The 72,089-nt window shown below is 36.5% G+C and overlaps 3 protein-coding genes across 6 annotated transcripts; all 3 read left to right on the top strand.

The window, feature by feature from the left end:
* Window positions 1–46,789: 46,789 nt before the first annotated feature.
* Window positions 46,790–48,340, top strand: LOC111905360 (ricin B-like lectin R40G3). Its single transcript, XM_023901053.3, has 4 exons — window positions 46,790–47,223; window positions 47,309–47,431; window positions 47,604–47,823; window positions 48,070–48,340. Coding segments are annotated over exons 1-4 (717 nt in total). The 5' UTR covers window positions 46,790–46,851; the 3' UTR covers window positions 48,072–48,340.
* A 3,822-nt stretch (window positions 48,341–52,162) lies between these two features.
* Window positions 52,163–54,487, top strand: LOC111905418 (uncharacterized). 4 transcript variants are annotated; one of them, XM_052764628.1, is made up of 5 exons: window positions 52,163–52,612; window positions 52,706–52,775; window positions 52,844–52,973; window positions 53,070–53,835; window positions 53,915–54,487. In XM_052764628.1, the coding sequence occupies exons 1-4, from the start codon at window positions 52,577–52,579 to the stop codon at window positions 53,746–53,748; spliced, it is 915 nt and encodes a 304-aa protein (XP_052620588.1). In that variant the 5' UTR covers window positions 52,163–52,576; the 3' UTR covers window positions 53,749–53,835; window positions 53,915–54,487. The 4 variants fall into 4 exon arrangements, with proteins under 4 accessions (XP_052620588.1, XP_052620589.1, XP_052620586.1 ...); XM_052764629.1 differs by having other exon boundaries at window positions 52,186–52,612; window positions 52,916–52,973; XM_052764626.1 differs by having other exon boundaries at window positions 52,202–52,612; window positions 52,844–53,835.
* LOC111890382 (uncharacterized) lies at window positions 53,748–54,663 on the top strand. Its single transcript, XM_052764910.1, has 2 exons — window positions 53,748–53,835; window positions 53,915–54,663. The coding sequence occupies exons 1-2, from the start codon at window positions 53,748–53,750 to the stop codon at window positions 54,661–54,663; spliced, it is 837 nt and encodes a 278-aa protein (XP_052620870.1).
* The last annotated feature ends 17,426 nt before the right edge of the window (window positions 54,664–72,089 follow it).

Genomic DNA, 72,089 nt, shown 5'->3' with positions numbered 1-72,089 from the left:
CACCACCACACATCATCCACTATCATCACCACCTGCCTCTACCACCGACACCCTGAACCGCCATTACCACCAACCACCACCCATCACCGCATACTACTCACCACCACCCACCAAAACCACCACCTACCACCATCACTAGCCATCGCTACACATCACCACCATCCACCTCCACCTGCCACCACTATCCCCACTCACAACCTACGAAAACCACTACCCACCACTACCACCACCAACCACTACCCACCATCAAACTACCACCACCTCCCACCCCGACCCACCACCTATAAAAACCGACACCAACCATCACCATTCGTTGCAATTACCAATCAGCACCACCGCCACCACCCACCCATCAACAACACCACCACCCACCAACTATACAACCATCACCAACCAAACACCACTACCACGCACCATCCTTCACCAACCACCACCACACAACTATTACATATCACTCACCACTACCATTACTCACCCACCCCACCTCCTCCACCACCATTAAATATCCTTTTCACCACCTATCTCCATCTCCACCACCACCACCACCACCCACTACTACAACCGCCGCCACTATATATGATTAAATTCATATAATCACATAAATCATATGTGATTATAAATATATAGTTACATAAATTACATGTGATTAAACACATTTATAATCAGATATGATTTTATGTATCTAATTACATATGATTTTTATGACAAGATTTGTTTTCATATTCTTCATTCAATAATTTTTCTCATGTATTTAATCATACCTATTTATATAATATTTAATAACATATGATTAATGTGGACAAAGATTTGTTTTTGTGTTTTTGTTTTTTGATTCAATAGGTGTTCTCGTGTATATAATTACATATGATTATATGTATCGAATCACATGTGAATATATGTATCGAATCACATATGATTATATGTATCGAATCACATATGATTTATATGTGATTAGATACATATAATCACACGTGAAAAACTAGTGAATCGAGTACGCAAAAATAAATATTGTACTTGTAAATCATATGTGATTATATACATATAATCACATGTGATTAGATGTATTTAATCACATACGACTAAAGTTAAAAAAAAGAACAATTATTGACTTAAGAACGCATAATGAATCTTGTCCACATAAATCATATGTGATTCAATAGTTGCTCTCATGTATTTAAATGAAGGTTGTAGAACTCGTTAGTCGGTACCTGTTCGGCCGACTACCAAGTAGCGAGTACCCGGGAGTACTCGGGGAGTACTCGGATTTGGTAATTCATGTAGTAATATTTTTAGGGAAATTATATATGTCAAAATGATAAGTTAAAATCATAAGTTGATTGAAATATATAAAAAAAATAGATACATGTGAATACACAAAAACTAAAAAAAACAAATAATGGTCTCACTTCTTGAATAATTACTGAAAATTTAAGATATATATATATATATATATATATATATATATATATATATATATATATATATATATATATATATATAGTAATAATCACATGTGTGTATGTTAAATAATAAATCATTAAGTATATATTATATATATTACTCACTGAGTTAACCGAGTTTTACAACACTGCTCAATTCAGTAAGGGGTCGATCAAGGAGTACCCAGGATTCTGTAACTCGCCTCGGCAAGGGGCCGAGTAATGAGTATTCGAAGGAGTAATCAGCCAACTCGGTGAGTTTTACAACATTGATTTAAATACATATAATCACATAAATCATATGTTATTATATATATATATATATATATATATATATATATATATATATATATATAATCACATATAATTTATATAGATACAATTCTTTTTTGTCTATATAAATCATATTTGATTAGATACATATAATCATACGTGATTAGATTTATTTAATCTCATATGATTAACGTTAACAAAGAACAATTATAGAATCGAGAACGTGGAAATGAATTTTCTCCACATAAATCATATGTGATTGGATACATATAATCACATGTGATTTTTATATTTAATCAAATATGATTTATGTCGACAATATTTATTTTGTGGTTTCGATTCAATAATTAGTCGCATGTATTTAATCACATGTGGTTATATGTATTTAATCACATATGACTTATGTGGACAAGATTTTTTTTCGCATCCTTGATTTTATTAGTTTTCGAGTGTATATAATCACATTTGATTATATGTATCTAATTACATATGATTTATATAGACAACATTCTTTTTTGCAAATAAAATCTTTATGATTAGATACGTATAATCACATGTGATTAAATGTATTTAATCACATATGATTAAAAGGGACAATAAACAAATATTGAATCGAGAATGTGAAAATGAATCTTGTCTAGATACCTCATATGTGATTAGATACATATAATCACATGTGATTATATGTATCCAATCATGTATGATTTATATGAACAACATTCATCTTTGCGTTTTTTATTCAACAATTCTTCTCATATATTTAATCAAATGTGATTAAAAACATATAATCACATGTAATTAAACCAATACTTGTTCTTGTGTTTAAATTGGGTGGATAGGTAATAGTTAATCATATATGATTATATATATATTTAATCACCTATGCTTAATGTGGAAAAAGATTTATTTTTGTGTTTTTGATTCAATAATTGTTCTCATTCATATAATCACTCGTGATTATATATATATATATATATATATATATATATATATATATATATATATATATATATATATATATATATATATATATAATCACATATGATTTATAGTGACAAGATTTTTTTCCATATAAATCATATATGATTAGATACATATCATCACATGTGATTAGATGTATTTTATAACATATGATTGAAGTTGAATGTTGTTCATATAAATTATATGTGACTAGACAAATATAATCACATGTGATTGTATGTATTTAATCATATATGATTCATATGGACAAGATTTGTTTTTGTGTCATTGATTCAATAGATGTTCTCGTATATATAATCACATGTTATTATATGCATCTAATCACATATGATTTATATGGATAAGATTCGTTTTTCCAAATAAAATCATATGTGATTAGATAAATATAATCATATGTGATTAAATGTATTTAAGCAAATATTATTAAAGTGGACATATAAAAATTAATGAATCGAGAGCACAAAAATGAATATTGTACACATAAACCATATGTGATTGGATACATATAATCATACGTGATTGTATGTATTTAATCACATATGATTTATATGAAGTATATTTATTTTCGTGTTTTTGATTCAATAATTGGTCTCATGTATTTAATCACATGTGATTATAGGGACTCACATATGATTTGTGAGTACAATATTCATTTTGCGTTCTTGATTCAATAGTTGTTCTAGTGTATTTAGTCAATGTGATTATATGTATTTAATCACACGTGATTTATATAGAGAATAATTATTTTTACGTTTTCGATTCAATAGTTGGTCTTGTGTATTTAATCACATGTGATTATATATATATATATATATATATATATATATATATATATATATATATATATATATATATATATATATATATATAATCACATATGATTTAAGTATATTTATGTGATTAGTAACAATCGTGCATGAATTCTCAACTTTAAATAACGAATAAATAAACTAATATCTAATTAGTAAGGCTTTCGTGTAATAATAGAACGATTTTCATCATTAAAAAAATAATTTTGTCTCTTAATCGACTTACTAATGTTTAATGTATCACATATAAAGATATAGTTAGTTTAAATGGTCATGGATCAAATCCAAAAGCACACCACCAAATTCATAATTTAGTTAATTTTATTTTTAAACTAAATTTTTTTATAGACAAGCTAATTGCAATAGCTTATAACCTTTTACTTTAGCAATCTTATTTAAACATAAATTGCAAATTTTTATTAAACATATAAAACTTACAAATTTATTTTTAATTGTACTAATAATAAGAAGATAAAAATGTAGGTAACACCCACTTTAAAAAAAAATAGTAACCACGATGCATTTAAACCAATAATTAAGTAGTTAGATTTCATGACACAAAGACCAAAACTACATCAAAATGAAACCACAAAGCAAAATATGTGAAAAAAACAAATGAATAAACTATAGGGACCACATTTATAATTATCTCTTTAACCATAAAGCACTAGAATAACAAAACGGTAAAATTGGACTAACCTTGTAAAAGAAGATGGATTTCTACATCTCCATTATTGTCATCATTCATGTTATCTCCAGAAATGACAACATTTGGTAAGCAAGAAGAAACATTATGGTTATGCTTACCATCTACAGGTACCACATTTGGGGTTTTACTAGTTTGACTAGGCTTCTAAAGTTGACGAATTGAGCAAGCTTCTTGCTCATAGAAAAATACTTCCATTTAGAATTTTTGTTCTCTTTTCCTTATCTTTAATGGAATCAGGGCACTTGTAACTACCATCAAATCCACATGCTTTCCATATTCACAAATATCGTGTTTTGAACCATATACCCATGACAAAAATCAAATAACATTTTATAAAGTGTGTTAAAAAATAATAAACCATTGCTAAAAAAGACATACCAAGTATGTTAATTCCACCAGCAAATGAACTGAAGCTTGACAATCTCGCCTTTATAGAAAAAGAGTCACATTTTCTTTTAGGAACTTTGCCATTTCTCTTATCACCTCGTTTCCGAGATACAATTGTTTCTGTTTAGTTTTCAAGTGTAAAAAGTGAGAAACTGTATAGGGATAATTAATTTTCTTAATGAGTTGTTACTTCCTATTTTACATTTTTTTTAAAGAAAAAAGATGACATGGTTTATTTTCTTCTTTAAAGGTTCGTTGTCTCGTTTATATACATGATCACAACTGTCAGGTCTTAAACTTTTAAATCAAATTCGTATCAATTTTGTTGAATTTTTTTTGGCACTATCTGATGAATTTAGGATGGATAGAATCAAATTGGTTTATATTTGAGGTGATTATAACAAGTAAGAACATCCAAACCTGGTTATGGATGGCAGCCCACCAAATGCTTGTTGAAATGTCTCATGGAATTGGTTCAAAATCAGTGTCATGAACTGAATTTTGGTTGCATATGATAGGTAGTAGGTAATTTTAATCCTTTTTAATTATGAAGCCAAAAAGTTAATCACCCTGGAGTAGTGTTGTCAATGAGGTCGACTATAAGTGAGAGAACCAGGAATATTAAACCAAGAAGTTAGCTTCCTTTGCAATTGTAACCAACATGACGGGATACACTTTGAACATTTGATCGGAACAACAATTTGTCATCATCATGATGGTGTTTTGGAGTTTGGTATATTGAATGATTTTGTATATGAGTGATATGATAACTATTTCGGTTGTAGGGATGCAAATGGCCTTATCAAGCAAAAATGTTCACTCAGAAATTTCATCTAACACCTGTAGTGTACAAATCTTTTTTCACTTTTCAAGTGTATGAGTATATCTAAAACCATGCCATCTTAAGCATCCAGTTCAGAACAATAAGAGAAACATGTTTATAAGGGTGGAAGCACGAAATTTAAGAGACATAGATTACGATTGCACCTTTGTACTTGTTTAAGAGAATCATGTTGCTACTATTTAAAGAAATGAATGTGCTTCAGAAAGATTCAATTTGTCTTGATTTTGGAAATTGGACAAGGATGGACCACAGTTTTTCTCGAATCATAGAACCCTAACGATCATGTTTCAAGTATGATAGTCGAGTGCGTCGAGCATGGTTGTAGGTATGAGATGCGCATTGACAATTGAAGCTATTCAAGTAAATGACTGATTCAATATATGTGCAGCTTCATTTAGGTTTGTTAGACCTTAATCGAACCAGAAAGAATAGTCTTTGTAGCCGGAGGAGTCAACTACAATGTTGAAGTCAGAGGCGGTCAAAACAAATTTGAGCCGGAGACGGTGAGAGATTGTTTTCGATGGTGGGAGTAGTAGAGGTTGTAGTAGATCAGGAGAGAGAAAAGGAAACTATCGGAGGGGCATAGCAGGAGGGGGCGTGTGACAACCCAAAATGTTTTAACTTATAAAGTCAATCAATCCAATCAAATGTCAGACTTGTTCCTGCTATCTTTTAGCATTGATAGGGGTCTGTTTGAGGGTTCTAAGCCTAGTACACTTATGAATTGGGTGTAGGGTTATGTCAGCTTAAGTTCATTGGTTTTCAATCTAGCCGGAAACTCCATCACAAGGAGTTTATGGCCGCAACTAAGAGTTTACGGCCGTAAACTCTTGGTGACCGTGAACTATCCTCCTTATAAGAGAATTTGCTTCGCTTTTCTTCATTTCTTCAAGTCCTAGCCGCAAACTACCCTTTCTCTCTCAAGTATCATCCACCAAGAACTCTTATATCTTCCCTTAAAAGGTTAGTAACACATCTATACTTGGTGATACTTAGAACCTCCTTTGATTTCACCCTAGATTCATCACTTCTACTTCAAGATCTTCAAAACTTCATCCGTTCACCAAGAACACCTACTTGTTCTTGGACCGTGAACACCCTAAAGCCTTCCAAGGGTGAGTATTTCTTCTATCATCTTGTTAATTACTAGAAGCTCTTGTATCCTCATAAGACCAATACCCTTTAAGATTGAAACAAGACCCAAAAGTGCATCATTTTGTAGTGTTTACGGCCATGCAATCTCCGATGACCGTAAACTAATCTCCTTGGGCCGTAAACATCCATGGCCGTAAACACCTTGGCCATAAACACATCTTCAATGGTCGTAAACTCAAGTGTGGCTGTGAACACACTTTCCTTTGGCCGTAAACTCCCTTTATACAATCACATGTGATTGTAACACTTCATTTCAAGTGTTTCCTAGTCCCTAAGGTATTTTCCTTGCATATTAGTTGTTTTAAACACTAATTACATGCCTATATATGCCATAATATGTCATTTAGGACTCGTTTGTGTCTCGGGAATTCATTCGTGGAACTTCTCATCCTTACGCGAACCTTCAATTGAATCATCCACATAAGGTGAGTTCATACCCCCATAATCAATCTTTTAAATGTTTTAAATGCTTTTGAGGGGAGGGGGGGGGGGGAATACAAGTTGAACATAATGGTAATTGTGTAAATGTTATTTGTGATTAGGGGTGTTCGCGGTGCGGTTTGGTGTGGTTTAGAGTTGAAACCGCAAACCACACCGCACATGCGGTTTGAGTTTTTTGGAAATCGCACACTGCACCACAAAATCTCTAAACTGCATTATACGGTGCGGTTTCATGTGGGCGGTTTGTGCGGTTTATGCGGTTTGATAAGTTGTTTCAATTTATAACTTTGGTTGTTATTCATTCCATTTAAACACTTTCAAAATTTATTAATTATATTGCATACCCTTTAAAAGGCATAGATATTGCAAACAAAAAAACCACATAATGTTTTGCTAAGTTGTTATGACTTATGAAATTTGATATCATAGTCTTTTAAGCCTTTAATTACCATATTTCACCATCATGATGTAGAAAAAAGTTATTGGACAGTATGAAGTTTTTGGTGATTGGAAACTATGATATATATATATATATATATATATACACACACACACACATATATATATATATATACACACACACACACGACGCGGTGCGGTGCGGTTTGAACCGCGGTTTGGTAACTATAAACCGCAAACCGCACCACGAAATTCTAAACCGCATTATGCGGTGCGGTTTGGTGTAGTGTGGGCAGTTTGTGCGGTTTTTTGCACACCCCTATTTGTGATAACCATCACATTAAAAGATTTATTATGCTTTTACAAGTGATCAAGTCATTTCAAAGACTCTTTTAAAGTTGTCACTTTGTTGTTTATAAAACTCTGTTTTTAAAAGTACAGTCATAACTCTGTAGATACGTAAGTCTTTTCTTCAAGTCAGTAACAGTTCAAGTAAACATACTAGAAAATTATAATAGGTATAGTTTATGGGTTCAGTTCATACTACATCTAGTACAGGGACGAACATATTATACAAATACAAGAATACTATAACATTAATGTGAGCCACTATTTCACGGCTTAACAATATACTTTCTAGGTCGCGTTTTGTAACCAGAGTCTCCTGGAGGGAGAGCATGAGTTTGTGTATGGATCTATACGGGATTGACACCCCACACCTTGCTTCTAGCTACAGTGGGACTTGCAAGTCTACGGGTGAAAAATATCACATCAGTTCAGCACCATTAGGTCGTCGTGTTAATCACGTGTCATATCAATATGATTATAATCACATCACATTTTAACCTTAATTAACAAACTAGTTTTAAGGTAGTAAGTGCTTCAGTAATTACTTGGGAAACTTACATCATTACAGAAGACAAAGATTACAGTTACAGTCGAGTCTTAGTACATTTACTAAAAAGGGGGCCTATAATGCTAACTTAAAGGTCCATTAGTGGTTAATTCTATAATACCTTAGTTTATACATCAGGGTTATATATAATTAATATCCGATAGGTAGTTGGATATGCGCTTTCGTCTTTACTTCCTGTTCCTTGTTTGGTTGTGGGCTTAGGGCAGATTCACACAATTAACTATCCGTTCGATATTAGATGATATATAGCTAGTATAAACTAAGTGATTATTGAAGGCACTATTGTGGTTGCCATTTGTAATAAAGGAAATAAGGGTGGTTTTTATTAAAGAATGTTTTTATCAAATAAAGGAACTATTACAGTTAGCTCCGTAAGTACCAAATGAATACGCCAGGGTTGTATACAATGAATATCTAACAAACAATGGAATGTGTGTTTTCCGCATCATTCCCTGTTCCTTGTTTGGTTGTGGGCTTAGGGCATATTCACACAATCGATTGTCAGTTTACTCTAAATTGTATATAACTTGTATCCATTTAGTAATCATAGAAGGAATTGTAGAGTCATTTTTACTTCAATCATCACATCAGAAGATATATTATTTTCTGAAGGAACAGACGAACTTTTCTAAAAAGAACTTTCAGTTTACTTCACATCACTAAAATACTTATGAACTCACTAGCTTAAATGTTGATCTGGTCTTTCAAAATAACTTGTACTCTCAGGAGAATAGTAGATAGGTACACACTCTGGGATTCAGAAGATGGAGCATAGTGGCTTCATGTCTTGTTTTGTTATTTACTTTTGGAGTCAATCTTTTGTGAATCACATACTTTGTAAACACTTTCATATTAATGCAATGGTTGTTTGTTAGATTGATTACTATGATGCATGTGTTGTGATACTAAACATGACGTCCTCCGCTCCCGAACGTTTCTGTCGTTCTGGTTTGGGGGTGTGACAGATTGGTATTAGAGCATTGTTTATAGTGAACTAAGTATATCAACCTATAAAAGATATACAATTATAAATGCAATGGGGCCGAAGTACTCTGAATAATAATATATTTTAAAAATATAACAATACTTTATAAAATTATACATACTTGCTTATACATACATACATACATACTAGAGCAAGTATCACAAGAAGAACATAACAAAAGTATTTAAAGGTTGAACACTACGGTCAAACCTGGACAGTTATGTAATCATATCTGGGATCAATATAGCCTGATCAACTATATTCATTTGAGATGTGACCGACATGTGTTTGGGAGTGATGTGGTGTTGCAACAGTCTTAAAACTTACCTAACTCTATTCAAGGGATTTCTAAATCAAAACATGAAAGTTAGAATAATATAGGAGTATTTTATGATACTACAAGACAACAACATGTTTAAAACAGAGCAAGTACATTACATTAAAATACTATAGGAGTATTTCAGGCACTATAAATAACTTATGTGAGAATTTAAAAGGCCCTTCTGGTAGGTCTATGATTCCGGAGTGTATACTTCCAAGGTCTTATATAATTGAGATTTTATAGACTTAAAATTTGTGATCTATGCTTCACTTCTTGTTCCTTATTTGGTTGTGGTTTTGGAGTAGGATCACTTATTCGAAGGTTTATTCAATCTTAAATTATATACAACTTGTATACATTGCACAATTATAGGAGGACCCGGTAAGGATCACCCCATAATGTTACACTTAATCTCATATATTCTTTAGACACTTCCATTCTCGTACAACAAACCCAGATAGATGTAACCACTTCCTCATGGTGGTCAGCAGAAGAGTCAAGGAGGAACGAGAGCAGGTTCATGAGAAGTTTTCAAAGAAGTGATCAACCGAAGAAACAAAACATCTCGTGCGTCACACTAATAAATAATAACCTTGATTGACTTAGTGAGCCAGTGAATACACTCCACAATTCAATACATCTGCTCTCCAAGCAGCGATAGCATCCGCAGTAACAACTGCTCTAACTCACATCAGCGAAAGTGGTACCAACGGAACTGGTAGTGGTACCCACGTAACAAACCCTGGAGTTACCTACGGACACGCACGAGAGTGTTCGTAAAAGGACTTCATGAATTGCAAACCCAAATCCTTTAATGGAAATGGTGGAGTCATTGCTCTGATGCGATGGTTCAAGAAAACAGATTCGGTCTTCGCAATCTGTCTGTGCCTAGAAGGGAGCAAAGTGAAGTTTGCTGCCTGCACCTTCTCCGACAAAGCCCTAACATGGTGGAATAGCCATGTTAAGTCACTGAACTTATTAGTGGCTAACTCAATAGGTTGGGAGAACCTAAAAGAGTTGATGTTGGAAGAATACTGCCCAAGGGGCGAAGGTCAAAAGCTGGAACAAGAGCTATGGGAGCATACCATGATCGGCTCAAACATAGTGACCTACACTGACAGGTTTAGCCACCTGGCGGCACTATGCCCTGAGATGGTTACCCCGAAAAATAAGATAGAAAGGTACATCTGGGGTTTATCTACCCCAATTCAAGGATATGTACTGTCTTCTTAACCAACTACATTCGATAGCGCCAAACGCCTGGCCCAACGACTTATTGACCATGGAGTCTGCCATGGCGTGGTGGTCCCTGTTCCCAAGTCGTCAAAGGGAGGGGACTATAAACTAAAGACGGGGAAAAAGAGGAAAGAGCTAACAACCCAGGAAACCCTGCAGGAGCAACAAATGGGTACTATATACGCCGCCACAACACCTGCTATTCCAGCACCTACCAATCGATATGCTGGAAAACTCCCGAATTATGGAACGTGTAACTATCACCACACCGGAGTATGAAGGAAAGTGCAATGCTAGAATTGCCACAGGAAGGAGCACACTGCCTGGTTCTACAGGGTATTGGCACAACCGATCACCCACGTCCCCAGAATAGAAGTAAACCAGGCATGCTATGGTTGTGGTGAGACAGGGCACTACAAGAGGGACTGCCTGATCACAAAGAACTCATGAGCGGATGGAAGAATTCTGATGATCACCGCAGGAGAAACTACCCCGGAATCCCCAGCGACCAGCGGTACATCTTCGAAATAATAATTACTTTAAAATTTAATTTATATATATATATATATATATATATATATATATATATATATATATATATATATATATATAAGATTAAAACTTGGGGAAATATTTAAAAGTAATTATAATAACTCACTCATATGAACAAGTCACAAAATTCATGAGAGAACTAAAGATTCGTTCAAGAAAGCTATGATGGCTTAGTATGTACATCATGGTTGTGCATAGCTAAGATTTTGCAGACTTATAGTGAGTGATTCCACCTCAATTCTTGTTCCTTGTTTGGTTGTGGATTTAGGGCAGAGTCACCCAATCGACCGTGTTATTCATCTTAATTATACATAACTTGTATATGCCAGGATATCATAGAGGTACCAAGGAGGATCATAATATAGAGTATCATCACTAGTTATCAAAACTCTACACTATTAGTACTCGCTCATCGCGGTACGATTTGTGGCAGTGGTAATATCAACGGGAAAATAAAAAGCACTAGAACATTTACACAGAGTACATTGTCGAACACACTCAGGATACACAGTCGTATAATAAACGTTTCTTTCAAATCGGCCTAACATTTGTTCCTATAAAGAGTCTATTATCATCATTCGTCATGTATTGGCGTGGTCCTCACCATACTAAGTTCATATGTTTCCATTACCTTGACCGTCAAATTCACGAAACCCTCGTCAGTCGTAACGACAGCCTGATCCAGACCTCAGAATCGTCTATCTCGTATTCTAAACCCCGAAGTACTCGTGCGAGGAGTAACTTGCCCTCCGAAACCTTGACGACCATATACTCAGCAGACCTTCCCGAACTACCACTCGTCCAATAGATCAAGTTCAAGCGTAGAGGCTAAGGACGAACACAACCCACCTATCATTATTTATTGTATACGCGAGGGTGGTATATAATTATGATTATGTAGATTTAGTATGTGTGCTTCCGCCCTATCTCATGTTCCTTGTTTGGTTGTGGACCTGGGGTAGATTCGTACATCCGACCGTCTTACTAATCTTAATTATATACGACTTATATACACGAGGTAATGATAGATGGATCAGGTACACACTTTGGGATTCAGAAGATGGAGTATAGTAGCTTTATGTCTTGTTTTGTTATTTACTTTTGGAGTCAATCTTTTGTGAATCACATACTTTGTAAACACTTTCATATTAATGCAATGGTTGGTTGTTACTTTGATTACTATGATGCATGTGTTGTGATACTAAACATGACGTCCTCCGCCCCTAAACGTTTCCGCCGTTCCGGTTTCGGGGTATGACAGGGCGGTGCTGGGCAGAGGGAAAATCAGATTCGGTGTCATTGAAGAAGCAAAGAACATGTGATCACATATCCCTCTAATTATTAAAACTTAAAAACACGCATGTTGAACGAAAATTGTTCTCTATTGTCTCAATTTAAGAAATGTTCTCATTTGAACACACACACACACACACACATATATATATATATATATATATATATATATATATATATATATGTGTGTGTGTGTGTGTGTGTGTGTGTGTGTGTGGACCTCTATATTTTTCACAAAAAAGGTTACATTAATAGAAAATCTTCCATTAATAGAAAGGAAATTAAGTTTATAATATTTTTTTTGAACCAGTAAATCTAATCTACTCCTAAGCTAACAACACCTATTCCACCTATGTCCACGACGGGACTTGAACCCTCGACCTCAAAGAGGGAAGACACCACCTGATACCGCTGGGCTACAAGCCCTTTGGTAAGTTTATAATATTTAATTAAACACTTCATAGGTCACTTGGTAAGATTTATTAAGCTCCTTTACATATTGTCATATGAGACCTACGATCAAATATTGAGGATTCATAAGGAGGTAACACAACATCGCTTGTTAAACATATTTTCAAAAAATCCAATTCTTTCATTTGACAAATAAACACTTTTATGCGATCATTATTTGTATTAAATTCCTTTTGAATTCCACTGAAATCATCAAACCAAATAAATCCCTAAAGTTCTTTTGAATTCATTCTTATATGAAAATCCGAAACTATTTTTGATGAATGCAACCCAAGAAATTCTACTAGACCTCTTTACATGGATCTAGCATGTAGTTACTTAATCCAAATTGGCATGATTGTTATTATTTTTCTTATTATTTCTTGTAATTTAAGAATGTACTATTGTCTTAGGGGTATTTGTTTCACCTCATAACCGACCATGTAAAAGACAACCCCTTAACCACTAAGCATGCATGGCCTTTGGCTTGAAAAAAAAAACATCTCTTAACCATTAAACGGACAATTTTTTTCTTCGAATGAATTAAAGGCTATAAATAAGTTGAAGGATTCTTTTTTCTTTTTTTAAGTAATCATTCCCCTAAACATAAAATAGACTCCACCATTCTCTTTCAACATCCATACCATCACGCTTCTTCTTCCATCAGACCAACTCTGGCAATTGAAAAACACCAGTTTTCATCATCGACCTTATCGATGAACATTCATTAGGACCCATTAACTTTTTATTGTAACATCCAGATTTTAAGTTATATCATTGTAAGAGTAATTCTGAGATTTATGGAGCGACTCGACAAGTTTTGAGTCCAACTCATCGAGTAGAGTCGAGTTATATGTGTGGGTTTAATGAACTGAATCGGTGAGTCAGTGTGCCGACTCACCGAGTTGGTGCTGTGCGAGGAAACCCTAAATCCCCGGGGTTGGGGGCATATTTAAGGGGACTTATAACCTCAAATGTGCCTCACCAGCTACCCAACTCTCATGTGTGAAACCATTAGCGGCCATTGAAGCTAAGAGAGAGTGCTTGAGCTAATATTAAGTGTTTTTGGTGAATCTTTGGGAAGGAAAGGAGTGAGCAACAAGCAAGAAACGAGAAGAGGCTGTGGGATCTAGCACTTCTTCACGTGGAGCTTTTGTATAAGGTATAAAGCCTACACCTTTCTCATCCTATTAGTTGGATTTCATAGCTATGGAAGTTGGTACTTTTTCTACCTTTTGTTGGGACAATAAGTGCTTGGAGTCTATTAGGAGGCCTAGACTTCAGATCTGGATCTTGTGAGGTCCAGAGAGTCCAAAGATTATAGCTTTATTCAACCGTATAAGAGTTATTGTGGTTAAACATCCTTGTTAGAGTTATATTGGCATTTAGAGCAACATATGCCATGCATGGACGTAAAGCTCGTGACTTTATGTTATAATCGAGCCCAGAGAACGTAGATCTAAAGTTTGGGAAGGTTTTCTGCCTTGAAATCGTCTGAATGAGAAACGAGTATGAATGGACTCGCCGAGTCGATGAGCCGACTCAACAAGTCGGTTAGGGTTTGTCCCGATGAGCTTGATCATGCGATAACTCGGTGAGTTGGGGGTCAACTCTACTAGCTAAGCTGGACCTTCACGAGACTTCTGAGGAAACGAGTGGACTCGACGAGTCACATAGGTGCACTCGGCGAGTTAGGTTAAACGTGGATTGTTGACTCGAATTGACTTCTGTTGACTTTAGGGTTTGGTCAAGCATGAGTAATGGAGACCAGGGAGGGGTAAAATGGTCCATTACCCAATTCCAGAGTTAGAAAGAGGAAGAATAACCTTTGGTTTACTTAGAGTCGAGAATCAAGTATTTATTGAGATAATTACCCTATGTGTTAGGCGGTGGTATCTTTGTGTGATAGAGATGTCTTATGTGTTTATATTGAGTACTGAGATATCTTGCATTATGTCTATATGATTTATGATATGTGTTATTCTGTGCTTACTGAGTTAGGACTGGAGGGTCCACCCAAGTTATAGGACCGGAGGGTCCCACTGAGACACATTGACCACAAGGTCTTATTGTGTTATAGCCTCAAGTGGCTAATGAGTTGTGTGTGGTATTTTTGGGAACTCACTAAGCTTCGTGCTTACCGTGTTATGTGTTTCAGGTTTTTCTTAGGATCGCGGGAAGGCATCGACTTGATTGTACACACCAGTGAAAGAGTTATGTTTTTTAGGATCCTGGATTTGAATCAAACAATTATGGAGTTGTGAGTTGTAAATTAAACAAATGAGATTTTTTTGAAATGTGTTATGAGAATTATGTGATTTTAAATGAAAATTTTGTTTGAAAATTTTCGGTGTTACAAGTTGGTATCAGAGTCTTGGTTTGAGGGATTCGGATACACCTTCGGGTATGTCTGGACTCAAACTATGGATTTGAGAAAAAAAAAATTCAAAAGAAATGATTTTTCTAAAACAAGCAACAGTTTCTAAGAGAAAATGAGAATGAGTAGTGTGTACAATCAACGAGAGCCCGAACAGTGATTTCCCAAAATAACCTTACTTATTTGTGTTATGAGTTGTTATTGAGGTATTAGTGATGCATGCTAGGAGATAGGTTGGGTATTTCATACTTTATGGCTAGAGTTGTCGTATTTGTAATGCCTTAGCCTAGGAATTTTTCTATCTGTGATGTGCTTTGAGTATGTGCGGAGTAAGAGTATCCAGCAGGAATATTTCAGAGATAGAGCTTTGAGTAGAGGAGTAATCTAGGAAAACCATGGAGTGAGCCCATGGTGAGTCAGTGAATGAGAGAGTGTTGTAATACTAAGGGGATTCGTACCATTCATGAGTCAGTAGGAAAAGGTATTGTGGTAATACGGGGAGTTGTAGTATTCTTTAGTCATCGAGAGAGTGTCGTGATACTGTGGGGAGCCGTAGTACTCACTAGTCAGTGAGAGAGTTTCGTGATACTCCAGGGAGCTGTAGTATTCACTGGTTAGTGGGAGAGTGTTGTGATACTGCGGCGAGATGTAGTACTCACTAGTTAGTGAAGGGGTGTCGTAAGCCTACGGGGGGAACCGTAGCACTCAATAGTCGATAAGAGTGAATATTGTTTTGCGAGGAGCTATATTAGTCACTAGTCAGAGTATGAGGCAAAGGAGTTCTTAGGCTTGGGTAGCCTTACCACTTGAATCTTCTGGAACCTGGTTGCTAGAACATGGGCGAGATTGGAGTCTCCGTGTCAGAAGAGGATTGTTGCATCCCGGGTTGAGTAGGGATTATCATAATCGGAAGGAATTGGAGAGATAGTGTGGGAATAAATTCGTGAATCGCGGGTAAGGGTTGAGTATCAGATTGGAAATGAGTGGTTCCATTTCTGCTGTGAAATCAGACTCTCGAGTTGAATTTGGGACAATTCGTGTTTTGAGTAGGCGAGATGAGGTTCCGGATTCGCAGATGGGTTCCATTTTGAGGGGTATTGTGTGTCATCTGATGTCTTATACCTGAGTGGGAAAGTTCTTCTGTATGGGAAGGACCGCGAGGCGTATGGAACTAATGACTAGTAGACGAAAGAGGTCGAGGGTGAGATGATTTCAGCTGGTTTTGTAGTATTTGCTTGGGGTAAAGCGAACTTCGTGACTTGTGTGTCACACTGAGCCGAGATAGTTAGTGTGAGAAGGAAGTCTGTGAGACATTTTGGGGTATGCAACGGTTAACCTTTGGAGGTTCAACTATTGGGTTGAGAGTTAACCTAGTGCTCAGTGTTGAAAGGGATATTTGAGAAGGGAGCTGGGGCTTATGATTGTTAGATGTCAGAGGATACTTTTGAGCAAGCATGATCATTTTCATGTGTCTGAGGACAGGGTGTTGAGAGTTTATTGTTCATATGGGTTTTGATTGCAGTACAGTGGATGGGTCCGTGGTGTGATGTGACCCTTTCATTCCTTGCAGTATGATCTAAATCGTTTAGTATGTCTGGTATGAGTGTTTGGTAGCCAGTTTTTGGGCATTGACTTGTTTCTATCAGACACAACAAGAGAATCATAAGGGCAGTAAGTTATCGGGGTCTGTTATTCGAGGGACGAATAACATGGTGACATCTTGAGAGGGCGGTCTGGCAGTGAGACAGACCACTAGAGTCTCTAGGTTCTGGAGAGTCAGACCGGGTATCGTAGCGGCAGAGGGGTCTATTCTCTTCTGGGTTTGGGAGTTCCTGTTTGGATTCAGGTGTCCATTGATGAAGATAGTTGTGTGGTATGAGATCCTTTTGGTGGTGCCTTTCGGGTTTTTGGGTTCGATCTATGTGTTGTGGAGGAGCGATTTCGAGGGCGACATCTAATTCAAGTGGGAGAGAATTGTAACATCCAGATTTTCAGGTATATCATTGTAAGAGTAATTCTGAGATTTATGGAGCGACTCGATGAGTTGTGAGTCCAAATCATCGAGTAGAGTCAATTTATCTGCGTGGGTTTAATGAATTGACTCGACGAGCCAGTGTGCCGACTCGCCAAGTTGGTGATGTGCAAGGAAACCCTAAATTCCCAGGGTTGGGTTCTATTTAAGGGGACTTATAACCTCAGATGCGCCTCACGAGTTGCCTAACTCTCCTGTGTGAAACCGTTAGCAGCCATTGAAGCTAAGAGAGAGTTCTTGAGCTAATATCAAGTGTTTTTGGTGAATCTTTTGGAAGGAAATGAGTGAGCAACAAGCAAGGAACGAGAAGAGGCTGTGGGATCTAGAATTTCTTCATGTGGAGCTTCTGTAGAAGATATAAAGCCTACACCTTTCTCATCTTATTTGTTGGATCTCATGGCTATGGAAGTTAGAGCTTTTTCTACCCTTTGTTGGGAAAATAAGTGCATGGAGTCTATTAGGAAGCCTAGACTTAAGATCTGGACCTTATGAGGTCCAGGGAGTCTAAAGATTGTAGATTTATTCAACCATATAAGAGTTATTATGGTTAAACATCCTTGTTAGAGTTATATTGGCATTTAGATCAACATATGTCATGCATGGACGTAAAGCTCATGGCTTTATGTGATAATTGATCCCTAAGAACGTAGATCTAAAGTTTGGGAAGGTTTTCTGCCTTGAAATCTCCTGAATGAGAAACAAGTCTGAATGGACTCGCCGAGTCGATGAGCCAACTCGACGAGTCGGTTAGGGTTTGTCCCGATGAGCTTGGTCATGCGATAACTCGGCGAGTTGGGGGTCAACTCGATGAGCTAAGCTGGACCTTCACGAGACTTATGAGGAAATGAGTGGACTCGACGAGTCACATAGGTGCACTCGGAGAGTTGGGTCAAACGTGGACTGTTGACTCGAGTTGACTTCTGTTGACTTTAGGGTTTGGTCAAACATGAGTAATAGAGACCATGGAGAGGTAAAATGGTCTTTTACCCACTTCAAGAGTTGGAAAGAGGAAGAATAACCTTTGGTTTACTTAGAGTCGAGAATCGAGTATTTATTGAGATAGTTACCCTATGTGTTAGGCGGTGGCTGGTTCAAGATTCGAGTGCGAGGATGATTGCTTGCTTTCAAGGTGAGTCTTCTCACTATACTTACCATGAGTGGTATCTTTGTGTGACGGAGATGTCTTATATGTTTATATTGAGTATTGAGATATCCTGCATTATGTCTATGTGATTTATGTTGTGTATTATTTTGTGTTTACTGAGTTAGGACCGGAGGGTCCACCCGAGTTATAGGACCAGAGGGTCCCACTGAGACACATTGACCGGAGGGTCTTACTATGTTATAGCCTCGAGTGGCTAATGAGTTGTGTGTGGTATTTTGGGAACTCACTAAGTTTCGTGCTTACCGTGTTATGTGTTATGTGTTTCAGGTTTTTCTCAGGATCGTGGGAAGGCACCGGCTTGATTGTACACACCAGTGAAAGAATTATGTTTTTGAGGATTCTGGATTTTAATCAAACAATTATGGAGTTGTGAGTTGTAAATTAAACAAATGAGATTTTTATGAAATGTGTTATGAGAATTATGTGATTTTAAATGAAAATTTTGTTTGAAAATTTTCGTGTTACAAGTTGGTATCAGAGCCTTGGTTTGCGGGATTCGGATACACCTGCATGTATGTCTGGACTCAAACTGGGGATTTGAGAAAATTTTTCAAAAGAAATGATTTTTCTAAAACAAGCAAGAGTTTCTAAGGAAAAACGAGAATGTGCAGTGTGTACAATTATCCAGAGCCCGAACGGTGATTTCCAAAAATACCCTTACTTATTTGTGTTATGAGTTATTATTGAGGTATTAGTGATGCATGCTAGGAGATAGGCTAGGTATTTCATACTTTAGGTCTAGATTTTCCTGATTTGTGATGCCTTAGCCTAGGAATTTTCTATCTGTGATGTGCTTTGAGTATGTGCAGAGTAAGAGTATCCAGCAGGAATATTTCAGAGATAGAGCTTTGAGTAGAGGAGTAATCTGGGAGAGATATCTAGATGAGCATTAGAGGAGCCTTCTGAGAGAGTAGTTAGATACCCGTGTGGGGTAGAGTTGCTTGAGTTCGGTGATACCTTTTGAGTGTGAGTTGAGAAAATAGAGTTGTAACCTACAATGGTTTTATGTGCTAGTGAAGATTATTCGATGCCTAAATGCTGGTTACATCATGCTTTGTGGAACTCTCGATGATGAGAGTCAGCTACTAAGTGAATATGACGATATTCAGGAGGTAAATGGCTGGTATCATAAGGCGTTCTTCAGTAGCTGATTGCATAGAAGTGTGAGAACCTAGGAAGATCCTAGGGAGTGCTCTTAGTCGGATGAGTACACTGATAGAGGAGAGTATTCGGTTGGGAGCGACCAGGTTTAATGGGATTGGTGATCGAGAAGGTTGAGTAGCTACTTAGGAAATCTGGGACGATCCGTGTGGAAAGTATGGGTAGACGTGGCAGGTAGTATGGGCCCATACTACTGAAAGCAGAGGAATTGTACTCGAAATAGGGAGAATTACAGAGGTTCTAAGTAGCAGATTGAGAGGAGATAACATGGTTCGGGTACCATGATTCGTAGCAGATTGAGAGGAGATAACATGGTTCGGGTACCATGATTCGTAACAGATTGAGAGGAGATAACATGGTTCGGGTACTATGATTCGTAGCAAATTGAGAGGAGATAACATGGTTCGAGTGCCATGATTCGTAGCAAACTGAGAGGAGATAACATGGTTCGGGTACCATGATTCGTAGCAGATCGAGAGGTGATAACATGGTTCGAGTACCATGATTCGTGGCAATTAGTGCTTTTGGTTTTGCTAGTTATCCCATTGTGTTTGATTAGAATAAGATTACATGTGATAGAGAGTGGGGCCTGAGGGCCCTGTCGAACGAGTTTCAATGGAGCATACCTTGATAAGGAAATCGAGTTAGTTTCTGAGAGATTTTTGGTGAGATGCCAGTTGGAGTCGCGAGACTTAGGGATGATTAGAGATAATGCTTATTGGTGAATCACAGTCTGAGTTGAGCAATCGACCAGTGGATGAGACGTCACCTTTTGTGACAAGAGTTGTGTTGTCCCCGTTTCTAGGAGAAGCGAAGGAGATAATGAGTTCACGGTTTCAGAGTTTGGAGGTAAACCTCGTGGGGTAGCATAGGGATGTAACCTTTTCGCCAGAGTATTTGGGTAATATGTTTGCTGCGAGGTATTTTCATACAATGAGAGAGCCATTAGTAGGACTAATATGGAAGAGAACAAGGAAGCGCCTTATTGAGGGAGGCATACTTTAAGCAGCAGTTCCATGTGATCAAGAGAAGCATATCGGGGTCGTGACCCTCGTTGTCTACGTTGTGTATCGACTGTGAGAGTGAGGTCTCTTGCTTTTATGATGATTCCCGCGGTAGGAGGCTAGTCGAGGAATCAGTGGCGAGGTGTGTGATAGTGTATTATTTTGAGATTGAGATTCAGGTCTATTTGAAACAGTTGGGGTATCCTGCTGTGTGTAGGTCTAAGGCTTCGAGATGACTAGAGGCAGTCACGTTGAGAAGATTCCGATATTTTTGGCTGATTTGTGGGATATTTGGAGTTGGTTGGTTTCTATTGGAAAGATCATTGAATGATTACGTGGTACGTTCCAAGAGTCAAGTGTGATGTACCGGGTAAAACAGTCTGGAGTAGATTGTTGGTATGCCAATTGGTGATGGTTCGAACCCTGAGTAGAGGAGAACTAAATATTCTATTGGGAGGATCATCGATTCGTTCAAGTGTGGGTAGAGAACTAGTTATGGAGATCTGCGGTGCGTACACATGAGACTTGGGTTATCGGTGGATGAGGCGAGGTGCAACGCTAGAAGATGTATGAGTATGTTTTTAAGAAAGGATGAGTGAATCCATGGCAGGTGGCCGTTGGTCAGAGAATTTATTGTGGCCAAGGATTTTTCGGGTTTACAAATGTTAAGTTCAAGGCGGTTGGATCGCTGAGTTCAGGGTACACTAGCTGAGATTTGCGAGTATAGGCATAGATTGTGATCTATACTCCAGAAGGGCCATCAATTGATTTGTCAACCAATTTCAGAGTCGGTATGAGTAGTTTCGTATGGGTGGTGATCAATAGATGATGGAACTTCGGATTTTTGGCAACGTGTTTTCAGTCATTGACGATTCCTCCGTGTTTCAATTCGTGAGATGGGAATATTTTGAGGTTTTGAGTTGCGTAAGTGGAAGATCAGTGGTTTGAGGCAAGACATCGTGAGATGTTGTGAGGGTGTACCCAGGTACCTGAGTATGATGTCCTAATTTTTGGTCGTGTTGAGACTCGAGCGTGAGATGGCGAGTGGAGTAACGAGAGATTTTGTTCCAGGGGGAACCCATCGGTTAAGTGTCGTTGGAGTGGGACATTCTAAGGGTGTATCTGTGCTGAGAGAAGTGTCGTGCCTTCAAGAATTTACGTCAGGGAGTGGTAGTGCATAAGTTGGGTGGGTGCAAGCACCTATCTAGGTTGAGCTGCAGAGCATGATTTGTTGAACTTAGTGTAGTGATTTCTTGATGATGAGATTATGGGGTGATAAGAGAGCGAGTGGATCCGGGTAGGAATAATCGCTTGGGATTATCGGGAGAAACCATGGAGTGAGCCTATGGTGAGTCAGTGAACGAGAGAGTTTTGTTAGACTACGGGGAACCGTAGCATTCATGAGTCAGTGGGAAAGGGTATCATGGTACTACGGGGAGCCATAATATTCGCAAGTCATCGGAAGAGTGTACTGATACTGCAGGGAGCCATAGTACTCACTAGTCAGCGAGAAAGTGTCGTGATACTGTGGGGAGCTGTATTTTTCACGAGTTAGTGGGAGAGTGTTGTGATACTGCGGGGAGTCGTAGACCGTAGTACTCACTGGTTAGTGAGGGGGTGTCGTAAGCCTACGGGGGGAACCATGGCGCTCAGTAGTCGATAAGAGTGAATATTGTTCTGCGGAGAGCTATAGTATTCACTAGTCAGAGTATGACACAATGGAGTTCTTAGGCTTAGGTACTATTTGACACCCTTCTTATTTAATATATTTCATTTTATACCCCAAAAATCTAAATACTTTGTGTAAATAGTTCTTCGAGTAACGAAACAACTAACATCGTATATGATAGAATTTTCAGGTCGTTACAAACTTTCTCTTAATATGCCTTGTGCGCTTGTGATCTCGAGGTTCTTTAGTTGAGGCAATTTCAACCTTATTATCACAAAAGATCTCGATCGGTTCAGCTACGCTTGGAACAACACCTAAATTGTTGATAAACTTATTTAGCCACACTGCTTCTTTATCCGTTTCATTTGTTGAATGCATTCTTACTCTATATTTGAATCAACAATAGTCTCTTGCGTGGAACTTCTCTAAGTCACAGCTCATCCATTCAATGTGAAGACAAAACCAGACTGAGATCTTGAATTATCTTTTCTAGTTTGGAAATTTTCATCCACATATCCTTTTAAGATCAACTCATCTTTACCACCATAAACAAAAAAATATCATTATTCCTCCTAGGATACTTTAGAATGTTCTTGAATGTGGTCCAATGACTTTCACTAAGATTAGAGTGATAATGAGTCATCATACTAATGGCATATGAGACATCTGGCCTTGTACATATCATGGAAAACATGATTGATACTATAACAGAAGCATATAAGACTCTACTCATTATGTCCAGTTCTTCACTAGTACTTGGATATTGGGTTTGACTCAAAACAGTGTCACGTTGCATAGGTACAAATCCTTTCTTAGATTCTTCAATCTTGAATTTCTTCAATATTTTATCTAAGTATGTATTTTGGCAAAGTCTGATTAGACGCCTATAGATCTATTCTTATAGATCTTAATACCAAGTATGTAGACAGCTTCTCACGAGTCCTTCATAGCGAAACTTTTCCCATGCCATGCTTTTACACCATTAAGTGTAGGAATGTCGTTTCTTATGAGTAGAATGGCATCGACATACAAGACAAGAAAGATAACTACTCTCTTACTAGATCTAACATACACATAATGGTTTCATTTCGTGAGAAACCAAACTCCTTGATTTTTACATTGAAACATATGTTCCACCTGTGAGGAGCTTGTTTTAGTCCATAAATGGTATTCTCAAGCTTACATACCATATTAGGAGACTTGGGTTGTACAAAACTTTTTGGCTGAGCTATGTAATCATCCTCAGTCAGTTCCCCCTTAAGGAAAGCAATTTTTACATCCATTTTCCATATTTCATAATCATGAAATGTAGGTATGGCAAGTAGTATCCTAATGTACTTAAACATAGCTACTGGTGAGAAGGTTTTCTCATAATCAATTCCATGCATATCGGTATAACCTTTCGCGACCAATCAACCTTTATAAGTCAGTACGTTTCCCATCCATGTTAGTCTGCTTCTTAAATACCCATCTACATCCTATGGTTTTAACACAAGGTGTAGGATCAACAAAGTTCCATACATAGTTATCATACATGGACTAAATCTCGTTGTCCATTTCCTCTTTCTGTTTTGTAGCCTCTAGGCTGGCCATGGATTCCCAATAACTGCATGGCTTATTATCTCCTAACATGTTTTAATCCTCTAGAGTAATATGGAATCCCTAAATATCAGGTTGATGACATTCTCTATCAGACTGACATGGTGGTAGTTGAAGTATATTAGATTCCTCAACATATTGTTCAACCTCTTGTTGAGGTCTAGTGTCAACTTCAGGTTCTTCATTGGTAGACTTTTGAATCTCATCATGATCAATTTGGCTCCCACTAGTATCTTGAGATATCAACTCACTCTCATGAAAGACCGCCCTACGAGCAACAGAGATCTTGTTCTTAGTAGGCATGTAAAACAAGTATCCAAAGAATATTTAGGATAACCAACGAAGTAACACCTTTCTGATCTGTGTTCAAGTTTGTCTAGCACTTCTCGATGAATGTAACCCTCACAACCCTAAACTTTTATACGTGCAAGAGAGCGCCGATTCCCTTTTTAAATGGAGTTTTCTCAACCTCCTTAATTGGTACGAGGTTTAGAATATAAGCGGCTATTTCTAGAGAATAACCCCAAAAACTAATTGGGAGTGGAGCACGAGTCATCATAAAACGAACCATGTCAAGAAAAGTTTGATTTCTCCTTTCAAACACACAATCATGTTGTGGTGTTCTTGGTGGAGCTAATTGTGAGACTATCCTATAATTTATAAGATGAACAATGAAGTCATCACTAATGCCATAGACATGATTTATCCAAAGAAGTTGAACTAACAGTTAAGATTAAGCTATTGTTTCTACATAAACCAATCATAGATTCATATATACCATTACAACACTAGCTTTAAAATAAAGATCATTATCTTTGTAAACCAAAATAAAAGCATCATTTTTATCAAATCCAAAAGTAAAATCATCCATCCACATTACATAAAATGAAATAACGTTTCTTTCCATGTAAGGCAAATAGCAACAATCTTTTAAAACCACTGAAAAACTAGAAGGAAATGAAAACTTGTAATCTCCAATCTTGGTAACAACTACTCTGCTCTTGTTCCCCATGATCAGCTAAAGCTCTCCATGCCTTAGCTTCCTACTTTCACTTAGTCCCTGCACATCAGAACAAATATGGGTTCCACATCCCATGTCAAGTATCCAATTATTAGAAGTAGAAGTTGAATGTAATTAAATAGTAAAACTAACTGAAGTTCCAACACCCTTAGCCTTGTTCTTCTTGATATCCTCCAGATACTTAGGGTAGCTAGATATCTAATGATCTTTCACTTTGTAGTAGTAGAAAATATCTTCCATAGGGTCATTCATGGGTGGTATGTCAGAAATGTCAATTTCGGGTTGGAACTGGGAGCACCCACCTTTCCTTTCCCTTTTCGCTTGACATTGGAATGGGAGGACCGCTTTCTCTTGACACCACCTTACCTAATATCCAACACAAGAGTGGTTGAACTTGTATTCCTAGGTGGAACAATGCTTTCTTTAGCAGTCTTGAGCATCCTATGTAGCTCAATGATACTATTCTCCAAACCATTCATATAGTAGTTCATCGTGAACTACTTGTATGCACTAGTCAGAGAGTTAAGAATGAAATCAATAGCTGATTTTTTAGTAAATGGAAAGCGAAGATGATCAAGTCTATCAAATTACTCTTTTAGTTTTAACCTATGGACACTCACAGAATCACTCCCATGTTGCTTACAACCTAGAATAGATTGCATCACCTTGAATCTCTCAGTTCGAGCTTGCTGTTGAAACATGTCCTTGAGCTGCTCATTCATGTTGTACACCCGAAGGATCTCACAAATATTTTGGAGTTCAAAACACATGGTTTCCAACATTATACATGAGACTTCAATCGAGTGATAGTGATGATTTTCATGTTTGTTTGCTTCTTGCTTAGTAGTATCGTCAAGAAGCTACTCTTGAAGATACTTATCCAAGACAAACTCCTTATTTTTACACCTCAAAGAGATCATTAGATTCCAAGTCCAATCTAGGTAGTTTAGACCAGTAAGCTTATCTCGCGAGAGGAGTTGGAGTAGAGAGAGGTTTGATAAAGTGATTGGTACAGGAGGAGGAGTAGCACCCGAGTTGTTGGTTATCTATTAAGAGAAGAAACACAATTAATTTGATCAAAATTCCTTTTAATACTAAATAACAAATTATTAATCAAATTTTGGATTCATATTTGGCTTCATAATGTAAAGTGGACTAGACGAAAATTACAAAATGAAGTTATTTAGATGGACAAACTATTTTCGATCTCAATCTATATGAGATTCCTAGAAAAAAAGATTTATTGATTTATGCCAACAACATGTTAATCTCTTGTAATACTCATTTAGAATTCATGGCTGGATTGGCCCAGGATCATGAATCCAAGAAGGTGAATCAACCATGCAAAGTTACAATGATATTCATCTTAAGTAAAGCTTGAGAATCGCGATCACCATATACCTTTCTTTGACTATGCTCTTCTTTTGACGAGCCAGTAAACCACCCACACTTACATCAACAAGAACCTACCACAAGGCATAATTTACAAGGGAAACAAAAAATTCACATTATATATATGAAATGAATTTTTTTTATTACTTAATAAGTTAATACTTTTAACATTGCACACATATCTTATCAAACCCTTTTGGTAACTCCACTTTAAACGCAAGAAGGCGGTGAGGGTGGCAATTAATGAAGGCCTCTTAAAATCCGATCACATTAGGAATCAAAAATACCTACCTTAAAACTCCTTTATAGCAATAAAGTGGATGAGCCTAGTTCTAACACCCAATCTTTTCAGGAAGAAGAAGGTGGTGGAATCACTTATGAGCTCAAATAATCATAGATCTAGAAGTTTCATATACTCAACCATCTCCAGAAGGTCTAAAGTTTCCAACTTATTGTGTTCTTTTCATAGATCTAGTTCATGCATAAGAATTCCATGCTTTTGTCCCCATAACCTTGGTTTTCATGAGTATGAGCTACTCATGGCCATTTATGCGTCCTTTTAGACATTTTCAGGGTTGATAAGTTCGAAAAATTAGAGCTTGGTCACTCTCATCTATCCATGCAAGTGTTCTTAAGTATTAAGTGACTTTTTGGACATAGGTTATGATTTTATGCTCCTTGTATGCATCCAAATGGATAAAGTCATAGACTTTATCTATTAAGACGTTCATCTAACTCAGATATGGTAGTTTAGTAGTTTAACTTTCTATATTTGGAACTTTATGATAAAAGTGCTCAACAGCGTAGTATGCATGGTGTTAGATGTCATTTTATGCATCTTATAGGGTAATTTTCATTATCATTTAGGATCATATTTTGTACATTTTCATGTCATTTATTTAAATAATGTTCAGCTCATGTCTTTTGTTAGAATTCTCGTACTGCACATGTTTTTATGTCAATTCCAGATAGTTCGAGTGGAACAGTGATTTGGGAGCAGTTGGATGCGTGTTTGGAGCTTAAAATGGAGTTTGGAACTTATGGAATATGTTGAGGAATGATTGCAAGATGTTTTGGTCAAGAAACATTCTATCGGATTGATCACATGAAGATAGAATCTACAATCTAAAGTTAAAGGATGTTGCTGGCAGCTTTGACCCCCTGTCAGTATTTTTATTATATCTCGAGAACCGTAACTCTGATTGACACGATTCAAAATGATCTGAAAAGTAGACGAAATTTAGGACGTCTTAGGCACAACATGTGATCGCAAGTTGCCTTCATGTAATCGAATGGGGCATTTTTGAGATCGCAGGTTGGGTCGCAACTTGTCTTCGAGTTCTTTTGTGCCCAAAATTCATCCAGGAGTGAAAACTCAATACCTATGATCGCAGGTTGGCCAAAAAGTGTCAAAATAGCATCCTACTTCATTAAAAAGGCACGAGATGCATTTTCTTCAAAACCTGCGATCGTAGGTTGTCTACATGTGATCGCATGTGCGCCGTTTTTGCTGTTGGACGTATAAATAGACCCTGATAGCATTCCAGTAACCTAGGTTGGACGATTCCAGACGAAGAAAACTACTTCAGAAGGCGATTTTTGTGCTCTTTCAGTGAATTTTAGGGATCTGATGACTACGAATCATCTCACACATTTAGTTTATCTAGATTGATCAGTAATGTTTCTTTTATCTAGTTTGATTTCGTTTTTGGCCATGTCTGGCTAAACTTTAGTTTTCAGTTCTGCATAGATTAGTCCTTCTCATGTGATTAGTTTTCAGATCTGATTTTTGATTTGTGTTTCTATCTAGATTCTTCAGTTTTGTTCGTAATGAATGTTTGATTTTGATTCTTGTTAGTCTAATCACCTAGCTAGGGTTTTATCATTCCAGCTAATCACTTATAGAATACGTAATTGCTCTTGTCAACTGGTAATAAGTAACAAGTAATAAATCGGCTCCGTGTTTGGGATTTGACTTTATTATAAACTGAAAAATCATACATTTACGCTTCCGAGCTTGTGAGAAGTATTGGGTATTTTTGGGAATTTTACATAAAACTTAATGCAACTTTTATGATCTTAATTAAGAGCTTCTTTGGTTAGATAGTAAAAAGTTAAGGTTAATCGAAGAGCTTGTTTTGATTAACTAATTTAGGTAAAAGAGAAATTACTAGAGCTTGTTATTTTTTCTCAATACCAACTTAGATAGAACGCATCTCAAGTAATCAAATTTGGATCGGTTACATGATTAGGAAAGTCGAAGCAGCACTGAAACCGTTTTTATTATTGATTTTCATTTAGTTTAATATCACTGCAATTTTAGTTTTTAGTTTAATTTAAAACCCCCTTATTTTATATTTTTGTATTGACTAGATGTGCTTGATGCAAAAAGGCATTGATCATTAGGCTGTGTCCCTGAGGATTCGACCCTGCTTCCTTGTGCTATATTTTTAGTGCATCCAACAGTGATAAATTTATTTGTTTAATACGTGCGCGACAGCGTGTTAACAAATTGGCGCCATTGCCAGGGACACAGTACTGCTAGTTGTTTTGTGCCGAAATCTTTACTAACATGTAATCTAGTCTTCAGGCATGGTCGAGCCAACGACCTTGAAAAAGGGCGGCTTTCTGGGAGGCAACCCGATGAGTAGTTTTAGTTTTTATGCTTTCAATAAAGAGATGGTCGCAGTTCCAAGCATGCTTGGGGAAATCAAAGGATCATCAGAATTGCTGAAATCCAGATTTTTCATCAACATTCATCGTCAAAATCAGAATTTCTACAAACATATCAGGTACATTCATTCCTAGCTGCAACCCTTTTCGCTTTTATATTCATCTATTGTATTTTCATGCAAATATGGAGCAATAAAACTCTATGAAAAGATGGTGGTTCAATTCGATGTTATTTAAGAAGGAGTTCGAACACAGATGTAGGCTAAGTAAATCAATGGGCAGTCTTGGTCCTATTGAAAATGCCAGTGAAAGTAAAGATCCGAATAGAAATGATACGGATAAAAAAATTCAGGGTTGGGGTGGTCATGCCAATTACAGTAATGTTGATCTTTTTTTTGGGCGTCAAGGACATTCATAATTTTTTCTCTGATGATACTTTTTTTTAGTGAAAGATAGTAATGGGGACATCTTTATTGAGCTATTCATTCCTCTCTGAGCACTGAGGACAATTCATCATTTTAAACTTAGAGAGGGGGTTAGTGTAAAAATTTGCATTTTTCGTTAAGAATTTTAAATTTTTTAGTTTTTCGTTTTAGTTTTTCAAATTTTATTTTTATTTTTTCATCTTATTTTTTGCATTGCATTTGCATATAAAAATTTTAAAAATCCAAAAGAAAATATTTTATTTTCTATTTTTATTTTTCTGCATTCATAATAAAAAAAACCCAAAAAGATTATTATTTCTAGTTATTTTTTATTTTCTGCATATCAAAGTCCAAAAAAAAATAATAAATAAATAAAAATTTTATATTTGACATGAGATGAGGATATCTTTCTACATTCGATAGCTCTGTTAAGATGAAGTGTGATAGTTATTGAAAATAACAGTCTCATTACAATCAATTTTAAGAATTATCTTTTCAAGTGCTTTAAATGTTTTCAATATGAACCAACATAAGAGTCGGATAATTTTCACAATGAAAGCGTAGGATGGAAAAACGAACAGTGTTTTGAAAATGATTTCCTTGAATGCCTTAAAAAGAACCTATATTGGATAACCCTTATCATTCCTTGAAGCACTCAACCCTATAGTTTTTGCGCCTTTTGAGGTTAGGAGGGAACTCTCGTTATACCCATAATAGTTATCATTTTTGAAGTATTGAAGATATGGTGGGCCTCAAAGTAAAATTCGCGCCCAGTCTATATATATATATATATATATATATATATATATATATATATATATATATATATATATATATATATATATATATATATATATATATATATATATATATATATATATATATATATGTTACAAGTGGTACATCAAGCAACTTGAAGAAATTTGCAATTCAAAGTTAAATCCAAGTCAAGTTCAAGTCAAAATCAAGAAGCAAGCAAGTTAAATCTGAAGAGTTAATCAAGACAAAGAAGACGTGTGTTATAATGAGATTGATCCCTCGATAGTGGAATCATAGGGGTAAGCTTGGATTTTTTTTCCATAATCGAGCTTACCGCGTTTACTAGACGAGTTCAGAAAGAAAAGGAGGGGTTGGTTAAGTTAAGTTTTTATAAATGAATTTTCATGAAATTATTTTTAAAAATACATTGTTTTCACAAATTTGATTCGGCGTAAAAATTATTTGCTCAAGCTTGGTTTAACTAATTAAATATAATTATGAATCATTAATATAAAGCATTGACACTATTGTCTAGGTAGTGATTTCATTGGAGCTTTATCATTGTGAAATCTGATCATGTGAACAAAAAAAGAGTGAAGTACTTTAGTTTAAGTTTTCTATTTATTTTATTTTAATTTCTTTTTAAGTTATCTACATCTTTCCATCTGTTTATAATGTTTTATCTTTTTCTTACTTGAGGGCAAGTAAGGTTTAAGCTTGGGGAGATTTGTTAGATGCCAGTTTATGCATCTTATAGGGTAGTTTTCATTATCATTTAGGATCATATTTTGTACATTTTCATGTCATTTATTTAAATAATGTTCAGCTCATATCTTTCGTTAGAATTCTCGTACTGCACATGTTTTTATGTCAATTCCAGATAGTTCGAGTGGAGAAGTGATTTGGGAGCAGTTGGATGCGTGTTTGGAGCTTAATTGGAACTTATAGACTATGTTGAGGAATGATTGCAAGATGTTTTGGTCAAGAAACATTCGATCGGATTGATCACACGAAGATACAATCTACAATCTAAAGTTAAAGGATGTTGCTGACAGCTTTGACCCCCTGTCAGTATTTTGATTATATCTCGAGAACCGTAACTCAGATTGACACGATTCAGTATGATCTGAAAAGTAGACGAAATTTCGGACGTATTAGGCACAACATGTGATCCCATGGGGCCTTTTTGCGATCGCAGGTTGGGTCGCAACTTGTATTCGAGTTCTTTTGTGCCCCAAATTCATCCGGGAGTGAAAACTCAATACCTGCGATCGTAGGTTGGCCAAAAAGTGTCAAAATAGCATCCTACTTCATTAAAAAGGCACGAGACATGTTTTCTTCAAAACCTACAATCACAGGTTGTCTACATGCGATCGCATGTGCGTCGTTTTTGCTGCTGGACGTATAAATAGACCCTGATAGCATTCCAGTAACCTAAGTTGGACGATTCCAGACGAAGAAAACCACTTTAGAAGGCGATTTTTGTGTTCTTTCAGCGAATTTTAGAGATCTGAAGACTACGAATCATCTCACACATTTAGTTTATCTAGATTGATCAGTAATGTTTCTTTTATCTAGTTTGATTTCATTTTTGGCCATGTATGGCTAAACTTTAGTTTTCGGTTATGCATAGATTAGTCCTTCTCATGTGATTAGCTTTCAGATCCAATTTTTTATTTGTGTTTCTATCTAGATTCTTCAGTTTTGTTCGTAATGAATGTTTGATTTTGATTCTTGTTAGTCTAATCACCTAGCTAGGGTTTTATCATTCCAGTTAATCACTTATAGAATACGTAATTGCTCTTGTCAACTGGTAATAAGTAACAAGTAATAAATCGGCTCCGTGTTTGGGATTTGACTTTATTATGAACTGAAAAATCATACATTTACGCTTCCGAGCTTGTGAGAAGTATTGGGTATTGTTGGGAATTTTACATAAAACTTAATGCAACTTTTATGATCTTAATTAAGAGCTTGTTTGTTTAGACAGTAAAAAGTTAAGGTTAATCGAAGAGCTTGTTTTGATTAACTAATTTAGGTAAAATAGAAATTACTAGAGCTTGTTATTTTTTCTCAATACCAACTTAGATAGAACGCATCTCAAGTAATCAAATTTGGATCGGTTACATGATTAGGAAAGTCGAAGCAGCACTGAAACCGTTTTTATTATTGATTTTCATTTAGTTTAATATCACTGCAATTTTAGTTTTTAGTTTAATTTAAAACCCTTTTCTTTTATATTTTTGTATTGACTAGATGTGCCTGATGCAAAAAGGCATTGACCATTAGGCTGTGTCCCTGAGGATTCGACCCTGCTTCCCAGTGCTATATTTTTAGTGCAACCAGTAGTGATAAATTTATTTGTTTAATACGTGCGTGACAGCGTGTTAACACATGGCGTAATTATGGTTACGCAACGCATAGCCTTGTTTTGTCCCGTAAAAGCCACTTTATACTCAACGTAGGGCATAGTGCTGTTACGCATAATGTAATCTTGTTCAATGTTGAATTTTGACTTTTGACCATTGACTTTGACTATGTTTGACTTTAGGTCAAATGTAGTAATTTGAGTTGTAGAGTAAGGCTTGGTCCCTGTTTTTTTGTATAAATGTACTATCGGGAGAGGGCAAAAGCAAGCTTGTATATGTGACCCATAAAGTTAGTATTCGAAGAAGTGTTCATTTCAACTATCTTCTAGACTTTGAGGTTAATTTTCCTCATTGTACTTGTGGGTCGAAGGCACCAATTCTAGACCACTAGATTGTATTATGTGTCCTTGGATATAAGATGTTTCTATGTTGTACTAATCTATTAGAGTGGTATATTACATGTACTTGCTAGTTATTGTTTATTTGTTGCCTATGTCGTCATAATGTTGTTGGGTTGAGGCAGTTCTACTTTTTGGGGTAAGCCAACAAACCTAAGACTAATCCAGTCATATGATGTGGGCCGGGAGGGCAATCCAGTCTTATGTTGTAGGCTCGGGTGCAATCTAAACATGAGTTGTGGGTCAGGAAGGCAATCCAGTCTTATGCTGTGGGCTCAGGGGCAATCCAGTCTGATGTTGTGGGCCTACTGTACATGAATTATATACATATGGTTATGTGTTGGGCTTTGGGGTAACTCACCAAGCTTTGGGTTATAGTTATTGTTTTTATGGTTTCATGTACATCAGATGATCGGGGAAAGGCGAAGGCGTGATCATACACATATTCCTTCTAATATATGTTTTGGGAGATTTTGATAATATGATTTTGTGACTATGGTTCGGAAACAATGTTTTGTGTGACTTGTGGTTTATGAGAATGGTATTTTAAAAACAAAAATTTTTATCATGATATTTAGGACGTTACAAGTTGGTATCAGACCCTGGTTTCAGAGAATTGGATGAACACATGTGTGATCCTTGACTCAAACTAAGGATCTACAAAATATTTTTAAAAAAATAACTTTAAAATTGATCAACGGAGAGGATGCGATGTGTACAATAAGCCGAAGCCAAGGATAGTATTCCCCAAGACACCCACACTTGTTTCGTGTATTGATGATATAATAGAAATGCATGCTAGTTCGTAGGCTAGGGATCATCTGGGATTGCATTATAGAATTTTCTGATTTATACTGCTTAATGGTCTAAGTGAATTTCTTGATATGCTAGATCAAACTGACATTATTATTGTGGTTGCTTAGTGTGTGCATCATACTTGAACATAACTAAGATTTTATATCTTGAAAATGTTTAATTTATCCTTATTTCATGTTCTTCATCTAGTTGTGGGCTTAGGGTAGCATCAATTTTCGATTGTCTGTCGAATCGGATGTTATATATAATTAGCATACACTAGCGGCTGCAAGGTTAGTGGAAGTTTCATGAGTGAGTGAAGTTGTAGAAGGAAAACATAAGGACTGATCAACCACTCTTGAGAGACTGAGTATAAGATGTATGTGTATCTTAGTATTTCGGGCTTGGTGGTCGGGTGGTCCGTGATGATCTATCGAGACAAATACGGGTAGGTGTGGAAGGTAGTACATGCCCGTATTACTGGAAGCATAGGACCAATACACGTGTCAAGGAAGTCACAAACTTTGAGGATTTAGTGATTTCGTAATATTATAGCAGTATGAATTGTTTCTTTTCTGATGTATTTCAGTTTGTTTTCAATACATCGATCACTAGAGGTTCAGGATCAGGAGCTGACAGCCCAGAGAGGCCAAGATTGACTGATGATGAGATTCATGAAATGATAACCACCCAGGTGACCATTGCGGTGATGGATGCGATCCCGGAGGTATTTGCCTCTATCAAGACCACCATGATCATGTTGTTTGACGAGCACTATGTTGTCGTCACTAAGGTTGCTACTGTAGAAGCCACAGTCGTCGTTGCTGCTATGGAAGTTTAGGGAAGAGGGATGGTTCAGTATTAGGACTTCAGCAACACAAAACCCTAAGAGTTCAACGGGTTCAAGTACGCGATTGTTTCCATGAGGTGGGTATATGATGTGAAGGTTTTTTTCTTCACTTGCTCGTGCCCAGATGACCAGAAGGTCAAGCTTTCCTTTAACCTTCTTCATTTAGTGGAGAAGGAATGGTGCAAGCTGGTGACCAGTGCTTATTCTTCTGCAGAGGAGGCCGTAATGACATGGGACCACTTCATGAAGATGTTATGTATTGAGTACGTTCCATTAGTTGGGATAGAGAAGTTAACCTAGGAGTACCTATCGCCGAAGCAGACGAAAAAGTTAGTGACGTATATCACCAAGATGTTTACTAAGAGAGCCCTTTTCTAGCCTAATTATACTACTTCGGAGAAGGTTCATATGTCCTGTTACTTGAGCACTCTCAAGATGGAGATTCACGAGTTTGTTTTGACTCGGAGGTATGGTTCTCTCTCCGAGTTGCAGTCTTTCACTCGGATGGGGTGATTGAGACTGAGACCCAGATGAGAGAGAAAAGACAGACCCCGGTTCAGAAACAAACAACAACCAAGCCGTTCATGCCCGCTGATTGGCGATCTGGAGGCCAAAGAGGTCACACATGTCACAAGTGCGAAAAGATGCATGAGGGAGCATGGAGATCAATGGTGGGGTGCCACAAATGTGGCCGGGAGGGGCATATTATGAGGGATTTTCGTCACTAGGCCCCATTGTCGAGCACTAGGATTTGCTACCATTGTGATCATGTTAGCTTTGTGAAGGCTAACTATCCCTTGCTCACCGCCAGACTAGTACAAGCACCAGCCCCGTCTACCTTGAGGATTACAGACGAATGCTAGGGGATGGCCAAGGTCTTGAAGGCTAGGGGTCATGCTTTTCAGCTTACAATAGAGGAGGCCAAGGAAGCACCTGACGTTGTTACTTGTATGTTATCAATTATTATTATGTCAAGTTATTTCATGTATGCTTATGATTGTATTTGTTCCAGGAACTTTCTTAGTGAATTTCTTATTTACTCTTGTGCTTTTTGACTCGGGTGCGAGTTGGTCCTTTGTGTCTCAGTCCTTCAGTAGAGATTTCAATATGAATCTTAGGAAGTTGGAGTTTCCGTTGTGAGTTTCCATTGCTAACGAACATAGGATTTATGCTTCCTATCCCTATGGGGGTTATGTGCATGATTATTGGGATAGATTAGTTGAGAAGATTTAGAGCCATGATCGAATGTGAGAGGCAGCTGGTGGTAGTTTAAACCCTAAGTGGGGAAGAACTGACTATTTATGGAGAGGGTACCAGGGTTAGTTTGGATTTTTGTTCAGTTGCCAGGGCTTTATAGTATCTTCAACATGGGTGTTTGGGTTATCTTGTGTATGTGGTTGAGACTCGAATTGGGAGAGTTTCAATTTCATATGTTCCAGTGGTCAAATAGTTTCCAGATGTATTTGCAAAGGATTACATGGTGTGACTCTAGTGTGTCAGGTGGAATTCAAGATCAATTTGATCCCTGGTGTAGCCTTGATTGCTAAGGTGTTGTACCACCTTGCACCACCCAAGATGAAGAAGTTATCCTCTCAACTTCAGGAGGTGTTGGGCAAGAATTTTATCATACCAAGTAGTTCACCCTGGGGAGCACCAATTCTGTTTGTGAAGAAGAAGGATGGGTCTCATCATTTGTGCATAGACTATCAAGTTTTGAATAAGTTGACATTGAAGAAATGTTACCTACTCCATAGGATTAATAATCTTTTCAATCGGTTGTAGGCTATATATCTTTGTTCTCAAAGATTGATTTGAGGTTGGGGTACCACCAAATGAGAGAGAGAGAGAGAGAGAGAGAGAGAGAGAGAGAGAGAGACTGAGAGAGAGGGAGATAAGAACGTGGATAAGACAGCGTTCCGAATTCGTTATGGACATTACGAGTTTGTGTTGATGCAATTTGGGATCACCAACACACCGAAAACATTGATATATTTAATGAACCGGATATGTAGGCCGATGCTCGACTGGTCTGTTATTGTTTTCATCAATGATATGCTGGTAATCTCCAAGACCAGGGAGCAGCATGAAGAGAATCTTCTAGAGCTACTTGGAGTACTGAGATATGAGAGGCTTTATGACAAGTTCTCCACATGTGAGTTCTGGTTACGATAGGTCCAGTTTCTCGGACACCTTTTCAATCAGAATGGGGTTCTACTCAATCTGGCGGAATATTGAGGTAGTGATGCAGTAGGAGGTCCCGAAGTCACCATCTGATATTAGGAGTTTTCTGGTTTGGCTAGTTATTATCATATATCCTGACGAAGAAGTTTGTGGATTTTCGTTGGGGGCCTGAGCAACAGGATGTGTTTGAGACCATAACGACGACGTTATTTGAGGCCCGATATTAACCCTTCCTGAGGATGTTGAGGATTTTGTAGTATTTTGTGATGCATTGATCACAGGTTTAGGGGTGGTTCTCATGCAACGACCAGGAAGTTGAAGCCTCATGAGGCTAGATACCCGAAACATGATTTGGAGTTGGGGGCAATAATGTATTCCCTCAAGATTTGGCGACATTGTCTTTATAAGGTTCATTGTACCATTTACACATATCACAAGAGTCTAAGATATATTATGGATTAGCCAAATCTAAACATGAGGCAACGCAGACGACTTGACGTGGTCAAGTATTATATTTATGAGATTCTTTATCATCCGGGAAAGGCGAATGTGGTCGCCAATGATTTGAGCTACAAGGAAGCTAGTACTTCTGCATGAGAGCTTTGTTTGAGGATGACCATTGACTCACCATGTATGGATTTTATTACGAAGGTTCAGGATGAGGGTATCCAGATGGAGAATTGGAAGAAGGAGAAGATCAGGGGATAGTTTAGTAGGTTTGACACTAATAACCATGGGCTTTTAACCTAGGGTGGTCGAGTTTGACACTGATATGAAAGATTTTATAGTATCGTACATCGCCTGAGCATGCTCCGTAGTAGTGTCCGGTTCTCTAGAGACAAACTTTCCGGCGACAACATGCTCTCGGATCACCTGCTTGCCGTTCTGCATGCCGGCAGCCACACATGCCATCTTCATCCACTTTACCCCCAATGCAAATTCAGTACTCTCAACAACCTTATCCACCACCCGGACAACGCCTTTCTGAAGCAACTAACACAAGTTCTCCTCTGCAACTTTCTTCCTCGCAACCTCCTCTCCAGCCTCTTGTGAGAACACACTGTCTGGCCCTCCAACACCCTCTTCTCCTCCAATAAGACCTCGATCCGATGAGAAAAGTGTTCCACCGACCCATCCAGAGTATCCACTTCGTCCTCCAAAGAAACCTTCTCCCCCGCCAAAAAATCATAGCGCTCCTCGAATGATCGCTTTTCCCCCTCCAAATCCAGAAATCTCTCCCTCAGCTCATCCCAATCAGCCTTAATTGACGTTAGCTCACTAAAACTGGAACTGCCCTAATAAAGGCGAGAGGTAGTCACCGTCATATACGAACCAACCTAGGCAATTGCATATAAAAGGTTGTTTGAAAGATGGGAATTAGAAAGAAGCTCCAAATCCTCGATGGTAGCAGGGGGAAAAGTATGGCAACTCCAATCATATGCTGGAGCATGCTGTGAAAGTAGAGACTCCTGAGTTATCCCCCATCCAGGCACATATATGGCCGACGCTACTAGAGGAGCAGAAGCAGAACCCCCGACAGCATCGTCCCCATCCAAGAGCGGGATCTTGGGGTCTGGAACACCTTCGCAAATAGCGCTTGAGTCAATGCCAAGAACATCCTCAACAAGAGCAGAAGTCTCCACTGGCTCTTCTTTAGGTTTACGAGGAATTCAGTCACCCCTTCCCTCATTCCCTCCGACTGTTTCGGAGTGTCATCATCGGGGATGTCAACCACCATTGTGGCCTCCCCCAGAAGAAAGTCCATGTTTCGCCTCTTTAGCATGCGCCGACCTGAGGAGCTGTCATCAGCAGACTCCACAAGTGGCGAATCCAGCCAGGAAAGCTACCGTTTGGAAGTCACGTGGGTGTTACGCCGAGTCAGCCCGATTGACGTCACCTCCTCCTCCGTATCAAAAGGCAAAGGGTCCTCCTGAGAAACACCACCGACAGGTGCATCAACCAACACATGACCAACAGGAGGATAAGACTCAGGCGAAGACATAGCAAGAGGACCGACAAGGGCTAGGGCACGCTCAGGACTGACTAGCGGAGGGAGCATCTCAACAAAGGCCATTTCCCGATACTGGAAGGTGCCTTGAAAGCGGCGCCTCAACGCCATCTCAAAGGGAAGGATCCTCTCAGGACCTACAAACAAGAGACAAGCCAACATAATTCACAAAACAAAACAACAATCCAAAAAGGAGGGGGAAAGGAGAGGCACTTACCTTCTTTCTCAATGTAGAACTGAGGATTCATCCCCTGGGCGCTCCAGGTAGCGCTCATTCTAACTGCAGCCAGAATATGATCCTCCTAATCCTTGTTATTAACACAAATGGTCTTCAGTTCTTGCACCATAGTGACACTAGCCCCAAACAGTTCCGATGCTCGATTGGAAAAAGTGGTCAAGCGAGGATAACCAAAACCCACAAGGTTGTGATTTTCCCAAATCCACCGATCTTGCTAGTTCTTCTTTAGAGATTTTTGGTTGATTATGAAGGCATGAACACCCACCTTTAGGAAAAAGTCTGAACACGGGGTTAAGTAGAATAATTGAAGAAAGCATTTAATGCCCAAAATTGTGGCAGAACTCCAAGGGTTCGACAAACGAGTTCAAAGCCAACAATCTTGTTGATAGCATTTGGAGTTAGGTCGTCTCCACAAAATCCATATTAGTGCATTATCTCGTCAAAAAATTCCTTCGTCGGCATCCACAGACCAGCCTCAAAGCTCAGAATAGGGACCACGACCTTCCCCTCCAACGGGCACGAAATTATCGCCCCTTTTTTTGGATACTCTGCACTGTGCTCAGGAAGAAAACTAAATCGCTCTTAAAGAGCGGCGAACTCGCTTGAAGAAGGAATGATTCTGGTATTTAAGTTAGCCAGGGTCCATTGAAGAGTAGAAATAGGAGAGAAAAGGAAAAGAAGCAGCATAAGTGAAAAGAACCATAAAAAGGAAGTTAGAATCAAATGGGTGAAGTTTTAAATGTAGGCGGCCGGGAAGTCCAACCGGTTACAATGATTAAAACCGCCTATGAAAACATCTCCGTCACGTCAGCAATCGTCAAAAAGCCATCCCTACCAAATGCGTGTCTAGATCCAAGCTAGAGCAACTCAGCTACCTTAAACAAACGTTGACGTCTACTAGCCTAGAGGACTTGTTGATGTATCCCATCAGGAATGTGTCAGGTATAATGGAACCATCAATTTGATAGACGACCTAGGAAAAAGTCGGTGTACACCTAACGCCGCATCCTCGCCCTCACCCTTCACAACCCCGTGTTCGTTTCTTGGCGCCTAAGTGCCAAAGCCATCGTCTATACAAAATAGTAGCGATTGTCCTCCAGAGCAACTGGTGTAACACTCAGGATGTTGATCCCTTGGAAAGCCTACACTAATAGCAAACAACCACTCATGGAGCACGATCTACCAATTGGAAGCCACCTGTCCCTGCCAGGCCTGAAAAAGTAAAAGATATAGTTGAGGTTCTGTCCCCCTGATTCCAGGTATAAAAAGGTCCCTTCTCCTCCAAGAGATGGGACCAACATTCAATATTAACCCTTTGTCTCATACTTTCTCATCCACTCATTAGAACCTTGAACTGACTAGATTGTCAAAGCATCGTTCAGGGAAAACCTCCCGGACGACGACTGACGGTCTTGTTTGCTTTGCTATGATTATCAGGCCCCCTTTTTCCATCCCTCATGGAGCAGGAATCGAGCAAGTGACATATCACAATAATGAACAATATGTTTCTATTTATTGTTCTGTTGATTATTTTATGCAATGATTATGTTTATGCTTCTAATAGGTACGTTCTTAGTGAACTCTTTACCTGCTCTTATGTTATCCGACTCGGGCGTGATTCGGTCCTTTGTGTATCGATCTTTTAGTAAGGATTTTGGTATGCCCCTTAGTGACTTGGAGTGTCCTTTGTGGTTTTCTATCGCCAACAAACATTGGTTTTCTGAATCTAGAGTGTATCAAGGTTGTGTACTGGAGATCTTTGGGATGCCTTATCTGATTGATTTGATCCCTATCCCCATGGGGGATGTGTGCGTGATAGTGGGGATGGATTAGCTGGGCAGTTTTGGTGCAATGATCGATCGGGTGTGCAAGTTGATGCTTGACCGATCTATTATAGTGTTCATTGATGATATCTTGGTCTATTCTAAGACCAGAGAGCAGCACAAGGAGCACCTTTGAGAGCTTCAGGGAGTATTGAGGCAGGAGCGACAGTATCCTAAGTTCTTGAAGTGTGAGTTTTGGTTACGAGCGGTCCAGTTCCTGGGACATCTTGTTAACCATGATGGGATTTTGGTCAATCCGGCCAAGATCGAGGTTGTGATGCAGTGGGAGGCTCTAAAATCTCCCTCATAGATTAGAAGTTTCATGGTTTGGAGGGATACTATTGGAGGTTTATTCAGAACTTCTCCAAGATCGCAGTACCCTCACTCTTCTGACGAGGAAGGGAGTGGATTTCCGATGGGGCCCTAAGCAGCAGATGACCTTCGAGACTCTACGACAGAGGTTATACGAGGCCCTGGTGTTGACCCTTCCAGAGGGAGTCGAGGATTTGTGGTATTCTATGATGCATCCATCACCAGTCTGGGGGCGGTCCATATGAAGAGAGGATGAATGATTTCTTATGCTTCACGACAATTGAAGCCGCATGAGGCGTGATATCCTACTCATGATCTGGAGTTAGGGTAAGTAATGTTTTCCTCAAGATTTGGAAACATTATCTATATGGGGTCGATTGTACTGTTTACATGTATCAAAAGAGTTTGCGATACATTATGGACTAGCTGAACCTGAATATGAGGCAACGCAGGTGGCTGGACATGGTCAAGGATTATGAGTGTAAGATCCTTTACCGTCCGAGTAAAGCGAATGTAGTAGGGGATGCTTTGAGCTGCAAGTCAGCTGGGTATTCAGTTGGAGAGATATGTATGAGGATATCCGTTGATTCTCCACTTTTGGTTTTGATCAGAGAGGCATATGAAAAGGGAGTTAGGAAGGAAGATTGGAAACGGGAAAGGATCAGGGGCAAGATCGATAGGTTTGTCACTAATAGTCGAGGGTTGTTGACCCGATGTGGTCAGGTATGGGTTCCAGTTTCTGGTAGGATCAGGCAGATAATGTTACCCAGGAAGCCACAAAGATGTATCGGGATCTGAGATTGAGTTACTGGTGGTCATGTAGGAAGAGGGAGATAGCCTGGTATGTTGAGCGATGCTTGACATGTAGCATGGTTAAGCCCGAAAACCAGAGGCCGCATGGCAAGCTTCAGCCTGTGGAGGTTCCCATATGGAAGTGGGAACAGATCACCCCGAATTTAAATATCCACGTTGCCGAAGACTTCCAAGGGTTTCAATGCTATATGGGTCATCGTGGATCGATTGACCAAGAGTGCCTACTTTTTGGCCATCCAAGAGAGCTCTTCAGTCGAAAAGTTGGCCGATATGTATATCCGATAGATTGTTGCTCGCCATAGGGTTCTGATCTCCATTATTTCAGACCGAGATGTTCGATTCACTTCCTATTTCTGGCAAAATTTCCAGGAGGAACTGGGCACGAGGTTACATTTTTGCACTGCATATCACCCACACACCGATGGTCAGAGTGAGTGGACCATCTAGACACTTGAGGATATGTTGTGGGTTTGTGTCATAGATTCTGGTGGGAATTGGGTTTTGTACCTATCTCTTTTGGAGTTTTCTTACAACAACAACTATCACTCCAGCATTCGTGCTCCACCTTCAGATCATGGAGCTTATTTAGCAGATCAATCGAGACTATAGACAGCTCAAATTCGGCAGACGTGTTATGCTGACCGACACCGATCAGAGTTGTTATTTCAGGTCGACGATATGATATTACTGAATGTCTCTCCCTGGAAGGGTTTCAAGAAGTGGGAGAAATTGGGTCCCCAGTATATTGTACCTTTTTCGTGTGATCGCCATGGTAGGCAGGGCGGCCTCCCGGTTGGACTTAACGAGTGAGCTCAGTCAGATCCACAACACTTTCCATGTCTCTCAGTTGCGGAAGTGTGTGTTGGATGGTGAGGTAGTGGTCCCCTAGTATGATATTCAGGTCGATGAGTGCCTGGATTATATTAAGAGGATGGTGGTTATATTGGAGAGAAAAATGAAGGTCCTACATTGCAAGGTGATACCTTTAGTAAAGGTTCATTGGCAACATCTGCGGGGATCTGAGTGGACCTGGGAGCCGGAGGCTGAGGTGCGGGAGCATTATCCTAAGTTATTCGCGACTGCCGACTTCGAGGACGAAGTCTAGTTCAAGTGGGGGAGAATTGTAACATCCCGATTTCAAGGTAATTTCAATTTCAACCCTATGTTTTTATAATGTTGTATTTTAGCCCTTGGAATTATAAAGGATTGCAAAATGGCCTATATTGGAAATTTAGTAATTATACCCAAGTGTAGTACGCTGAGCGTACGTTCTGTATGCTGGGCGTACAAGGGCGCCCCCTAGTACGTTGGGCATACACCTCATACGCAGGGTGTACGTGAAGAAATCGTTAACCCTAATTTTTAGGGTTTGGTCCATACTTAAACCTCACTATAGATTCATATCTTATCTCTTCTTCAGCCTCCCTCTGTGAGAACGACCCCCGAGCAAACCCTAAGTGAAAGACTACATTTCCGACCCCTTTTGAGTGTTTAGAAGTGTTCTTGAAGGAGAAGAATGTGGTGATAAGATCTTAGAGTTTGGGAAACACCATGGATATGAGATTTCTTTCTTGATAGCAATCTCCAGAAGGTAAAAAGTTTGCATTTTGATCACTACATCTTGTAGATCTAGATATTTCTTCCTTTAAGACACTTTTATAGTCCAAAAATGGTGATTCTTGATCTTGGTATGTTCTTGACCCATTAAGCCATCCTTTCTGACATTATGAGGGGCCTTGAGTCATAAAAATGTAGTCTCGTGGGCTAGTTCCACTCCATGTAAGCTATGAAAGATCTTAACGCATTAAGATGTTAAGGCTTTGCGTTTTAAGCTTTTAATGGCCATGCAAAGTTATAAAGTTGGAAACTTTAAGACTCATGATGATATTTTAGCCTTGGATCTGACTTTGCACGTGAAAATGTGGAGTATTAAGCTCTTAATGGAAAAAGGGCTGAACAGGGAGCATACGCTGGGTGTACCAAGTGGTACGACGTGCGTACACGGTTAGCGCCCCGTAAGTTGGTTAAGCATCGAGTACGCCTCGTGTATAAAAGAGTACGTATAGTGTACTCGGTTGAGTCGACTCGGTCAGGTTGGCTCGGCTGGGTTGACTCAGCTAGGTGTTGACTTTGTACTTTGACTTTAGCCAAGGTTGACCAAGTTTGACTTGAGGGTATTTTGGGTATTTTAGATTGTGTTTGAGAATTGGTCATTTGGATGGATAAGCGTTGGTTAGGGTTGAGATTCGGAGTCGGGACCTCATCAGTTACTGTTTAGATTGAGAAGTGAGTTTTCCTCACTGTACTTGTGCATCGAAGGCACCAAGGCCGGCCCATTGGATTGGATATCATGTTATATGTTTGTATGTGATTATGTTGTAGAGATTTGTTAGATTGGTATCCTAGTTTATAGGATGTTAGAATGCGGTAGTGATCTATAAATCTTCATGTTGTCTGTTGACTGGTTAGATGTTTATTTGTTATGTATATGTCGACATGTTATGGTTGGTTAGGTTGAGGCGGTCCTGCTTTGTGCTGAAGGCCAAGATACCTAGGGAGATCCAGATAGGCTATAGGCCCTGCGAGGCGGTCCAGTCGGGCCGAAGGTCCGACGAGCGGTTCGGATAGGCTGTAAGCCCTGTGAGGCTGTCCGGTCATGCGGAAGGCTCGAGAGCGGTCCGGATAGGTTGTAGGCCCCGCGAGGCGATCCAGTAAGACAGAAGGCTCGTTTATGCATGATGTTGTTTGTTATGTTTATGTGGTGGTACTTTAAGGGAACCCGCTAAGCTTTGGTTTATAGTTTTAGTTTATTGTTTCAGGTACTTTTGGGTTCTGATGATCGTGGAAAAGCTAAGGTGTGACCGTACATATCCTCCTGCTTCATGGCCTTATGATTTTGAGGTACTCTGATATTTTTAAACACTTTGGAAACAATGATTTGTAAACATTTTATGATTATGTGTTGTTTTGAAAAAAATTAAAATTGTTATGATTTTTGACTTCTTTCACACTCAATTGTGAATCTTACTAAACTAATTTATGAATAATCAAAACGTTAAAATATTATAAAATAACAAGGAAATATAATTCGGTTGATATGTAAATTTTACTAAATGGTGGTGGGGACTTCTCAATAATCGAGTTAGCCTATGGAATAAGGTGATTACCAACATTCATAACCTAGTGCGTAAGGCAACCTTTTAAATAGCTAGGAAAGTATCATCAGGAGCTTGGAATACTCTAGTTAAAGCGGTCAAAAGCATGGGTGAGTTTCATATCGAGCACAGTGAGGTCTTCTCACTCGTTACTAGCGCTAACATAACCATCTTATTTTGGAAGGATGCTTGATGCGGGGAAATTCCCTTCCAATTATGGTTTCACCTGGAATTGAAGATGTGGGCCACTTGATGCAGAATCATTACAAGAACTGCTACTGTTATACACGAGTATCGGTGATTTAGAGCACATAGCAAGTTCTAAATATGGTATCCGCTTCAGTTTAAACATGGATGGTAGCTACTCTATTAAGAAGATGTGGGGTTTGATTGGCTCCAAAGTAATACATTACATAGGAAAGGAGATCTATTGGTTAAATGTTATTCCTGAAAGTTCGTTGTTGTGTTTGGCAAGCCTCAGTGAGGTGAATTCCGGTGGCAGACAGCCAGACACTATTCGTGTTAGGGGAATCATAGTCACTAATCATGTGTGCCCTCGTTGTGATAAATAACCGGAAACAGTTGACGATTTACTTGTAAATTACAAGTTAACCAAGGTAACTCGAGAGTGGATATGTAAATGGCTCTAAATACATCATAAACTGTTCAATAATGTGACATAATTCGTGGATCATGCTGCCTCATGAGGCAATTGTTCTAGGAAAAGCAAATTATAGACTCCATTTTTTTCTGTTTACTTTGGAATGTTTGACCGATTGGAAATAAGGTGATATTGCAATTGCATTATAGTATTTATGGTACAAGCATAGGAGCTCTTGGGGTTGAGGTAGGCAGAATGGCGTTGCTCGTTTTTCTAGCTAGTTTCCTAAATTTACTTGTTTCTCTCAATATGTTTCCTTTTTTGTGACTTAGCCTTTATTTCCGTATATTTGTCTTTTAAAAAAAATAAAAATAAAAAAAGTAAAGTGGTTATATCTTATTCAACGACCTTAGCAAATGATGTTGAATTATTTAGGTCAATGGTTCATGTCTCTAAGTAATTTCAGCATCAATCTTTCAGCACTGAATCGATCGGTATAAATCAAACAGCTCCTTAGCTTGTTGCTAATCTCTTGGGCATTTATATAAAAATTTTCCGCTGATCTGAAAAAAACATGATATAAACTTATCTCAAAGCATTATGCAATCCTGTAATTAATCTTTTTGACCATATATATAAATTCTTTCTTCAGAAATATATAAATAAAAAAATTTCTACGTGGCCATTTGTCATAAAAAAATAAATAAATAAATAAATAACCAATGAAATAATGGCACATGATTTTTTCCACCGGCCAAAACAACAAAATCTTCTAACTACCCTCCTCATCTCTTTTCTTATTTAACTTCCAACACACACCCCAATTAAATCTAGAAAAAAATGGATCCTCGACACCACCACAATGCCTACCAACCAACTCCACCACCACCGCAACCTGCCCACCATCTTCCCACCCACCACCAGCCATCACCACCACCACCGCAACACCATGCTCCCGCCCACCACCAACCATCACCACCACCACCACAACCTTCCCACCATGTTACCTCCCATCACCAACCATCACCACCACCACCGCAACCTGCAGCCATAGTTCACCATGTCTCTCACCAGACCACCCACCAAACCCCCAAGTACACCGACAATAAACCCACTGTTAGGTTTTACAGCAAGATCAAGACTAATTACTCACTCACCATCCGTAATGGAGAAGTCGTTCTCGCACCCACCAACCCCTCCGATCATCACCAGGTACCCTCTGATTCCCTCTTTTTCCGAATTCGAATAAACTCACATGCTTCTATTTAGTTGACTTTTTTTTCACCTTTTCACACAGCATTGGATAAAGGAAGAGAAGTTTAGCACGAGAGTCAAAGACGAAGAGGGTTTTCCCTCTTTTGCTCTGGTCAATAAAGCTACGGGACAGGCATTGAAGCACGCTACCGGTGCTGCTAAACCGGTATGTCGTCATTTACAATCATTAGATGTTTCAATCTGACTCTGAACTCGAAAGTTTTTCAGTTCATTCTTAGGATTTCAGCTATTGTTTATGAATACTTTTAGATTCCTATATGCAAATATTTGTTTACTCGAAAGTTCTTTTTGTGAAACATCAACGGATACTTCTATAGGTTCAGCTAACGGAATACAACCCAGATAAGCTTGACGAATCTGTTCTTTGGACACAAAGCAAGGATTTGGGTGATGGTTTTCACGCAGTAAGAATGGTGAACAAGATTAAGCTTAATGTTGATGCATCTATCGGTGACACTGGTATTCATGATGGCACCAAAATTCTTTGTTGGGAGTGGACTAAAGGTGATAACCAGAGGTGGACAACTGCCCCTTTCTGTAAGTTCCTCAACACAAACTGTTGAAGATAAGAAGTAGTGGCTAATAAGTAATAACGAGTAACATGTATGACTATTAGATGGGCCACCACCGGCCATGATTGATTTAAAAAAAAAAAAAAAAAAAAAGGCATGTTCATGAGTCATGATAGTGTGTTGGACAAATTGAGTTGTTTAAACAACTTTAAGGTTAGCATCTGGAAGTATCAATGATATGATCTAATAATGATGATTTTCATGTGTGCAGGATATATATGTGGTGGTGTGGAGTTCACTAGAAACTTGGTGTGCTTTCATGTGTGTGGTTGCAAGTGCAATGTTCATGTCATAATGATGGTGATATGTATGTTTGAATAATGTTGTGTTTAAATATTATGATTATGTGTTCGAATAACACGCAATTGGACTGTTACATGGCTTAGTACCACGACTAGTGCGTATTGGACATTGTACGGATTGATGTTCGTATTGCCTGTTATGTGTACACGTATGAATGAGGAATAATTTTTACTGGTGTATGTTTTCTTGTTTGCAGACTACACAAAAATTTGATTTTAAAGGGGGGGTTTGAATTCGGACAAAATGAATAATCCAAATTCTAGAAGAAAAGTGGGGTAGTTTATAAGTGGAAAAACAACCTAAAAGGTAATATATATATATATATATATATATATATATATATATATATATATATATATATATATATATATATATATATATATATATATATATATATATATATATATATATATATATATATATATATTGGTTCAAATGACAACCATAAAAGATTAAGAACCTAAGAACCCCATTAATTAATAAATATTTACATGATATTATTGTTAAACATATGAAAATCCTTTTTTTTTTCTTTTCGATACAAAAAGGGCAAAATTGTAATTTTGCAGTATAATATTTTCATTCTTATATGCTTTCATATTTGAACACAAAACTTATATAAGTTACAAGTTTATACAGTCCATTCGTAATTTAATTCACAAAATTCACAATTTAATACAAACCATTTTATACTAATTCACAAACTTAAAGAAATCAAATTTTCAAACCCTACTACCACCACCACATACTGCCACCAACCACCTATACCAGCATCGCAACCATTATTTTCTTCTAAATTAGATCTGTAAACAAAGTCATGCATTAATAACATAAATACTGCATTCACAGTCTAATAAAACTATTTATTACACTCATTTTGAATTTAATGCAAAATTATTATTAAAACTAATGTATTCTTATATACTTATACAACACAAAAAAATAAATATATTCAGAAAAAAAAAATAACAAAAAAAATTATACATAAATCATTCATATTTTAAATTGTAAATTTAATATATTAAGTCGTGAATAAAATTTACATTATTTCAAAAGCAAACAAAACAATTATAAAATAATCACAACTTAATGTCAATTCATTCACAGCTTTATACAATCAACTCATAATTTAATACACAAAATTTACAGCTTAATATAGTCAATTCATAGTCTATAAAGAAAATATACAGTTTAATGCAGTCAATTCACAATTTAAAACACAAAAGTCATAGTTTAATACACAAAATTCAAAGTTTAATACACAAAAAGTATGCATCCATAACCATATTTTCAGATTAACACTCTTTATATAGTCAATACAAAGTTTATACACAAAATTCATAGCTTAATACAAGTAACTTCATAGTTTCATACACATAATTCACAACTTAATCTAGTCAATTTATAGTTCAAACAGAAAATTCACAGCTTAATATAGTCAATTCATAGTTTAAAAAGAAAATTCAAAGTTTAATGTAATCAATTCACAATTTAAAACACAAAAATGACAGCTTATTAGACTAAATTCACATTTTAATACACAAAAAGTAGTATTCACATCCATATTATCAACTTAAAACACTTATTACAATTAATACACAATTTAATATATAAAATTCACAAACTAGTATAATAAGTTTAAAGTTTAATTCAAAAAAATTATACATTCACAAGTTAATAGCAGTTAAAACTAAGATTAACAAAATTATATATGACAAATGAGAGATTAAAATATCAAATTCACACATTAATATAAAAAAAAAAAAAAAAAAGAAAACCAAAATATAATAGAGATCTACAACAAATGCAAGTAGAAAAATAAGAGAGACAGAGATGAAAACGAGTAATAGAGGGGAAGGAGGCGACACATAACAGATCTGGAGGTGTAAATCATAGATTTCTAAGTGAAAATCAGAGATACGTCGTCAAAGATCATAGATGTACAGCTGGAGATCATAGATCTATAAAGAATCAACACAAATCTGATGAAAACGAAAGCTTTTGGAGGTCGAAGACATGTATCAATGGTAGGTGGAGGTGGTGGTGCACCAGATCTGAACAATTTTGGTGGTGTTTCAAGGAGATTGAGAAAAAAGAAGGCGGATGGAGATATGTAACCGAAGCAACGTCATAAGAGTGGTTGGGTTGCTGTGGTAGATGTTTCTTCCGTCGAAAGTAGGTGGTGACAGTGGTTAGTGGCGGCACCGGAGGTAGCAGGTGGTGGTGGAAAGTTACCGGAGGTAGGAGAGAGAGGAAGAGATGTTTGGTGAGAGAGAGGGAGAATGAGCTTTTCCAGATCTGATGTTTTGATCTGGTATTTTAAAGTTTAGATGAAATAATGTGTTTGTGACAAAATGCCCTTTATAAGCTAAAATTAGAGGTTCTTAGAGTTTTTATTATTTTTTGATTCTCATTTGAACCTTTACCTATATATATATATATATATATATATATATATATATATATATATATATATATATATATATATATATATAGAGAGAGAGAGAGAGAGAGAGAAGTATGTTCTCAAATCTATTGTATATATATATATATATATATATATATATATATATATATATATATATATAGAGAGAGAGAGAGAGAGAGAGAGAGAGAGAGAAAAGTAGGTTCTCAAATCTATTGTGTGCTGTAATACACCAATAAGAATTTAGTAAAAAATATATGTATATGAAATGATATCCATACTTATAATTTATTTTTTATGGAAACTAATTAAATTCGGTAATAATATCAACAATAATATTCTTTCAGAATGAATTCGTATCTAGAAGAATGAGAGTGTATTCTAACAGATTAAGTGTATTCTAGTATAATACACTCTTATTCTTTATATTCCATGCAACTTTATTGTATTTTAAATGAGTGAGTCCTAAAAAAAAATTAACCCATATAAAAAAACCTAGATACGAATTCATTCTGAAATAATGTTATTACTGACATTAATGGCAAATTTAATTAGTTTCCATAAAAATAGAATTATAATTATAGATATCATTTAGTATACATACAATTATAGAAATCATTTAATATCTATCTTTTTTAATTAAATAATCATTTAATTTTACTAAATTCTTTATATATATATATATATATATATATATATATATATATATATATATATATATATATTAGTCGTTTTCTCCGCAACAAGCGACGGGTTCGGATAGTTTTTTAAAAATTAATTTATGGAAATGGTTTATTTCGTTTGGGCAAATAGTTTACTAAATCTAACAATTACCAATAAGAGTAATGCTAGGATAAATAAAATTAATGAGAATTAAAAATAAAAAGTTGAGATTCCTTACACTCTATTTTATAAGTCATATTTTTAGTAGGTATCCTTTATAGTTAAATATTATTTACCATTAAGTGTCAAATACACATTATCATATAAGAAACGATAACAAATATTTTTTCGTTCAAAAACATTTTATATGTCAAAGAACACATCACTTACATACATATTGTTATTGGCCAATTTTATGTCTTCTGGACTATAGTTTCAGTTTATATAATACTAATGGGTTAACACATATTTTTATATATTATTATTATTGTTAAACTTTTGTTTATCGGTTTTTCCTCTCAAGTTTCCAGTCACAATTGTTTGATATTATAAGATGAAATAAAGTTTATAGCGCGGTCACTAATTGGATGTATTTGTATAACATTTTACTGTTATTTATTTTGTATGGTAGTAGTTTGTATCATCAAAATTATTTTAGATAAACATTGGAATCTTGAAATTACAAGGTCTTCTAGTTTGGAAAAAATGACAATATATATACAAAGGTGTTAGTGTTGTCATGATAGATGAATTGTGACACTCTAGATATCACATTTCAATACGCTTATTTTTTTCCTAAATCAATGACTGTTTAACGTTATTATAACTCAAAAACTCATCATAAACTATATCAATAGGAGCTAGATTTTCTTTTTTCACGACCACTGAGGCATTAAAATTTGACATTTTACATTGTCTTTTTTGTCATTTTATATTTATTTGTAAATAAACTTTGTCAAAACAAAAATGTCATTTTTTATAGACAAAACTGCAAATTTGGTCCTTGTGGTTTGGCAAAACCTTTGGATGGGGTCCAAAAAGTTTCCAGCTTGCACCAAAGGTCCAAAATCAAGATTTTCATGGGTTTTTAGTCCATTCCGTCATTGACCGTTTGTTTGGGGCCGTTAGTGCCTTCACGTGCCCTCCATGTGAGGGCATTTTGGTCATTTTAGGTCCTAGCCTCCGTTGCCGCCACTTCAATTAATTAGATTGCAGACTGTACACTCCTTCGTCTTCTACTCATACCTCTTGATTCAAACGCAAAAACCCTAACGATCGTCTGAAAATTGGATTGTGTTCCTGCTTTTGAAAATGTGGGGACTTAGAAATGTTGGAGAGATTGTCAACGTTCAAGAAGTTTATGGTAAGATTCAAACTTAGAAAAACTCTGTATTTTATGATCAAGCTTCAAAATTTGAAAAACTGTAACTAACAATCGTCTCTTTCTGTTTTGAAGCTGGTTACCCCAACATATTCTCTATTGAACTTCATCACGGAGGGAGTTTCACAAAGTTTCCAAATATCAGGTATATTAACGGCCAAGTAAGGTACTTTGATGTTGTCGACATTGATGAATTTTCTGTTCATGAACTAGACTTGATGATGAGAGAATTAGGGTATGATGGTACTGAAATCATGTATTACCATTTCCGTTTGCCTAATGAAGGATTTGACTTTGGACTCCGAGCATTAGGTAACGATGATGATGTGCGTAATCTCTCACGGTATGTTACCCATAATAACAAAATGATTAAAGTGTACACAGAGCATGGTCAAACGAACTTGCTTACATATTTTATGTCCCCAACTGGTCCAAGAAGGGTTATAATAGAAGACATGGAGAAGCAGGATTCCATTAGACCCTCATCACCTGTAGTTGCTCATGAAGTGGTAACTCCAATCCAAATTGATGTTGGTGAGGGTGATTTAGGGTTAGCATTAACCTTATACAAATCAGCAACACCTGAATTTAGTAGGTCTAAAGGTTGGAAACATAGTAAAGGGGCATCGTCTTGTAGTACAAAGCTTAACTTGGATTGGGAAGGTGCTGAAAAAACAATGGCAAGTGGTGAAGTTGATAAGGGTAAGGGTGTAGAAGGATTTGTAGATGAATTTGTTGTAGTTGATGCAGAAAAAGAGTTAAACAAAGAGATTGATGTGAATGAAGAACTTGATGTGAACAAATCCAATGGTGAGGGTGTAGAAGGATTTGCAGATGAGGGGTATAGAGTTGTCATGGATAATGATCCTCAAGGAGTCAATGAATTTTCAACTAACATCAACATAGATGATGAGTTAATGACAAACTTTCAACCTTTTGAAGACCAAGATAGCATCCCATTTAATGGGTTTGAAGGCCAAGATAACATTCCTTTCAATGATGAGTGGAGACAAGAGGAGCCTGATGACATTGATTTTGAGAATCAAAACAGTGAAGATGAAGATAGTGACTTTATGATTGATGAGGACACACCACCATACCAGAGTTTGAAGCTGTAATGGTAGAGCTAAGGAATTATGACATAGAAGCATATCAGTGGCTCTTGAAAATCCCTCCACATCATTGGGCTAGAAGTCATTTTTCAGGTATTTTCTCAATTTGTTGTCTTATTTTTTATTGTAGTATAGATATACACTAACTGTTGTTTTGTTAATGAACTATTAGGAAGGGCAATTTCAGACATGTTATTGAATAACCTTTGTGAAGTGTTCAATAGCAAACTTGTTAAAGGGAGAGACAAACCCATTATCAGTTGTTTGGAGTTCATCAGAGAGTACCTTATGAAGAGAGTATGCAATGTGATGAAGGTGTTAAACAAGTGTCAAGGTCCATTAACTCCAACTGGTACTAGGATTTTGGAATCAAACACAACACTAGCTAGTAAGTATCATGCACGATGGAATGAGGGACAAAAGTATCAGGTTAAAGGTCCATGGAATGATCAACATGTGGTGGACATGGAGAAAAGGGAGTGTAGTTGTAGAAAGTGGGAGCTTACTGGAATTCCTTGCAAACATGCAATTGCAAGCCTAAATGAAATGGCAGACAATAATGAAAAGGTGGGAGAACTATACACCTATGTGCATAAGGTGTATTGGCTTGATACATGGAAAGAGATGTACTCCTTCAAGGTGGAGCCTATCAAAGGTAGAGCCATGTGGCCTAAGAGTGACTGCCCAACAACTCTTGTGCCTCCACCACACAACAAAGCTATAGGCAGGCCAAAAAAGAAAAGAAGGATTACAGCAGAGGAAAGGATTGAAATCCAGCAACGTAAGAGGCAAGCAAACAGTCAAAGTCAAAATGATAATGAAACTCAATCACTGAGCAGGAAGTTTTTGACTGTGACATGTAGTAAGTGTAAGCAAAAGGGTCACAATGCCAGGACCTGCAAGGCCAAAGATGGGAATTGATGTTTAAGTACTTTTTATGTTTGTGAAGACTTGTTAATGCACTTTAGTTGGTACTTTGTTGCCTTTTTTTTATCTATTTTGATAATGTACTTTGATGCCCTTATGATAATGTACTTTAATGCCCTTTGTTGGTAATGATTGTGTTTTGGCATTTATCTGTTATGGTCCCCTTTTGGTAATGTTGTTTGTTATTTGTTTATGTTGTACTGTCAAAGCATGAAGATGTTATGGCAATGTACTTAATGTATGCATATAAAACCATTACAATTGCATATTCAAACGTAGAGAAAAACCATTACACTTGCATATCATGTCAAGATCAAACCTTTATAATTTCATATTCATAAAAGGATAAAACCATTACACTTCCCATTGTCATAAAAGCATTACATATACAATGATCCAAAAGATAACACTTTTAAGTGGTTACTACCAACAAAAACATATATAAACCACAATTAAACCTTCTAGCACCAAAAGACCACATTTTTAAGTGGTTACTACCAACAAAAAAGTCCTAACCTCTAATTCCTATTTCCAAAACAGCACAAACAACAGAAACAAAACCCACGAGACAAGCAAACACATCTTCAGCTGGCCCACTTCAACCTCATACCTATTCATTGTTCTCAACAGTCCTGGTATGATAACAGTTGATCTTTGACACGTAGGGGGATCGAACCACCCCAAAAATCCACATCTGGATCCCTACAAGAATACATTAAAGTAGAAGAGTTATTGCATAACTACCGAAATATCATAACCTAATATGAGTTTGCTTACCATTTTAGGGCATGCATAGAAACGACGACCAGGGTTTCGTGAAGTCCATGAGGTTCGCACAACAGCAACGTTCCCACAGAAGCAGAGCACCATTTTTGAATCTCGTAGCAGTAGAAGTAGACGAGACACGAAGAAGAAGAATCCTTTGAGAGACGAAGAAGAAGCCCTTTTGTTGCTTCTCTGTAAATAAAAATGAAGAAGAAGAAGAGGATTGCGTATGAGTATGTATATAAAGGAGAAATATGATATTATTTAAAATAAGTACGTAAAATGACCAAAATGTCGTCACATGGAGGGCACGTGAAGGCACTAACGGCCCCAAACAAACGGTCAATGACGGAATGGACTAAAAACCCATGAAAACCTTGATTTTGGACCTTTGGTGCAAGCTGGAAACTTTTTGGACCCCATCCAAAGGTTTTGCCAAACCACAAGGACCAAATTTGCAGTTTTGTCTTTTTTATATTAATACATTTTAATAGCACAAAAGGTAATAAGAAGTTTTATAACTTATCCAAAGACATAATTAACTCCGTTTTGATTTGACTATTATGACTATTAGTATAACTAGTTTATAACCCGTGGAAACCACGGTTACAAAATTAATTAAATATTCATAGTAAAAAATTCAAAATTATTAATCAATTATTTTATATAAAATTTTAAATACATTATTAATTAAGAGATTTTTTTATTAGTTATGTAAAATTATAATTATTGATTCAAATAAATATGTGGAATTAATTTATCATATATATTAGACTCTTTTTATTTGTGGACTAATGAAAACAATATTATAAAATTTAAAATTTAATTTAAAATAAAGAATAAATAGATTGACAAATAACATCACATTAATTAGGAGGTTTAATGAATTTAAAATAGAGAATTAATAGAATGACAAGTGGCATCATATTAATTAGGAGTTCTAATATTATGACACTTGGCAAAAAGACTACTCTTTTATTAGTATAGAGATTAAGCAACCCAAACAACCACATAATAATCAAAATTTATTTTTATAATAAAGTTAAAACTTAAAGTCGGTATCATGAATATATATATCATTGAATTTAAACAATTAGTTTCATGCATCACTGACTATATTGGTAATTATACAATTTTTTTCATAAAATGACCTTGATATCATATTCAAATTATAGTAGTAGGTAACTCTTATAAAAATCTTCATAATCTTTAAGATTTTCTTACAAATAACATCATTAGATTGACAATTACTATTTGTTCCCAAATCATGTTCTTGTCGGTCATGTTTATGTTTGTTTCTTAGGACAAGCGTTTGTCACTTCAACCTGTTAAAATCATAAAGAATATATAAAAAAAATTTGGTTAAAAAGGGAACTATCTTCTTATGAATAATATCTCAGGTATGCCAAGTAATTAAAAAAAGTTTTAAATAAGAAAAACTTTAGTTAAAGATAATGAAATTTGCAACATATTAAAGCATTGTAGTTTGGAAGCAGTATAATTTGAAAACATTCACCTAATTATAGCATTGTACTTTCAAAGTACAATACTTTAATAAGAAAATATCTACAATAAAGTTATAAAAAATAGTGTTAATGCAACATAATGCAATATTAAGCGTATGGCCACCCCTATTACAAATTTCTTTTATTTTTTCTCGAATATATAGATGTTAAATCGCAAACATCTCTTTGAATATAGGGTGTTTAAAACATTTATGTAAGATAAATAAGAGTATAAGATTTTGATATAATAAAACCTAAATGAAACCGCTAAATGAAAAGAGTTTTTTTTTACAACCACAAAATGAAAGAGTTAGTTGATCAAGGCTATTACCTGTTGGTTGAAGTTGAAGCCACAACCACAATTCTTTAGTCAACACCACACCACACCATATTTCTCCTCTCCTTTCACATAATACCATAAAAACCAACAAATAATCCAATTGTCTCCTGGAGCTGAATAACAAAAAAACTCTTATTATTGGAATAAATGTGAACTTTATAATATAAATTAAAATCAACAAATAACCTAATTGTTTGTAGGAGCTGAAAAACAAAAAAAAAACTTATTATTGGAATAAATGTGAACTTTATTGTATAAAACTCAAGAGATACCCCAAACCCATCTGGCTAAAACATATACCAAATATAATCAATAGCACCACATGAAAGAACTACACCATACCAAACATTACTCAAAGAGATCAGTCAAAAATATATAAATTCAAAGTTAGTAAATCAAATTTAAATGTTCTTTCTAGAAATAAAAAAAAATTAGAATGCCATAACCTAATTAGCATACATACCTTATCAAAATCCCAATGCTTTCTCCAATAATGTCTAACCTGGAGCTCGGCCTTTAAAAACCAAGTCATCTTTATTGTCACAAAACTAATGTTATGTGTTTATCTTACCAAACACATATCAAAGTACTAAATTATCACAATTATAGTACACTCACACCTAAAAACCCAACCAACTCACATCTTTACATAGTAAATGAATTTTAAAGTTCAAAGAAATAGAAATTGATCCAAAAATAGGAATGCATCTAAATAATATGATTATGATTCACATAATTGACAAATAATATTCAAGAAATACCCTTGCATCCAAAAACAACAACTCACCCAGCAAAAATTCTTTTTCGATAACCATCATTTTCCAATAGTTACCAATTGTCCATCCCTTTCCACAAGTTGCCAAACATATGATCAAATCGCCCTTATAGACCTCTCTTATTTCCAAAACTGCCAACACTCATATAGGTTCAAAAAAATCAATATGAATAGTATTTATTAGAATCATCCTAAGATATAAAAACAAAATAAAAGGACAACAGAATCACAAAAACATGTATCGAAGTACCCAGTTGCAACCACTCAAACAAATGCTTATAATAAACCTTGTTTCGTTGTTAGTGCAAAAGGAGTTACCTGGTTTTTTCTCCGATTGAAGTGTTGGACAAGAGACCACCGGCGCCAACCTACACAATGAGCTCGGGCATGAATGGTCAGGTGGGTGGCTCCGTCGTTATGTCTAGGGTTAGGGTTAGGGTGAGGCAGAGAATGGGGTGTGTATTCATAATTCAAAAGGAACAGATGGATCAGATGTGGGTTAGTGAGAATATGGAATTCGGGTAATTGGTGTGGTTATCCGTGATGGCCATGGAACTGGAGAGCATTTAGATGAGGCATATTTGGCAATTTACAAAGGATTATTTGGGTTACCGATCAAAGCATAGTGACCACATAATCGGTTTAGGTTTATTAGTGGTGATGGAGTTCACCAAAACCTTAAAAATACGATGAGAGAAAGTTTGATGAGAATTGATTTGGGTTTAAGATGTGGTGGCACTAAGTGGAGCTAGCGGTGGAGTGCGGTTTTATAGAGAAATATACCAGCGACGATGGTTTATTGGTTGTGGTGCAGTGGTTTCTAGAGGCGGAGAAGGAGGAAGAGTGGTGGCGATACGGTGGTTTATATATACCAGAGCTAATAGTGACAGCAAATGGGCAACACACTGATAGTTTGTTTGGAGATGACTGGTTTGTACCTTTGTGGTATTGACTCTCTATATATAAGGAAGGCATAACAAAATCACAATATTTTAGGCGAGATCTTGTGATTCTTAGGATTTGACTCAATCAAGGATTAAAGGGCTGGGTCAAAGGCCGATTTGAAGGTATTAGGCGATAAACTGGAGAGATTGTTGGACGAATAGGGTGTTATTTGGTCAAAATATTGAATAAAGTGATTGTAAGTATTGCAATTTGGTAAGTACTTCTTAAAATTCAGCATTTTAGTGTAAATGCTTATTAAGGTATATATATATATATATATATATATATATATATATATATATATATATATATATATATATATATATATTCACATTAATTTCGTTTTACCGGCTACGTCAGGTTTAACCGATCATCTTTGATTTTATAGTTTTTTTAATGAGAAATATATTATACATGTGGTGTCCACATGGAATGTCGATAGGCCATCTATCACACCCTAAATTAGAGGATAATGGGCAATTGTGGTTCATTAACTAAGCCTTACGCCACACTATTCCAACACCATTAATCGCATTTGTTCCTGAAATGTAATCAGCCATGTCAGAAGAGGCAATACCAATCTTTGATGTATACTATAATGACATTCTCACCCTCCCTGTTGATGTATTTTGATGCAACCAGAGCATTTATACGTGACATTAATGTGAACAACATGATCTTCTCTGTTGTCATCATTTTCTTGAATAATTTACCAAACTATGTGTATTATTTTGTACCTGAAGTAATTTTGGCTTAGGGATTGCATTCTATATAGAATGAGTGCGATTTTAATGAGTTTCTTGAAGCCGCTAAAAGAAAAAAGAGATTTGATATGTATGTAAACCACCAACATGACATTTTTTATTAGATTTGGGAGGAATAACCAGACACCCTGAAAATGATGTGGTTTCTATTGAAGATGTTGAATCCATTTAGATGGTGGGAAAGGTGGACATGAAGAGGATAATGAAGTTATATCTTTAAAATAAACATTAATGATCACCTCTTGAATAAACTTTGTCAAATAAAGATTATATACATTTTTACAGAATATGGGAATGCACAAGAACCTATCTACCTTTTGGCAGGGTCATACATACGAAAGGAATCAGACGAAGCCTCTATTAGATATGAAATTATCTACTACTGTTGAACTTAAATTTGTTGGGTTTTGAGCATTCTAACACTCCTATGGTGTACATGCAACCCTATAAACCTTGGATCTATGTTTTCTCTATTATACATGCAAATATTAAATATTCCAAGGTTTCATCCTAACTAGCATATTATGAAGCACCTATACTACAAAGTTCTAGTTAGATGACATACAACCCACTCTTATGTCCTCATACACTAGTGCCATTTTTTGTGCTAAATGCCTCTTTATATAGTATGGAGGATTAGGGTTACATCCATGTAAACCCTAATACCCATGACATTTCATTTCATAGGATCCATGGTTTAAAACTCCATGGACTATCCATGATAACTTAGCCCAACCTAAATGAACTTGGCCCATTCCATATATATATATATATATATATATATATATATATATATATATATATATATATATATATATATATATATATATATATATATATAAGAGTCCATATTTAATTAGTTCCTTTTGATCACTTAATTAATTCTAAATTAATTCTTGATCAATACTAATTAAATAATATGATTTCATATTAATATATTAGAACTTATAATGTATTAATATAAATCATAAATATACTATTCTCAAAAGACTATCCATATAAATTGTGCCGGTGAAGTGCAACCCAAATGGACCATGTCGGGTCGGGTCAAGTATATACCAAATATAGTTATGTAGTTAGACATTAATCCAACAGTCTCCCACTTGGATAAGTCTAAAACTATTATTGAGTATGACTTCAAAAACCAACTGGAAATCGTAACTCTTAAAGCCTCTGTCGAACTCTGACCTTGTCAACAAACTCTGACCTTTGTCAATGACTTGTCCATTAAATAAAGGCTCATATATTCCTCCATTGTAGATATCATATGGACTGAGACATGGATTATAATCATTCTCTCTGTCCATTTGTTGTTTCCCGATTTCCGATTTATGACGACTGAGTGATTGAACTAATCAAATCAGTCCTGGCGTGGCCAAGCACACACATGTGTCATCATTAAATCATCGAGGGGCCCACAAATATCGCTTTTATCCCGAAGGTAAAAGGAATGGATAAACTTCGACTCATATGGCTTGTTCTACTACTTGTTGAATCGTACACAGAGGCACGTTTTATAACATCAAGTTACCGAATGCGTTTTCGTGCAATCAATGTACAACCAACTCATAGTAACAACTCATATCTTTAGGTTTGAAGAATATAAGTTGTTATTGTCTCATGATCACTCATGATAAAATCCATGAAGTGATTCAAATGAGTGTGGATTCAATCCAATACTCAGAACTTATGAGCACTCATGAGTGTTGTAGCACAACTTTGTCCACCAACTTGGACTTCTACAAGCCAACCCATGAAAGTCTTGATTCATATCTACTTCCAACATATGACCGAATGTGGATGGTTTGAATAACTTAGTCATTCCGGAAGAATAACCTAGTTATTATGGAAGTCAAAACATGCAAAGTGAAACACAAGAATAAATGAATCTAATATGGTATCAAAACCTATAAATATAAATAAAACACTTTCTATTTATCACCATACTGATTACTCAGTATTCATGGTTCGGTTTTATCAACTTTATACTTGAATTAACACACTAGGTGTCCTATGCTCCAAGCATGTACACTATGTTTTCTAAACAATAGTTTTGCCATACACCAATTATGAACTGTATGTTTGTCTATGATCCTTTTCTTTGTGAACTAGATCAATTGAACATAATTTCAATGATTCTCTTTTCACAATCCCAAATCCTTGTCGTAAATGTAAGAATTCCTAACATTTATCGAAATTTGTTTAGATTTTAAACTTATATGCATTGTTCCTCTTGTAATGATCATGCACAAAGCCACAAAGACTTGGCAACAATCATTACAGAGTATTCCAGCGGAGAGAAATTCCATGGAAACGATGTCTCAAATTCAAAGCGCATTGCTTTGAACATGCTTCTTGCATTAAGATTCTTTAACCTTACACAGATTGCTTCTACCTATGAAGACAACTCTATATTCCCATTTTGACTACCACTTATGAACAAGAGTTGCCTCTTTTCAGACTATGTCAATATGGTCCTTCCAATATTAACAATATACTTCCAATTGTCCTTGAGCAACCAATCTTTCGTAAACCTTAGATTGTCCTCGACAATTGCTTAATCACTTTAGTCATATCCAATTCTAGACACTGTTCCCCTTAATGCCCTAAGGCATTTGGACAATTTAGAAAGGATAAATATTATAGCACATGTAATCGATCTTGTACCCAAAATAAATGGGACACGATTCATGATGTTTCACATAAAGACATGGTTCTAGACCAGTCTTTTTCCATAATAATTTCTGTTTTCCATATTCTCAAAATTTGACTATGAAAAGAGATGCCGTAATCGAATTTTGAGAACGCAATATATAGAATTTTCTTAAGTTGAACCAATCCAACATGAAATTCATATATATATTCTTGACTAAAGGTGATTAAAACCTCAATATAAGCTCTTTAGAATGATTATAAACTCAATCTAAGCTTTTTAGAATTGAAAAGAAGTATAATTTCCTCTCCCTTAATTATAGCAAAACAACTTTTTCAACCCCTGCAACCTCACGAATTGAAACTTTTGTTTTCTATAATTAACATTGCTAATTTGTAATACTTATCATAATTATCATGCTCCCACTAACATGATGATTATTAGCATAACACTTATGCTCCCAATAGCTTTGACATGTATCTAGAAAACAGTTGGACCTCTAGAAGTCAATACTTTATTAACATTCTTACCAAAGTTCAGGTTTCTGATACTAGATTGCTTTGATAAGATTTTATCAAAATCATACACCTTATCTTAGATAGCTCACAGGTGTGTCTAAACAATTTCATAACTATGAAAAGGGATGCCATAATCATAGTCTCAATTATTTAGACTTTTTGTCATTTCTCATAAGTTAATGTTAGTGTGTCGGTTAACCACACATGCTCCACTAACGACTTTAAGAACTGTAAATATCACAATTGCTATCTACTTAAAATCTACTTAGTGAAAGAATTTCCTCACCATCATTTTCATGAATCAGAGAGAAACCTTATGAAACTTAGATTTTATGGTGCATGTGTTCTTATCCACGTAAATTTGTCAAACCATAATCACAAGACTAGGTTAGTGACAAATCCTAACTCATATGGATTGAACTTGTGCAATCTTAACTTCTTGCCACCTGGCAGATCAAGGGCCTGCCATTGCTTCCAAGTAGCTATGCAAGCAATTGAGAACATGTAGAACTCAAATGTATAGACAACTTAACTGGAATGGGCACAGAAATGTCAACACGATACGTTATAAACCTCTAGTTGTGTGCTAGTGATGAAATACAAGTTTTATTATTGATTACTTCTTGAAACCCTTTCAGGATCTTTTAGACTCCCACTGTCTCCTTGACCTATAAGACTTTCTTGCCAAATATTCAAGAGATAGTGTGGATTCTAATCAAGACAGACACTTAACACAATTAGCCTTAGTTGGTCTTTGTTTTATCCAAAACATCACAACTTACCAATTTCAAATGTACAAGAGTAGAAAACTTTTACTCTTACATTTGACAAGTGTTTTAAACCTTCTTTAAGACATGTCACTCAAGTTACAATCTTAGAGTATAACTCCAAGAACTGTTTTTGGAACAAAGTATGAATCATCTTCTTGATTTAACCACTTCAACAATTCATAACTCCTCTTCTTAACTATCAGAATGCACTTAGAGGATGAATTGTGATAAGGTCTCAAAATCATTAAGATGATCTTAAAACATGATACTAAAGTACTCTCCCATCTTTTCATGTTTGAGAAACTTTTACCCTTCTGCCTAATTTGATTCTTCTTATTCGTTCTATCATACATTGAAACTTTTCCAATGTCTCAGAATTATACTTAAGCTTCTAAGTATAATCATATTTTCTAAACCTTAGTAAATCATGACGAATAGTCTTATCCATCTTTTGTGGTGGACTTTGACAAGTGCACAAGAAAGTTTACTTGATCCCTTAGTCCTTCTCTTGAGTCACATATACATGTGAACACGAAACTAGTCTTAATTTTCCAAAGTTGAAAATTCTCATACATCACACTAAACACCTTGTATGATTCCAAGTTTCGATCCAATTGAAACTTGGGTGATGAGAATCTTTCCTTATTTGGTAAATTGAGACACTACCACAAATGAGAGAATCAAATTCATATTTCCAATATTGCTATAAACATAAAAACATCAAGTTTTCTTGAATGCCATTGTAAGGAGATAAAAATAATGTAAAACAAACTTTTATTTATTTTAAAATGTGGAAAAAACTTTTCCTTACAATGCAACTTGAAATGAAAACTATGCTATTACATGTTTCCTAGCAATCTATCATAACTCCTAAGAAGTAGCTCAAGAATTCAATCTTCAAACAACCGAAAGAAATCCATCTTTGCGATCAAATTCAGCATACTCTTTCTTTAAGTTTCCTTCCCTTTGCTTGATCCTGCTAAATATCAAAATGCAACCGAGTCACACTTTGTGTTAAGAATCATCAACTGGGAACTTAACAGAGTTAGATATTGGACTTACCAGAAGCAGAGTCAAACTTTTTATTCTTCTTTCTTTCAGGTAGCTTGGGCAGCTTCGCTTCCAATGCCCCTTTTCTTCACACTGAGAACATATAGACTCTTTGGGAATGGGACACAGGATATTCCAGACTTAGACTTTCTCTTTACCTTCTGGTCAACTGGGTTGACCAAGGCCAATCCCTTTCCATTGGGAAGAGAAAGTTTTTCTGAACTTCCAATGTAACCACTTTCCATGTCCATGGAAGTTTGAGAAATAGACCTTCCATCCATATTTGCTTGACTATTGCACTAAATCATTTTTGATTCAGCAACAATAAGAGAATAAGAAAGATCCATTAGGGTCATGTCGTGATCTGTCACATAGTAGTCTTTCTATATGACTCAGGAAGTGACTGAAAGACCCAGTTAATAGCCAACTTCCTTGGGACAACGACACCCAACATTCTAAACCTATCATTGTGTGACTTCAGTCCTAAGACATGAGTGCACACAGGACTTCCAATTTTATGTTTTATTATGAATAGGGATTGAATGATCTTGAACATTTCAAGTCCTTAAACTTGTGGGTCAAGGAGAATAATTGGAGGATGAAGAGGAAGAGAAGTATGACTTCCATGAGCCAAACTCGGGAAGTCACATTCATTAGGAAAGCTTGATTTGGGAAGATCATTGTTGTCTAAACCATACATCAACAATGGGAGAAATTCAGAAATTCAAGTACAGTTGATTTAAGTCCTTAATATAACACCCAATATAAAATATTAAGGCTAGGACCCAACAAACTATTTTATAACTTGAAAGAGGGATGCCGTAATCCAAGCTATAAAATATTTGAAGGTAGGTGAATGACGATTCACCAATTTCCACCAAGATAAACAAAATGTATTATTAGGTTTTAATTGGTTTTGAAACTCCTAGATTCTTTTGAGATTCATTGAACTTTTCAATGGCATGTTTCAATCTCGAGTGTGCCCTTCAGGTTTTGTGAGTGGGATGCCGAGGATCACAAAACAAAGTGTGAAGTAACCATGTAAATATACTTGGTACCCTTAATATTTACCCCTCAATCGATGTGCTGGTTAACCATACACGCTCCACCGATACTATGATAAATATTAAGTTACCCTTTGCCTACCTTGTTAAATCCAGGTTAGTGTGCCGGTTAACCACACACGCTCTACTAACGGCTTAAAGAAAGTGCAAAGTGTAATTTCTTGGATTAGCACCTTATTCACATTTTCCTAAGTAACTAAGATTGGGAATTTATAAGTGTTTAGTTACTTAGTATTTATCCTTATACTTATAATGAAGGAGAATTATTGTCCTTCTCCTACCTGTTCGGCTAACGACCCTCCTGTTGGATTAGTGTCTAAGTCCATAACTATTTTGGTTTGTACTTGACCCGATGGTGCATGGTCCTTTTGGGTTGACTTCACCAAATCAACTTGATAGGATGAATTATGGAGAGAAAGGATTAATTATGATTTATTAATATATTATGAGAATAATATATTAAAGGAGAAATCATATTGTTTAATTAATATTAGTCAATAATTAATTAGGAATTAATTTTGTGGCTAAAATACATTAATTAAACTTAAGGGACTAGAACTGTCAATTGTGTGATAGTTGAATATTGGGCTAATGGACTCCATATTAGAGGGGTAGACGAATTCTATGGGGAAACCCATTAGAAATCGTCCTAGGCCTTTAAGGAAGGAGTCCATGGGTTGCTTAGGGCCTAAGCATCCAAATTAGGGTTTCCTTGTTAGATAACCCTAATAGCCTCACTATTTAAAGATCCCTAGAGCACCAAAAACGTGTGGAAGTAACTCCTTAGGGTTTTGGACGGTTTTTGGCAGCCTCCTCTCTCCTTATTCTTCATCCTCTTGCTCTTGGTATTTGTGAACCATTAGATGAGTGACATTTGTGACTCTAAGCTTTCTAAAGTCATTGTAAGGAGGAATTGAGATTGTTATTGCTACATAACAATCAAAGGTAATTCTCTAAACCCTAATTTCAGTTTATAATATGTTAGATCTAAGATTGTAAGTCTTGGATACATTGCATGTACAATAGAGAAACCTAGATCCAAGCATTAGGGTTTGTATGAGCACATAGGATTGTTCTTATGTCTAAAACCCATCACCTCCATCGGTCAAGGAAGCGGTGGGTGAGAGTGGACACCCATTAAACTGTCATTTAATAGGCAGTAGCCTTATACCCCCTTATAGACCGGCTTCATGAATGAGGCCTACTAACGGTAAGACGACTTTTGTTCTTATACATATATAAATATTATTAAACTTATAATATTACAAAGTATAAGGGTTGAATTTTAACTTTTAAAATTCTAGGGATTGGAACTAAAGTTTTAATTATGACTTTATATGTTCCAAAACTTGAGGGCAAGTTTTGAAACTATTCAAAGCTCTTGGATTTTCATAACTTATGAGTTTAATTAAAGCTTTAAAACTTTTAATGAAGACTTTTGGACATCCATAACTTGAGGACAAGTTATGGAGCCATAAAAACTATTTATAAGAAAAGATTGTTCATTTTTTGTAACCTAAGGCATTTTTATAAGTTTTAAGATTCATAAATGTGAATTTTCATATAACTTAAGGACAAGTTACAAAAACACATTTTATGAACAACTTTTAGATTAATTTGGATTGAAAATAACTAACACACATTTTTCATTAATCTAAAATAACTCATAAAACAAGGTAACACAAAAATTTTTGGTAATCCATAACTTGAGGACAAATTATGGAGTCCATTAAAATACATTTAGATCAAGAATTAACTAACAAACAATTTTGTAAATAATTCCTATGATCTACCAAAACTCATAAGCATGAACAATCCATATCAACAATTTCAAGAATTACATTAACATAAATAAAACTTGAAATTTTGATTTTAACCTTGAAATTGGTTTACTATAATCATTACCACTTTCAAAACAAGTTTTATAAGTCCAAAATAGCTTAAGGTAGTGATTCTAGACCAATTCCACCTTTAAAACTCGAAGATATGTCGTCATGGGGGTCCAACTCGTCGAGTGCATGAACCAACTCAACGACCTGGATGAGTTTGCACTTGGACTCGTCGATTCCCCTGCCCAGACAGCACAAATATTCGATTTTTCAGCAATTTAAGCAAGTATAACAAGAAAACAAGCCTAGGCTCTAATACCACTGTTAGGTTTTGAGCATTCTAACACTCCTATGGTGTACATACAACCCTATAAACCTTGGATCTATGTTTTCTCTATTATACATGCAAATATTAAATATTCCAAGGTTTCGTCCTACCTAGCATCTCATGAAGCACCTATACTACAAAGTTCCAGTTAGATGACATACCTTTTGATGTAGCTTGATGTCTTCAAGCTTTAAGAGCTTAGCCCCAATAGTGTGGAAGCCTCAAGTGGAATAACAAATCACCAAAACACCTTGGAAGAACTTGAGAGAATATGTATGCACACTAAAATCGGCCCACACTTATGTCCTCACAAACTAGTACCATTTCTTGTGTCAAAGGCCTCTTTATATAGTATGGAGGATTATGGTTACATACATGTAAACCCTAATACCCATGACCTTTCATTTCATAAGATCAATGGGTTAAAACTGTTGGATTAGTGTCTAAGCCCGTAACCATATTTGGTAAGTACTTGACCCGGTTGTGCATGGTCCTTTTGGGTTGCCTTCACCAAAGCAACTTGACTAGAGAAATTAAATAGAGAGAGAGGTTATTATGATTTATTAATATGTTATAAGAATTATATATTAAAGGAAAAATCATATATGTTTAATTAATATTGGTCAATAATTAATTAGGAATTAATTTTGTGATCAAGTGTAATTAATTAAACTAGAGGGGCTGAATTGTAATTATGAGATAGTTGCAAGATAGGGAAATAATTATCCTTATTAAAGGATGGACGAATTCAAGGATAAGGATATCCTTAAAATCTTCCAAGGTCAAAGAGATAAGGGTTTTCAAGGCTTATCTTGTGGTTGCTTGGTGGGCAAGTAACTGGATAAGGATAAGGACTGAAACCCTAATCCCAACCCTATATAAAGACCCCTAAGGCCTTAGAAATTCATCCACTTGATCCCTAGAGCATCTAAGGACGATTTCTACCTCCTCCCTTTTCTCTCTATAGCCTCTCCAATTGCTTGTGGTGTTTGTGAGCCATCAGAGCCATTGGTTAAATTGTTTTTAATTAGCATTATACAATTGTATGAACTTGACAAATTAGGGTTTATAGCCAATAAACCCTAGGAGGCATGAAAATTTCGAGATTAGGGTTTCTTAACCCTAATTTGCGAAAATTGTAGAAAGGTTTTTTAAATCCTTTCCATTAATCCAAGATTTCGAGATCTAGGGTTTGCAAACCCTAAGATTTCGAGATTTGCCTCCTTCCCCAATATAAGATCCTAAATTTTAGGGATTTGGATGATCCCATATCTTGTAATTATCCTTTAATAGTTAAATATGGTAATTAAAGATCTTGAATTATCCCATCCCTATTTTTCGAAATTTAGAAGGGATTTAAGGGATTAGGATAACTTAAATGTTTAAATGGTAATTATCCTTATGATTTAGATAATCCCTTATGATTTGATAATTTAAATTAATAGTTTAATTTAAGATAATTATTAAATCAAAAGTTTTAATATTTAAAATTTTAATTTAAATGGTATTAAATTTTGAAAATTTTAAATTGTAGATTAAAACCCTAGTATTTTGAAATGTTTAAAATACACCATATACTATTATATTATTACAAGCTTAATAAATATATATATGTATAATTAAAATGCTAGTCTTACCGTTAGTAGGCCTCATTCACGAAGTCGGTCTATAAGGTGGGTATAAGGTTGCTGCCTATAAAATGCCGTTTAATGGGTGTACACTCACACCCACCGCTTGCTTGACTGGTGGAGGGTCGTTAGCCGAACGGGTAGGATAGGGCAACCTCATCTCCTCATTAAAAGTATAATATAAGAATACAAAGTAACTACATGTTTTTCAAAATTCCCAATCCTAGTTACTTTAGGAAAAGTGAATTGATGCAATCCCATGAAATTACACTTTGCACCCTTGCTAAGAAGTTAGTGGAGCGTGCGTGGTTTACCGGCACACTAATTGGTTCTAAGCAAAGGTGGTAAAGGGTGATTCATTGTTTATCATAGTTCGTTGGAGCGTGTGTGGTTTACCGGCACATCGAATAGGTGATTGTTACAATGAAGGCACCGTGTAGATTTGCATGGTTATTCACACCCACTTTGTGATCCTCGGTATCCCAGTCACAAACGAGAGGGGCATATCGATATTTAAACATGCCATTGAAAAGTTCAATGAATCTCATCGAAACCGAGGAATTCTCAATACATTTAGAACTTAATGTTATGTTTTTCATGGTGGAGAATTAGTGAATCGTCATTCACTTACCTTCAAATTGTTTGCATATTGGATTACGGCATCCCTTTTCTAATATGTAAATATTGTTGATGGATCCTAGCCCTAATTTTCTTATTGGGTGATAATTAGGGATTCAAATTTTAATCTATCTTTGTCATTTCTATTTGTAGATGTCGAACGCAAACAACGCTGCTGCTAGTTCATTCACATTGATGAGCCTTTGCCAAAAGGTGACTTTCGATGGAACGAACTTTAGCGAATGGATAAGATACATTCGCACAATTGCTCGCTACGAGGACAAGGAGTATGTCCTTGATGAGAAGCTCGAGAAGATCAATCCAGAAATCGCTACTCCGGCTGAAATGACTGCTTTTGAGACTCATGAGCGTGATGCAACGAAGGTTCATTGCATCATGATAGCCACAATGAACTTCGAATTCCAAAAGTCCTATGAGGACATGTATCCGTACGAAATGCACCAAGACTTATTGGAGAGATACCATCAAAACGCGAGGCAGGAACGTTATGAGATCTTCACTAACATGATCTCCGCTAAGATGGGTCATGGAGAATTTCTAACCATGCACCTGCAAAAGATGCAAAGGTATGTCGATCGTCTTCGCAAGTTGAATGTCGACTTTGGGGAAGATTTGGCTATCGACATGGTGCTTCATTCCTTACCTCCGTGTTAAAACCAATTTAGGATGACCTACCACATGAACAAAGAAGAGGTCACCCTAAGCAAACTCCAAGGTCTCCTAAGGGTTGCTGAGAGCAACCTCAAGGATAAGTCTGTTGCACCAAATCCCAATCCACCCGCTCCTCCTGTTTTGGCCATTGGGCAAGGAATAGGAAAGAAGAGGAAGGCTTCGTCTAAGAACCATCGCAAGGTTAAGTCCCGAGATGGTGCCTCTTCTAGTGGGACCAAAGTTGATCCTGCTAAACCCTGTCCTAACCCAAAGGAGGCAAAGTGCCACCATTGCCACAAAATAGGGCATTGGAAGAGAAGCTGCCCATAATACCTGCAAGCTATCAAGGAAGGAAAGATCAAGCCATCTTTCGTAGGTATTTATACAATTAAATCTAATGATTCATCTCATGCTATTTCTTGGGTTCTTGATACCGGGTGTGCTTACCACATTTGTTCTGAATTGCAGGGACTAAGAAGAAATAGGGATGTCGAGCATGGAAGAATAAATCTAATCATGGGGAACAGAAGATCGTTGCTTGTGACCAAGATTGGAGTGTATTCTTTAGTGCTTAGTAATGGTTTATGTTTAGATTTAAATAATTGTTTCTACTCGCCAGAAATGGCAAGAAACATCATTTCGTTTCATGGTTTGTTTAGACAAGGATTTAGATTTTCTTTTAATAATGAGAATGGTTCAATTTATGCTTATCTGAATGGTGTCTTATATTTTGAAGCAATGTCATGTAATGGAATTTATGAAACTGTTATGATTGTAGATAACCTAGGAAATGATGTTTTATGCCTGGATTCGTCCAATAGTATGGATAAAGCATGTTTGTGGCATTGTCGTCTTGGACATGTCAACAAGAAGCGCATAGCCCAACTCCAAAAGCATGGAGTGTTGGAGTCAGTTGAGCTTAGGGAAGATGACACGTGTGAGTCTTGTTTACTTAGAAAGATGACCAAGTCACCCTTCATTGGTTCTTGTGCAAGGGGTGAGGGTTTGTTGGATCTCATACATACCGATGTATGTAGACCCTTTAGATCCACCACAAAGGATGCGAACCGCTTCTATGTGACTTTCATCGTTGATTATAGTAGATATGGGTATATTTACTTAATCAAGCAAAAGTCAGAAACGTTTGAAGAGTTCAAAGAATTCAAACATGAAGTGGAGAATCAATTGGGCAGGAA

This window comes from Lactuca sativa, chromosome 6, assembly GCF_002870075.4.
Source record: "Lactuca sativa cultivar Salinas chromosome 6, Lsat_Salinas_v11, whole genome shotgun sequence".
Taxonomy (NCBI): Eukaryota; Viridiplantae; Streptophyta; class Magnoliopsida; order Asterales; family Asteraceae; genus Lactuca; species Lactuca sativa.
This window is presented reverse-complemented; position numbering and strand designations above follow the sequence as displayed.

Bases quoted from the DNA above. Each gene is read 5' to 3' on its own strand.
- LOC111905360 (XM_023901053.3), top strand. From the start codon at position 46,852: ATGGATCCTCGACACCACCACAATGCCTACCAACCAACTCCACCACCA. The intron at 47,224-47,308 runs GTACCCTCTGAT...CTTTTCACACAG, and splicing joins ACCCCTCCGATCATCACCAG to CATTGGATAAAGGAAGAGAA. The intron at 47,432-47,603 runs GTATGTCGTCAT...ATACTTCTATAG, and splicing joins CTACCGGTGCTGCTAAACCG to GTTCAGCTAACGGAATACAA.
- LOC111905418 (XM_052764626.1), top strand. From the start codon at position 52,577: ATGTTGGAGAGATTGTCAACGTTCAAGAAGTTTATG. The intron at 52,613-52,705 runs GTAAGATTCAAA...TCTGTTTTGAAG, and splicing joins CAACGTTCAAGAAGTTTATG to CTGGTTACCCCAACATATTC. The intron at 52,776-52,843 runs GTATATTAACGG...TTCATGAACTAG, and splicing joins ACAAAGTTTCCAAATATCAG to ACTTGATGATGAGAGAATTA.
- LOC111890382 (XM_052764910.1), top strand. From the start codon at position 53,748: ATGGTAGAGCTAAGGAATTATGACATAGAAGCATATCAGTGGCTCTTG. The intron at 53,836-53,914 runs GTATTTTCTCAA...ATGAACTATTAG, and splicing joins GGCTAGAAGTCATTTTTCAG to GAAGGGCAATTTCAGACATG.